This window comes from Papaver somniferum, chromosome 8 (genome assembly GCF_003573695.1).
Source record: "Papaver somniferum cultivar HN1 chromosome 8, ASM357369v1, whole genome shotgun sequence".
Classification (NCBI taxonomy): Eukaryota; Viridiplantae; Streptophyta; class Magnoliopsida; order Ranunculales; family Papaveraceae; genus Papaver; species Papaver somniferum.
The window spans coordinates 165,939,213-166,011,301 of NC_039365.1; the positions used below are offsets into that span (position 1 = coordinate 165,939,213).

The 72,089-nt window shown below is 37.0% G+C and overlaps 2 protein-coding genes and 1 long non-coding RNA gene across 4 annotated transcripts; 2 read left to right on the forward strand and 1 right to left on the reverse strand.

The window, feature by feature from the left end:
• Positions 1-20,529: 20,529 nt before the first annotated feature.
• Positions 20,530-21,275, forward strand: LOC113303856. Its single transcript, XR_003337811.1, has 2 exons — positions 20,530-20,653; positions 20,898-21,275. It is a non-coding gene; the product is annotated as an uncharacterized LOC113303856 (long non-coding RNA).
• Positions 21,276-21,330: 55 nt separating this feature from the next.
• LOC113303855 lies at positions 21,331-25,426 on the reverse strand. Of its 2 annotated transcripts, none has more exons than XM_026552938.1 (7): positions 24,763-25,424; positions 23,964-24,461; positions 23,721-23,873; positions 23,435-23,587; positions 23,137-23,202; positions 22,761-23,059; positions 21,331-22,056 (listed from the first exon to the last, which is right to left on the reverse strand). In XM_026552938.1, exons 1-7 carry the CDS (start codon positions 25,280-25,282, stop codon positions 21,439-21,441), a joined length of 2,307 nt encoding a protein of 768 aa, XP_026408723.1. In that variant the 5' UTR covers positions 25,283-25,424; the 3' UTR covers positions 21,331-21,438. The 2 variants fall into 2 exon arrangements, with proteins under 2 accessions (XP_026408723.1, XP_026408724.1); XM_026552939.1 differs by having other exon boundaries at positions 21,829-22,037; positions 24,763-25,426.
• A 2,914-nt stretch (positions 25,427-28,340) lies between these two features.
• LOC113306386 (rhomboid-like protein 11, chloroplastic) lies at positions 28,341-35,389 on the forward strand. Its single transcript, XM_026555331.1, has 8 exons — positions 28,341-28,551; positions 29,885-29,972; positions 33,670-33,788; positions 33,873-33,958; positions 34,533-34,573; positions 34,684-34,850; positions 34,937-34,999; positions 35,098-35,389. Exons 1-8 carry the CDS (start codon positions 28,423-28,425, stop codon positions 35,314-35,316), a joined length of 912 nt encoding a protein of 303 aa, XP_026411116.1. The 5' UTR covers positions 28,341-28,422; the 3' UTR covers positions 35,317-35,389.
• Positions 35,390-72,089: the final 36,700 nt, after the last annotated feature.

Here is a 72,089-nt window from a genome sequence, read left to right on the forward strand (position 1 = left end):
CAACACTCACCACTGTGTTGCCAGGAATTCTGCCTCAACACATCCTTCCTCTTAGTGTTGAGATGTGTAAATTCCTCAATACTCACTACTATGTTGCTAGGCATGCTTCATCAACACATTATTCCTCTTAGTGTTGAGACGTGTATATTTCTCAACACTCACTAATGTGTTGCTAGGCATGCTGCCTCAGCACACCTTTCCTATTCGTGTTGAGACGTGTAAATTCCTCAACACTCACTACTGTTTTGCCAGGCATGCTGCCTCAACACATCCTTCCTCTTAGTGTTGAGACGTGAAAATTCCTCAACACTCACTACTGTGTAGCCAGGCATGCTACCTCAACACACCCTCCTCTTGTTGTTAAGACGTGCAAACTCCTCAACACCACTATTGTATTGCCAGGCATGCTGCCTCAACACACCCTCCTCTTGGTGTTGAGACGTGCAAATTCCTCAACATCACTATTGTATTTCCAGGCATGCTGCCTCAACACACCCTCCTCTTGGTGTTGAGACGTACAAATTCCTCAACACTCACTACTGTGTTGCCAGGCATGCTGTCTCAACACATCCTTTCTCTTAGTGTTGAGACGTGTAAATTCCTCAACACTCATCACTGTGTTTCCAGGCATGCTACCTCAACACATCCTTCATATTAGTTTTGAGACGTGTAAATTCCTCAACACTCACTACTGTGTTGCTAGGCATGCTTCCTCAACACATTCTTCCTCTTAGTGTTGAGACGTGTAAATTCCTCAACACTCACTACTGCGTTGCTAGGAAGGCTTCCTCAACACATCCTTCCTCTTAGTGTTGAGACGTGTGAATTCCTCAACATTCACTATTGTGTTGCTAGGAATGCTTCCTCAACACATTCTTCCTCTTAGTGTTGAGACGTGTAAATTACTCAACATTCATTATTCTGTTGCCAGGCATGCTGCCTCAACATACCTTTCCTATTTTTGTTGAGATGTGTAAATTCCTCAATAGTCACTACTGTGTTGCAAGGCATACTACCTTAACACATCCATCCTCTTAGTGTTGAGTCGTGTAAAATCCTCAACACTCACCACTCTGTTGTCAGGCATACTGCCTCAACACATCCTCCTTTTAGTGTTGAGACATACAAATTCCCCAACACTCACAACTGTGTTGTCATGCATATTGCCTCAATACATTATAGTACTGACGGCTCCACCACCTCAACACTCATCTTTGTATTCAAGGATCGCTACCAACACTACATGGCATCAACACCCTGTGGCCAATCCAGAAGTATGCCAACACAAGGATCATAGACTACTCATGCCTCCTGCCAAGGTTAGTCGAATTTTCCTGGAAATCTCTTAATATCTTCCCTTTCGATTTTTATCCTCATATGTCACCATCTCATGCTTACCCTGCAACAATGCCATTATTACGTGCTAAGCAGGGGACTTAATGTTGATGATGGTTTTTAGTTCAGGGTTAAAATTGTAAAACTCACATTTAATGTGTCGTCACTCCGCAAAAAAACGGATCCATGTAAAGTGATGAGTGTTCAACCTCTCCACTAGCATATTTATTTAGAAACTCAATATGTTCACATGAAATTTATCCATACTGGTGCATGTAGCAACAATCCCAGTCTAATCAATTGATCCTCCATGGATTAGTAGGTGCAAAGTCCTACCCAAAATCATAAAGCAAAGAATAAAGGATCCGCGGAGTAAGAACAACAATGAGAGGAAGCGTGGACATGCCATAGGCCAGCCGGAACCACTTGGACACTCCCCATGCTACCCAACCGGCCCTTACTCCTTTATCAACCAATCGGGTCGCTTTAAACCTTCCACACTCCCATGAGTTATGGCTGGGTCCATACTTGCCGGCCCTATTCCCCATCGACCAATCAGGTCGCATTAAACCTACCACGTGCACCAGAAGTATGGCAACACTCGTACTTGTCAGGCCCCCTCTTTTTATTGACCAATCAGGTTGCTCTAAACCTGCCATAATATTAAAAGAGATGGAATTGCGTCAAGTGGCCACCATGGCAAATTGACTTTCAAAGATTGTACAAACAATTGGGAACGTTTGGTAAACAGTTTTAGTATGAGATACAATACAAAAGTTTTGTATGGATGTCTAGCATAAAATACTAAAAATTCAAATCAATCGGAGTAACGAGCTAAGAGATACAACATAAAAGGCGAGCTAGGCATGGCTGAAAACTGACAGAATCCCTCCTGAATTCTTCCTGAGTTTTACTGTCGGGATGTTTTCACCTCCTAAACGATCTCAAAACCTAAATATTCCCATGCATGGAGGTAGGAAATTCTTTTCTGATCAGAAAGGAGGGGAGGACCGTCAAAATCCGAGTTCGTACGATTTTAGTGAGGGTCCCACATCTGAATTTTCTGATTACGAAATTTCATGAGTTAACACAAATTTATGTGAATCATCTCAGCCATCCAACTTTTCTAGCCAACTTAAATGGTTTACATTGAATTTGGGACAATCATCTCAGCCATCCACGACCACATACCGCATGTCGCATGCCTTATGCGCTAATTAGGGTTTCGACATGCCAAACCCTAATTTAGGCAAAGTTGTTACGCCAACAATCTTCCACAGAACATTGGTATTAATGTGGCCATTGAAACTGATGTTTCCACACCAAGTTTGAGTCTAATACCAACGTGCCAAAAATTTAGTGGTCATGGCTACGCCAGGCGCCACTTGCACCATCGTGTTGCTAGCTTGCACAAACCATGCCAGCCACCCCACCGTGCCACTGGCATGCACAAACCTTGCCAGCCATGCCGCAATGCCGCTGGCATGCACTAAAGATGCCATTGCGCCATTATTAGGCGCCAACAGAAGGTAGCCATAATCAACGACTACCCTTACTCATGAGATGCAATATCATCCATCCAGGTTTGCAACCGAACTGACAGACTTGTGGCCACTTTTAGGTGACCAGCCATCTAAGTCTAGTGACCACGACTATGCAAGGCATCACTTGCACCACCGTGCCACTGGCGTGCACGAACTATGCCAGCCATGCCGCAATGCCACTGGCATGCGCTAAAAGCGCCACTGTACCATTTTCAGGCGCCAACAGAAGATAGCCATAATCAGCGGCTATCCTTCCTCATGAGATGCAATCTCAGCCATCCAAGTTCGCCACCGACATGGCATGCTTGTGGAAAGTTTTAGGCGACCAGTCGCCTAAATCTAGTGGCCATGGCTACGCCAGGCGCCACTTGCACCACCGTGCCACTAGCATGCACGAGCCATGCCAGCCATGCCGCATTGCCGCTGGCATACACCAAAACGCCATTGTTCCATTATCAGGCGCCAACAGAAGGTAGCCATAATCAACGACTACCCTTCCTCATGAGATGCAATCTTACCCATCCAAGTTCGCCACCGAACTGGCAGGAAACTTTTATGCGACCAGTCAAGACGAACCTAATAGCATCACATGCTATTTTCCTGCGGAAAGTCTCTTGATTTTAACTTGCCACACGTAGCAAAGTGCTACATGTTTTCTACGAAAACACTCGAGACATCAAACATGTCACAAACTGGGAGATACTCATCAGGATATTGGTCTGGCGGTTTACAGCGTGCGGCGTGCAATACGCCCATTACAAGAAAGTGTCATAAAGCGGGGCGGTTAGTAATGGAAAAAAGTAATGGTGTAAATGGATCTACCTCCTTCATTTTGGAAGCATAATTCCCGACGCTACATGTTACTCTTCCACCACTTAATCGTCTCCACTTCTCACGAGACCAGGGTACATTTTGTTACGACTTGTATAAATAGGTTTCACCTATTTACCACCAGACAACAAGTTTGGGTCGGAGAACAACACGGTATCCAGAAATCACCTGGTAGCTTTCCATTATGCTAGCCAGTTCTACTTTCTGATACAAGTCATAAACAACCACACCTTCAGAATCAACGATTCTGGTCTCAACGCTCTCTTCGCTTCCCCCTAAGGCCAACCCTTCTCCTTCACTTTGTGACCGAAGCAAGCCTGGAACAAACATTTCTTGGTTTAGGCCAGGATTGTACAGATTGATCTCTCGAATCAAAAGTACTCCCGCGCAGTGCATTGTTTAGGGTCTAGACTCGTTTCTCATCCACACACATGAAATTTACCAAAATCGGCAGAAACCGTTTTCACCCACGAACAGGAGCAAATTGAGTTTTTGTCAAGTGTATATCTATAATAACACCTACTTGCAGAATGTCCAATTTTTCGACAGATCTGACACTCCATCTGTGACCAGTCAATAGTACCACCACTAGAAACAACAGAATAACCTCTAGAACCATAACTAGAAGAGCCTTTGTGTAGGTATTATTCTTGAAATTAATTAGAAGTATTATTTTTTTGATTCTTGTTGTGATTATATTTCTTACTTCCATTCCCTCCCTCAGAATTTATATTGCGGCCATACATAGCTGTGGCATTTTGATTATCAAATATTCCTTGAACTTCAGCCTCTTGATATTTAAGCCATTGTTGATGATTAATCAAACGTGCTTTAATCTCAGCAAAAGTAAATGGCACTTCTCGTGTTTGAGCAGAAATAACAAGATTATTGTAATCACGACCAAGACCATTCAACACATGCATAATGATATCAGAATTACTTACACGTTCATTAATTGTTGCGAGATTATCAGTGATAGTCTTGATTTCATGAAGATAGTCTTCGACAGATCTGTTACCACCCTTTATAGATTGAAGATGATTCTGTAGCATGGATCTACTCACAACACACTGAGTAGTAAATGTAGTTTTCAGAAATGACCAGATCTCTTGAGCAGTAGCTAAACCAAGAACAACAACGGAGATGGATTGTGTAAATGTAGCTTTAAAACAACTAGAAACAAACCGATCTACTTCCCCCAAATACAACCATTCTGGATCCGTAGATTGAACACCATCAATCATCAAGAAACGAGAAGGTTCTTGGATAATACCATCAACATAATCAAATAAATCGACAAAGATTAACACAGATTCAAATTGATCTTTCCATAGCAAGAAGTTGGTACTATCAAGTTTCAGAGAGATAAAATTCTTAATCTTAGTAAAAGGAAGGCGAAAATTATATCTATCTTGAGTTTATTCATCATTAACAGCGGAAAAGACTGAATTACGAGTAACTGGAGGCATTGTTGAATTAAGAATTGTAAAAAGTGAAATCTTGTGATGAAATAATCTTCAGAAAATGATCAACCAAAGAAGGATTGATCAGCAGGAGATGTAAATCTTGAAAATAAGCTTCAAGAAAACAGATCTGAGTAGATGAAATGGATCGAAAATGCTACACCAGAAACGTAGTTATGAAATTATTCGATCAAAGATCAAATCTGCAATGTGAGATGATGAAAGATTCAAAAGGTTATTAGATTGTTGTTGATGAATAGTTGAAAAATCACAAAATTGGTTAAAAAGACCAAAATCAATAATTCTGGGTGAAAAAGACATCTAGGTTTTGATAATGTTTAAATGGACAAAAATGTTAAAATAGTCAGGATGTAAACACTTTCATCCTACCCATTTTTAAATATTTTTTCTTATTTTTAATTTATATCAGGATGCATCCAGTTTCATCCTCGCTATTTTATAAGTTTAAGCCAGGATGAATCCAGTTTTATCCTTGCTATCTTTTTTTTGTCTATTTCACCCGTAATAATTTTTACTCGTCCATTAGAACCATGTTTTAAAAATATTTGGACAAATGAACCATTTTCCGTCGAAGAATTTGCTGTTTTAGAAAAGATCTAACCTAATCGATACCATGTGAGATAATCCGAGTAAAGGTAATTAAAGGTAATGAATTATTAGAATAGTTTCAGATAGAGGGAGAGTCTTTACGGACAGTACTTATAGTACTAACCAAGGACTATACACGTGTAAGACCAATACAAGAATCTTACATACCACACATTATACAGATACAGACGTAACTACACCCATAAACAGGATAAGGGCAGACACTGTAATGCACTAGAAAGGCAAACAATTTAAATTTCATCTGTGAGTTTAAACGAGATTTAGTAAGAAGAAAGACTATATGATTGGAATGAATACTCTTATTCTTCTTGTTAACTAAAATATGAAATCGATTTTGCTGTCATTCAATCTTTTAGGTAAATTTTGTTAAGATTGGAGGTTAATTTTTTTCTATTAAGAATGAAAACGAACGGAAATTGATCGATTAAGATCGATCTAATGGATAATTTCAAGAACTATAAATAATTTGGTTGTTTGATTTTATTAGATGGAAATCTGTAGTTAATTTTTTCTTATCACGTAAAATTGTATCCTAATTTGATAAGATCGTGAAAATGAAAATTTTGATTTTAAATTCCATGCACAAACTTTATGACGGACATAAGGCTGTTTTTTCATCCTAGATGGCCTCCCTTTGGTCGGCCAATTATCGCCGATCTTAATTTTTGAGGAAGTGGTCATATTTTAAGGCAACCACTCAAGAAGCACCATATACTAATGGTCAAAAGGAAAATAATAGTGTTGTTTGTAACTACATATACCGCAAGTATCTGGTTAGTTAATAGTGTCTGGTTTTTAGAGCATCTCCAACTAGTTGTCTGGTTTATAATCCATCTCCAACCATGAACTAAATATCTAGTTACTTAATTAATAATATTTAGGATGTTTACATCTTTTAGGAAAACCTCTAAAATCAGAGGATGGAGTAGAGGATGCGAGAATAACTACGTAACATATCATCCTTACATTTATCTTTGAAGTTCTCAGTGGAGATGTTTTTTTCTTAAAACACAAAAAATTCCCTATGCGGCCTAAAACATAGGGACTCTCCAACGTCTCGTTGGAGATGCTCTTAGTGACTAGTATGTTTACATCCTCTATAAGAATCTCCAAAACTAGAGGATGATATTAAGGATGTCTGTATAGCTACATTACACATCACTTTTACATTTAATCCTCACATTCTCGTTGGAGAAATTTTGTTAAAAAATAAAAAAATCCTATGTGGCCTAATATTAGAAAATTGAGGATGTTTCATTGGAAATGCTCTTAAAACCATGAAAAACATGTAATCAATCATCAATACTTCTTTATACAAAGGAGAATGATTGTGCCAATGTGGCGTCCTTACATTCATCCTCTTGAATGGTACAAAAATAGAGCGCCACATCAACCACTAAAAATGCCTAGCTGTCATGTCATATCAGTCTTTGACTAAGCGACACGTTTTTTGGTTTTGCTTAAAATTGTTCTTTTGAAAGAGACTGTTATACGAATACCAAAAGATGCATCCGTCGCCAAACCAAAGTGTTGTACCAAAGTGTTATTATGTCCTAAACTGAAACATGCGTCTGTTTCTATTTTTCGCTAACCATTATATATCCAAGGTATCCACACAAAGCGTCTTATTAATACGTCATACAAAAGGATGCGTCCCTTTACTCCAGTATTTATAACGGAAAATGGGTCATTTATCCAAATATTTTTAAAATATGATTCAAATAGACGAGTAAAAATTATTATGAGTGAAATGGACATCAAAAAATAGCAAGGATGAAACTGGATTCATCCTGACTTAAACTTAAAAAATAGCAAGGATGAAACTGGATGCATCCTGATGTAAATTGAAAATAAGAAAAAGTATTTGAAAATGGGTAGGATGAAATTGTTTACATCCTGGCTATTTTTACATTTTTGTCCATTTAAACAGTATCAAAATCTAAATGTCATTTTCACTCAGGAATTGTTGAATTTGGTCTTTTTAACCAATTTTGTGTATTTATAAAAGATACTCCCTCCGTCCCCCTATTAAGTGACTTATTTACTTTTAGATTTTGTCCCATTGTTAAGTGACCTATATCACTAAACAAGGAGATATTTCTTAAATTATCTTTTTAATTGATTATAAGAAATATATGAAATATGCATAATTTGATAGGCATATTTATATTCGTTACGTAGGTGTTTTAAAATGCTTTTCAATGGTATAAAGTTTGTGAACATCAATGGTGTAGTTTGAGAGATAAATCATTTCAAAATTTCACTAATTATTATCTGTAAGGATATAATTGTAAAATATGCTTAAAAATATGCTTTTCCATTGCTTGCCTTATTGTGCAAATTTGAACTATGTCACTTAACAGTGGGACAGAGGGAGTATAAGGCTAGCTCCAACCATATCAATGCCCAGTGATGTTTCTACAAACTACAGACGCCATCTATGTGTTTTTGGAGAAAAAAAAATCCTTGCGAAAGCGCATATCTCAACATCATTTGGTTATACCACACACAAGGATTATCAATAAGGACACCATCTTCCATCGACTAACAAGTATGTGTTTCTGGAGAAAGAAAAGTCTCTATGAAATATCTCAACATCATTTGGTTATACCACACACAAGGATTATCACCGCGGACACCATCTTCCGTTCCTTCATTCGTACGTGGAACTGTTGGAACAATTGCCGATTTCAAACCTGCAAAACAAAAGTTAAACACAAAAACAAGAGAACGACTGAGTCACGACCAGGTCGCTCTCTTTAAGACGTTTCGTGGCTCTGCCTTGAGTTTTGTGCAAGAAGTTCGTTCTTCGTCACAACGCCCCCAGGATAAAACATCCGAGATAAAAACTCTCTTCAATCCCTCACGCACATAATGAGAGATTGATCACTTTCACTCTTTCTTATCTTGCTCAGAAAAAACTAGTCTCTTGATTCTCAAAAAAAAAAAAACAATAGTGGTATTGAAAACTTGTTTTCCTTCTGCTTCCAAAACTGATTTTTATAGCCCAAGCAATGGATACGAATTAATGCAAAATAAATCTAAATTAATTGCAAACATTATAAATTTCGTAACAGTATAAAACAGGAAAATTAATCGTATCATAATTAGCAAAATTATTAACGTAATTAAGGGCAATAAAACTGGGTTGAAAATTCTTTACAAAATCAGCAAAAATAACTTTCCAAATTCAAGAGACCTCCCAAGGCCCCGCTCCCGGAATAATTAAATATATATATTTATATATATATACCCAATCAGTAGGGGGAGGGATTTGATCCTGAGACATCACCCTCAAGGCCCAAAATGCTTAGCCACTGGACCAAGCTCGAATTGTTGATAAAATATACAAAAGAATTTTTTTAAAACATATATCCCAACATGAACTAATCTTCATCCATGGTAATAATTAAGTAGTTGTTCATCTGTTTTTTTTTCTTCTCTTTTGATTGGGTGGTTGATGATCTTAGATAGCACTAGTACAAACCTTCACATAGGCCACGTTTTTTGGTTTACAACCCAGCCACGTTTCGGGTTATTTGTGTGGCTACTTGTCATCAGTATAACTATAGCCACGTTTTGTGTTACCATGTAGCCATAGTTCACCATTTGGTCATGGGTTTAATCCTAAACCCATCAACTGTAGCCATAGGGTATCGTTTGGTCATAGTTTTCAGTCTAATCCCATCACATGTAGCCATAAATGCCTATATGGCCACATTAAATAATTATGTATGTGTCGAAAGTGTAGGATGGAAATATCCACACCTATTAATCCGTGGAGGAAAGAGGATTTATTTAGTCACATTGGTTTGTTTATGTGTCCATAATATATGCTAGAATAGAGTTTGTTTAAGGTTTCAAAGAATATTCTGAAGGAATCTTACATGTAAATGGATCGTTCATACCAAGTTTACGACTTATAGTAGTCCACTCCCGGCTAGGTTTCGATCTCGGAGCCAGTGTATGGATATAATATGCCAGAACAGGGTTTATTTAAGGTTTCGTGGAATATTCCGAAGGAATCTTACCTGTAAATGGATGGATTCATCGTTCTTACGAAGTTTCCGAATTATAATAGTCCACTCACGACCAGGTTTCAGTCTCGGAGCCAGGGTATGCATACAATATGCCAGAATAGGGTTTGTTTAAGGTTTCAGAGAATATTCTGAAGGGATCTTACCTGTAAATGGAGGGATTCATCGTTCTAACCAAGTTTCTGACTTATAGTAGTCCATTCACGACCAGGTTTCGATCTTAGAGCAAGGGTGTGCATATAATATGCCAGAAAAGGGTTAGCTTAAGGTTCCGTAGAATATTTCGATGGAATCTTACATATGAATGGTTGGATTCATCGTTCTTACAAAGTTTCCGACTTAAGCTTGTACGTCATAATACCACATTTGAAGTTCGAATCGACACTAAGCTTCATATTGATCGATTTCGATGATGCATCCTGATAAGTTTGAAGTCATAACCCTCATGGAGCTTCTTGGTTCATAGTTTGTATGTCGTCATACCACATTTGAAGTTTGAATCGACACTGAGCTTCATATTTATCGACTTCGATGATATATCATGCTAAGTTTGAATTCAGAACTCTCCTGGATCTTCTTGTTTCATAGTTTGTATGTCGTCATACAACATTTAAAGTTTGAATCGACATTGAGCTTCATATTTATCGATTTCGATGATGTATCATGCTAAGTTTGAAGTTAGAACCCTCCATAGCTTCTTGGTTCGTAGTTTGCATGGCGTTATACCACATTTGAAATTCGAATCGACACCAAGCTTCATATTGATCGATTTCGATGATGTATCATGCTAAGTTTGAAGTCAGAACCCTCCTGGAGCTTCATGGTTCGTAGTTTGTATGTCTTCATATCACATTTGAAGTTTGAATCGACACTGAACTTCATATTGATAGATTTCGGTGATGTATCCTGCTAACTTTGAAATCAGAACCCACCAAAGCTTTTGGTTCATAGTTTGTGCATTGTTGTACCACATTTGAAGTTCATGACCTGTATGACTAGTCAAAATTGCTTCATGACCTATGTGACTAGTCGAAATTCAAACCGGAAGCATAAAGAGAAAGCACAAAAACACAAAGAGAAAGCACAAAAAAAAACACACTTTCTTATTTTTATGCTTCATTCCCATATATTTTTCGGATTTTTTTTTCATCTCGAAAGTTGGTAATAAGATCAAATACACGAGTTTGAACTAGCACAAAGAAAAATACACGAGCTTCTCAATCCGTATGACAGTCTTAAATCAAATCTTGTCCATCCAAAGAGTTTCACAATCCGCATGACAGTCTTAAATCAACTCTTATCGCCGTTCAAATTCTTTTACATATAACCAAAAAAAAAAATATTCTCCCATTTTCCGTCTCTCACTTTTCCCTCATCTCTTCCGCCTCTCAAACAAAGAAAACCCTAACTCTACCAAAATTTTTTTTCCAGAGAAACAAATCGGCTTCATCTTTATTATTTTATCATCTTACGATTTGAAGAACCCTAATCTCTCTTCTTTTGTTTTTGATGCATAACCCTGAATTTTGTTTGACATAATGGGAGTTCAGATAAATAGGAACATGGGTTTTCCATGACTGAGTTCAGAGAAGCACAATAAGGTGATAGTAATTTGATTTATATTTTCAATCTACGTTGTTTAATTGGATTTAGGGTTTTATTGATTTTTTTATGAAACGATTTTAGGGTTTAAGTGGTGGGATATGATGTTTTCTGTTATTGTTTGTGAAGATATGAAGTCTTCTTCTCATAAGATCAGACAGTTAATTCTTCTTTTTCAACTGGTTTTTCTGCTCCTCCTCTTTATTTCGTTTCGATTACTTTTATCTTTACACCTCATTTTGTTTGTAATGGTTCGATTTTGTTTCAATTTTTTGGGGGTTTTCATCATAATGAATCCCTAGGTTTTATAATTGGGTTTTTCATAATATAGATGTTTGATTTGGTGTTTTGATTTAGTATTTGAACGATAGTGTAACAGGTTTAGTTTTGTTGTTGTGATTCGATTGAACATGGTTGGTTCTTGATTTAACAGGTCAATTATTATTAAGAGATTGGGTTTGTTTGAATTCGTATTACATGAGAAGAATCAAGAGATGGGGTTTGTTTGAATTCTTATTACATGAGATTTTGTGTAAGGGTTTGAATGAATTGAGTCCTTACGTAAGGGTTTGAGATATTGATGCCATGGGTTTGTGGTTGTCGGGTTATGAATCTGAGAAGATGCGATATATGATATACACACAGCTACAAGGAAGAAATGATTGAGTTGAATCCAAGTTGCAGGTGGCTTGAGCAGCTGATGGCCTTGAAAAGTTGGTTTGCAGGTAGGTTCTAGCGGTGCTGAAGAATGAATTTGGCTAAAGCTGATACTGTTGTTTGGTTGCAGTGAAACTGCAGGTGTGTTGCAGTGAGCTTGATGGATATTGCAAGGGGCCAGATGTTTCTACTGAGATCTTGTCATAATTTCAGGCTAGGCTTGTAAGCTAAGCTTGAGCTGGTGATTGCAAAGAAAAGGGTTGCTATATGCATTTTTGATGATGTTGCCGAGCAGTGTCAAGAAGCTGCTCTCAAGTAGCACCATATAATAAGGTTCAATTCTGAATGTTGAGATTTCTTTTTATTCAAATCTATTTAATTTAATTTTGCTGACACGGATATTATGATACTTATCTTCCTATTGGAGGCTTGCAATGATGAGAATCCAGATTTTCGCCAGGTTCATTCTTTACTGAGTCCTGTTGCAGTTTCTATCTCTTATTTATATATGGATCTCATATAATATGAAATACTATCTTCAGGCTGCTGTATATGGAGTTGGTATTTGCATAGAGATTGGTGGAGCAGCGTTCAAACCTCTAGTAGGAGGTAACTTACTTTTACTGCGCATTCTATGAACTATTGGCTGTGGGTTCTTGATATGAACAACAATAATTGTTGGTATAAAGATATATAAAAGCGTACCGACTTGTATTCATAATTTTCATTACAAAGGAACTTTCCAGGATAAATGTTGTGATTAGGCATCCAAATACGCTATCTATGGACAATGTTATGGCGTATGACAATGTTGTTTCAGCTGTTGGGAAAATATGCCGGTACCATCGAGACAGTATTGATTCATCTCAGGTATTAGTTGCACTTGAGGCTCATATTCTTGGTTATTCGCCTTCATAACATGACTTTTCAAGCTCATATTCCTATATGCACTTCTCAGTGAAAAGGAATTTGAGTTCCTTCTTCTAGCATGATGATTCTTAATTAAGATTATGGAAGAGTCTGGTCCTTTTCGTATGATATCATTCTTCTTTGCTATGTCTTTATAATCAATTTTTAGAGTTGTTGATGCCTGATTGTTCTTTTTTTCCAAAAACTTAAATCAGCTATTTTGTTCGACTCATAACTTGAGTTTTATTTACCTAGACCAGTTATCTTTGTTATACAGAATTGGTCAGGAATTCAGAAACATAACATATGCATGTTCTGTTGTTTGGAAGGTTGTCCATGCCTGGCTAAGTTGCTTGCCAATCAAGGGTGATCTCCATCATGGTGTCATACTGTCAGTCACACTAAGATAATATTAAGCTTTGGTTCGAACAAAACTAAGTGTAACTTTATATCTTTATTTATCCTCTTACATGATAATCACCTAACTTAGATTTTACCCTCTTACATGATAATCACCTAACTTAAATTAATTGTGCATATACATGCCAACACAACTTACTCTTTATCTCTCATCGTTAATTTTGAAATAAAAAATTAGAGCGCATATAACTTCATATGATATAATTTTCTTTCAATTTGTTCAGCTAGAAAACAAGTAATTTGAATTCTGCAGGTTTAAAGAAGATCAACAAGGACAAGGATGAATCCCTGGTTCAAGCTGAAACTGTCAATTGTCAGTTGCAGATCACTTGCTTGCTCCTTTGAGTGATCAAGTCTGAAGTGTGCTGTCTATACAAAACATCCGCAAGGTGCAGGTGGAAGGTCAACTACCTGAATGCTTATCTAGGTTATTGACTGGATTTTATTTTTAATTTATCATTGTACAAATCTGGTCTTATTTTGTTACACCCTAATAAAGGAGAAAATTTCAAGAGCTCAAGTGTTGGAATACTGTCACATTTTAATGGTTTACATTTTAATGAATGCTTGTATATTTTAAGATTCGATAACTGTTGAGATCTTAGACTGGTTCAATTCTAATTGTAGTCTTGATTAATTTTTTATGGATGGTTATTTAGGTGAATTTTGCTACAAATGATAAAAGAGGGGGCCAATAGGTCCGTGAAGATAAATTGGGCGATAAAAATTGCAATTTTTTCGAGTGACTAAAAGCTAATATTTGCCACGTTGAATACGTTTTGTGTCATTTATAAAAGTTATCGCCATGGTTTGTGATATCCTATGTGTCCAAAAGGTGAACAATAGCTACATTGAAAACACTTGATGTGTCCAAAAGTTGAACAGTAGCTACATTCAAAACACTTGATGTGTCTTTCGAAAAAATTTAGCCACTGTGCTACAAATTTTTAGTAGCCATAACTTATTAATTGGCCATGTAAAATGTTTATCATGTGTCCAAAAATATGGATGGCCATGGTACCATAGATTAAACGTGACTAAAAATCATGTATTATCCATGTTAAATTATTTTCCGTGTGTCCAAATGATAGATATGGCCATGGTTGAGAAAAATTAGTGTGACTGCAACTCATGAATTGGCCATGATAAAATGAATTGTGCGTGTCCAATTGATGACAAAGGCCACGGCTATAACAAAATTCACGTGACTTTAAGGTAAAATTTAGCCATATATAATTAAATTGTGTGTCTATAAGGATCCTATGGCCATGGTGATAGTGAAAATGCTTAACTACAAAAAAAATATTGAGTACCATATAGACACGGTTTTAGAGTTATGGCCATGGTAAATCATATTTTATAGCCACTCAAAGTTTATGTAGCCATAGGGATACCTTTTTGTCTCGGCACCTGATGCCACATTTTTGGAGTGAAAAAAATCCATGACCAAAAGCCTATGGACACGGTGATTAAGTGTGGCCAATGTGAAGATTTGTACTAGTGTAGCGTTAGCATATATATTGAGATTTAAAACGAAAACAACAACATAACCTGTTTGAAAGAGGGAAAAAAAGGCATTACCGAATGAGCATCACTTATCAAACACCATGCAACAACTCCCTCTTCACGGTGATCAAAGAAATATTGAGGATTTCGTCAAGGAAATTCCAAATTCCAGCACTGCCAAAAAAGGTTAAATCTTTTCCCTTTTTCTTCTTTATCTTTAGTTTTTGAAGATATATAATGCTTGGAACAAGGGGTAAGTAAAAAAGTATTTAGTGTTTAACAAGTTGTTGTTTTTATGAATAGGATGTTTTTGATGATTTGGTTGGAGGTTATAATGATCGATGCTGATGATCGTGTAAAATCTGGTTGGCTTTGGCTTTCACTATTAAACTTCACACGTAGATATCCTAAGTGTAGCTGTTGACATATTCACCTAGTGTACAAACTGTAATTTCCTATTCTTTAGCTTTTAGTTGTATTCTCTCTATTCTTCAGCACAATCTATTTCTTTGTTGCTTCTGTTATGTAAACATATCTTGACCTCCTTGTAATCATATATATATATATATATATATATATATATATACATATCAATGAAGAAAATCTCAATACAGTTGTATGAGATACAAAACCCAAAACCAGATTTCTTCATGGTAATCTAGAGCTAGGTTAATATTTTTTTTCTTCATTTTTCTGCAACTGATCAATCATGGCACTTGATGATGAAACCCAAACCCCTCCTTCTTCAAATACTTCTTCACCCAGGAAGGATTCCAACACATCAAAGAAGGATTCATTTTTATCTCCATCATCTCCCTATTATGTGCATCCGGCTGACAACCCCACAACTGTTATCTTCACACCCCTCCTAACCAGTGAAAACTATTGCATGGAAAGAGGAGTAGCAAAAGCCCTAAGTGCTAAGGCTAAACTCGGCTATATAGATGGCTCAATCACAAAACCAAAAGATCCAACTGACCTCCTCTAATGGACTCGTGCAGACGACCTAGTTGGTAGCTGGGTTGCAAATTCTGTGGACCCGGTAATCCGATCTAGTGTCATGGCTATTCCTTCTGCAAGGGCTCAATGGTTGGAAATCAAACATCGGTTCTCTCATAAGAATGCGCCTAATTTATTTTCCCTGAAACAGTTCATCTCTTCTCTGAAGCAGGAAAACCTAAGTGTAGTCGTCTATTTCACTCACTTGAAAACTCTCTGGGATCAGCTAGATTCCTTCCGACCTTTGGTACCATGCATATGCGGTGCTGGGAAGGACTTTGTTGATCATCACAATCAATATCGGTCTATGTAATTCCTTCAAGGATTGCACGATAGATTTTCATCACTTCGCAGTCAATGTTTGTTGATGGAACTGATGCCGTCTGCTGCTAAGCTCTACAGTCTTGTACACCAGGAGGAAGAGCAACAAGGTAAAAACTCCTCCTCTATTCCTCAGGTTGATTCCGCTACGTTGAATGTTTTTCGCAGCGATTCGTATAGATCTCAGCAGCCTTCTTACCACAACCCTGGCAATGGGAATAACAACAACAAACGCCTCCGTCCCTTCTGTGATCACTGCTCTAAACATGGTCACACTCGTCAGACCTGCTGGAAGTTGAATGGATATCCAAGTAATCCACCAAAGCCGAGAAACCGAGCACACTCTTATGCTGCTGCTGTTGCTCCTGCAATGTACGCTGTTGAACCTATTCCAGCAGCTCCAACAATGTCCCCTGCACAATATGCTCGCCTTATGACATTGCTTGATCCTGACAATGTTGGAGCCAACATAGCGTCATATTCCAACTGCGCAGGTATGATTCTCTCATGTACTTACCTTACTTGGATTATCGACAGTGGTGCTACACACCACATATGTTCTAGTTTGTCCTGTTTTACGTCTTACACATCTGTCATGAACCTTATAATGGTTCAGCTGCCTGATGGCTCTAACATCTCAGTAACATATACTGGGATTGTTAAACTCTCTCAAACTATTACGTTGCTCAATGTATTTTACATTCCAAGTTTCAAATTCAACTTGATTTCAGTCAGTCATCTTACAAGCTCAGCAAACTGTTGTATTACCTTCTCACATGAGTCTTGTGTCTTCCAGGACCTTCACACGAGAATGGAGATTGGATGGAGTAAGCGAATTGCTGGCCTCTACCATTTTACTTTTCAGCCATCTGTTTCTTCTCTAGCTGCAAATAAGCCATTCGAAAAATGGCATTGTCGTCTAGGCCATCCACATGTGGATTGTTTTAATTTTTTAGCTCGCAATTTTGCTTAAATTAGTTCTTCGTTTAAGCACTTGTGTGATGTATGCCCCCGGGCAAAACAATCTCGTCTGAAATTTAATAAAAGCGTTTCTTTATCTAAACATCCATTTCAATTGGTTCATGTCGACATTTGGGGACCCTTTTCTACTACATCTCTAACTAACGCCAAGTATTTTCTTACAATAGTAGATGACTATTCTCGTTGTACTTGGGTTTTTTTGATGCAGGTCAAATCCAAAATTTTAAAGTTTCTCAAATATTTCTTTGCTTTTGTTGTCAAACAATTTGGACGCAAAATCACCAGAATCTCCTCTGGTATCAATACATTACTCATTCCACAACTTCAGACCTTTAGGTCTAACAATGCCTCAGAGTTCAAATCCAATGCTCTTCAATCTTGGTTCCATGAACATGGAATCTTACATCAAACAAGTTGTGTCTATACTCCATAACAGAATGGAATCATTGAAAGAAAGCATCGCCATTTACTCAATGCGGCGCGTGCCTTAAGATTTCAAGCAAATCTACCTATTCAATTATGGGGAGAATGCATACTAGCTGCAACTTACCTCATCAATAAGATGCCTACACCAGTTTTATCCCATAAATCTCCGCATGAAGTTCTTTTTCATGCTCCTACTGATTACTCTTCTCTACGAGTATTCGGTTGTCTCTGTTTCAGTCGAAATCCTCGACCAATTCACAAATTCGATCAACGTGCCAAGCCATGCATTTTTATTGGATATCCTTCCGGCCAAAAAGGATACACAATTTATGATCTCGAATCCAAATCCACATATGTTTCTCGTGATGTGGTATTTCATTATAATTTTTTCCCTTTTAATGACTTATCTACTTCTCTTCTTAAGTCAGTCCCCCTATCAGACAATCAATCTGACTATACCAACTATGATTCAATACTTTATTCTCCACAGTTAAGCTGTGATACTTCTCACCCTGATCCATCTTTTCCTTGTCCAATGCATCATTCTGGACAATCACATCCTGCCAGAACTGTTGATATTTCCGCTGCCCCACTCCCTGAAATTCATAGTGATTCACAGGGTACCTTGTCTCCAAGACAATCACCAAACACTATACTCAATTCTCCATCTCGATCTGTCATACCACGGTCTCCATCATCAGTCCCTCCCCTTGAATATACAAGCCCTGAGATAAACTCAAACTCACAGGGTGTCTTATATCCACCTATTGCTATTGCATCTCCGCAAAAATCTTCAGTTGCTCCACAAAATTCTGCATCTCAATGTGTCATTCGACAGTCTCCTTCTTGCCTGGAATATGCACTCCCTGCTACGACATCTCCTTGCATAGAATCTGCACACCCTGCACGACATTCTCGTCCCATTTGAGATCGTCATCCACCTGCATATTTACAGGATTATCATTGTTCTTCTGTTACTGCAAGTAATCCCACCTCTCATAGCACGCCCGCTTCTCGTTATCCGATGACCAAATATTTGTCTTATGATAATTTCAGTCCATCTCATAGGGCTTTCTTAGCTTCTGTCATCCTCATTGCAGAACCCAAGTCATTTTCTCAGGAAAGTAAATGTCCCAAATGGCGTGCTTCCATGTCCAAAGAAATTATGGATTTGGAAGCCAACGACACTTGGATTCAAGTCGATTTACCGCCTGGAAAAACAGCCATTGGCGGTAAATGGATCTTCAAAATCAAATTCAATGATGATGGCACCATTGAGCGTTATAAATCTCGTCTTGTAGCAAAAGGATATACACAACAAGAAGGTGTTGATTACTACGATACTTTTGCTCCGGTAGCTAAATTGGTTAGTGTTCGTGTTTTACTTTCTATTGCATCTATCAAAGGATGGTCTCTTCATCAATTAGACGTAAACATTGCGTTTCTTCAAGGAGATCTGGATGAAGAGATTTACATGAAGATTCCACTTGGTCTAGCACGCAAAGGTGAGTCTAAGGTTTTTACACTTAAAAAATCTCTCTATGGCCTTAAACAAGCCTCTCGTCAGTGGTTTGTAAATCTTTCTTCAGTTTTACTTTCTGAAGGCTTTAAAAAGTCAATATGTGACAATTCACTTTTCACATATCATAAGGGAACAACATCAGTTTTTGTTCTCGTATATGTTGATGACATCATTATCACTGGTACAAATGATGCTTTCATTAACTCCTTCAAATTACGTCTTGCATATCATTTTTCCATTAAAGACCTTGGTCGCCTAAAATATTTTTTGGGCATTGAAGTTTCTAGATCTTCGAAAGGAATTTTCTTATGTCAATGAAAATATATTCTTGACATTCTACAAGACTCTGGCCTTACAGGGGCTCGTGTTTCCACTTTTCCAATGGATACACACATCAAATTGCTTCCTACTGACGGTGTGAAATTACCTGATCCAAGTCCTTTTCGTCGCCTCATTGGTCGTCTTTTATATATCACTGTCACTCGCCCTGACATCACTTACTCAGTCAATTATTTGAGTCAATTTCTCAACATCCAAGATCAGTTCACATGGATGCTGCTCATCGTATCTTGCGATATCTTAAAGGAACAATTGGACATGAAATTTTTATATCTTCCTCCAGTGTTCCTTCTCTCCATGGTTACACTGATTTTGATTGGGCTGGTTGTCCAATCACGAGACGTTCTACCACTGGATATTTTGTTACATTAGGTAACAGTCTCATTTCATGGAAATCCAAGAAACAGCCCATTGTGGCTCGTTCTTCTGCTGAGGCTGAATATCGGGCCTTGGCCAATCTAACTGCTGAACTTCAATGGTTGGTTTATCTTTTCAAGAACATGCATTTTTCATGTCCTCTCCCTATCACTGTTTCATGTGATAGTCAAGCAGCAATTCACATTGCTCAAAATCCAGTATTTCATGAACGTACTAAACACATAGAAATTGATTGTTATTTTGTTCGTGAGAAGTTACTAAGTGGATTGATTTTGCCAAAACATCTACCATCTTCTGCTCAGTTGGATGATGTTTTCACTAAACCTCTTGGAGCTCCACAATTTGGTCGTCTTGTTAGCAAGTTAGGCGTTCGTTCAGGCTCTACCGCTCCAACTTGAGGGGGTATTAAACTTCACACATACATATCCTAAGTGTAGCTGTTGACATATTCACCTATTGTACAATCTGTAATTTCCTATTCTTTAGCTTTTAGTTGTATTCTCTCTATTCTTCAGCATAACCTATTCCTTTGCTGCTTCTGTTATGTAAACATATCTTGACCTCCTTGTAATCATATATATATACATATCAATGAAGAAAATCTCAATACAGTTGTATGAGATACAAAACCCAAAACCATATTTCTTCATTCATCGTAACAATGCTTTCATGGAGAGTAACTGCGTGATGGTCTCGTGATGATCATCATTGTTGGCAGTAACAAGAGATGGTCTTACTGAAGAGATCGGAGAGGTAAAAAAGAAAGTTAATTAATCTCTCTTTTAGTTTTTTGTTTGAGAGATTGACAAAATAGATCAATCTGTGTAAACTTTTGACTGAATATATATAAGAAGAATTCCTATAAGGTTTGGAGTAAATGTAATTATCCCTCCATAGCTCCACCGCAATATATATGGAAAAATTGAGTGATGATAACACCGTTCGTAGGAAGAAATTAATTGGGTTTCATTTATTTTCATTTTTTGATGCGAAAAAGGGATCGAGATTAGAGACATCCCATCTATGTAGAGATACCATCTTAAGAATACAACTGAGTATCCGAACTCGAAATTTTTTAAGCCAGTTGATGCAGATAACTTCGCAGTTTGGAACAGAATATCAGAATCCAAGTGTAGTTCTTCCAGGTGCGGTTCTAGCCTTATTAGGCCTTCAGGCTGTGACAAATAACTGCTCCGAACTATGAATCCTGCTGATTTCCTCTCAGATATTGCTCGTTAGTATTACAAATCTAATTGTGTGAATCAAATTAACTTGCTGAACTAGCCCGTGCGATTGCTAGAGAGGTCAAGAGAAGGCTATAATTGTGTGAATCAAATTAATAAACTAGCCCGCGCAATTGCGCGTGTTTACTGAACTTGTTCTGAATAATTTGGGAAGATGAATGAAACAATGAGAAACAAGTAATTCTGTGCGTTTCCCATAAGAACATTAAAAATTATACTTGCACATGGAGTGCACACTTTACTATAATATAGTGTCATTGTACAATTCCATATTAAAACATACAGATTGCTTTGTCAATCGAGACGAAATATGCTAGGCCAATATGTAGAATGGACCATTTCAACAAACAATGGAAATTGCAACCGTGCAAACAAGCTCACAGGAACAAACGCACATAAAGCTATAGGGATGGGAACCCATGCGAATCTGGACCCCAGCACTATAAAAAGTGCTGCACCGAAGGCTATCATGGTTGTAGCTATGGAAAAGAAAAGAGTTCCAAGGCCAATGATCAACTTTTTAGGCAATGAAGTCAGGAAATCTTCTTCTGCATATCGTGAAGTTAAAATGGCTAAGAACATAAGAATTGATGTGACAGAGGAAAACAGAGCCAGGGAATCTGTTACAGCAAAAACCATGAATGAACTCTCATATAAGAAAACTGGTGTGCCTGCTTTGTTTTCGGTATTATCATCGTTGCTTAGGTTTCCACCAGGTACAGTAAATGCTGCGGCAAAAACAACGGTTGCAATAAGGGTAGCAATCAACATGCATGAGTGAGACGTATCCTTCATCCACTGCTCACCCTCCTTCCTTAACTCATTATGTTCTTGTGTGAATATAGATTGAGCTGATTTCCCATCTTTGTTCCTGACATGCCTATTTCTTTCATCTACAAGATTTTGCACCCCCTGAGTGAAAGACCATTAGTCAGTATGAACCTAGCTAGTTACACAGTCTTAAGAATGACCCGCTATTTTTTAGCTAGGCAGGCTGGATTTGGGAACTGGCAGATCCACAATAATGTGTCCTAGACCTTAAAACACCAAACTGATCCCGGGTTAGACTCGGGATCTGAAATAATTGGGCAACTCTGGAACAATATTCTAGGAATACTGACAGCCATATTTATATAGGTCTAAACAAGATGTCGATAAAAAGAAATAAAGCTTAGCAAAATTTTATCGATGTATTTTGACCTGATCAGCACTGTTTGAACTAAGTATAAATTTGGTCATTTGTCCAAATATTTTTAAAACATGGTTCAAATGGACGAGTAAAAATTATTATAGGTGAAATGGACACCAAAAAAATAGCAAGAATGAAACTGGATTCATCTTGACTTAAATTCAAAAAATAGTAAGGATGAAACTGGATGCATCCAGACGTAAATTAAAAATAAGAAAAAGTAATTAAAAATAGGTAGGTTGAAACTCTTTACATCCTGGCTATTTTTACGTTTTAGTCCATTTAAACAGTATCAAAATCTAACTGTTCTTTTCACCCAGGAATTATTGATTTTGTTCTTTTTAACCAATTAACTACGACCACAATTTATACAATTAACTACGCAAGATTCAAATTATGAATTTTCTTTCTGACAAAAGTTACATACCTTAAACCACTGCATCTCTCTCTGCATCTGAAGAGCCGCTCCAGATACTGAAGTAAGTTGAGGCGAAGGCGCTAATTTTGCGGCATAATGCAAGATACTGTTACCGCTTAAATCTCTGTTTGAAACAAGTTGGTTCTTATATTCCTTACTAGTCTTACATATGAGCTTTAGAATTTTTTCATTTCGTTCTTCAATCGCAATTTGTATTAATCTTTTGCTGTTCATATTTACCCAAGCTAAGTCAGGGAAGTGTGAAAGGCATTCCTCCACAAGTTCATTTGTCCCAACTGTATAGCCGTCTGCAAGACTTTGGAATTCTTAAAAAAGTCTGATACTTCAGTTTTAGTTTTAGTAATACGAAGGTGACAGATGAGACCTTTAACTAAAGCAGCAGCTTGCTCGTGCATCAGCTTCAGTTTGTATATTCTTTCCATACTAGGAACTGAAAAAATGAATCTTATATATATAAATATTAGAATTAAGTATAAATTTGCAAATCATTTGCTGGTTTCATGTTCGATTATAATGAATGATGCAGGTGTTTGCCAGGAGTAGTAAACCTATACAACTTACTCAGGAATGTGCCTTTTGCAAGAAAAGTGAAGACTTCATGTGTTTATGAATAATACCAAAATAAACTTATAAGAAAGCTAGAGTTAACATTGTTATCATACCGTGAGGAGCTAAGTCTGTGATGAATCTGGAAACAAACTTGGTAATGATTCCTCCATCTCTCGTAGGAACATCCTGCGACTGTACCGATGGATTCTCCACATCTCCCATAGTGTCATGGTAACGACCCAGAGTAGTTGTGTCTATTTGGATCACTGTTATAAACATGCACCGGCTGGTGTTATAGTCGTGTATACATATGCCCATTGCTTATGTTTTGCTACGTCACCTAAACGATTGGCTATTAACAAAGAATTAATGGACTAAAACAGGTGGAGTGAGACTAACATGAGTAGATGCAGTGTTCCCTCAACTTAAGTTTATTCTCATTTCGAAATGCAAACGGCCTTTCAGCAATCACTTCTAATGGCCACATCCTGCTGTTTTTTGTTTTCTGTAGCACCAAATCGGGATACCGTTGGAAGAGGTACGATGCAATATCTACACATATCCACAAAGAATATAGGTCAGAAATAAATCATGTAAACTCCTTGCAAAACGTATAGACGTTGAAGAAAAATCATTACGTACCATAGTAATGAGCATCAAGTATATTGCATATCAGTGAAGCACCATCAGGGCCAGAAAAGGGACTTGGGTCCTTGTTTTCAGTAACGGTGCATAGATACTCAATAGTATCCTTTTGTCCAGGTGAAACAAACAATGCAGCAGTTAGAAGTGGTACTTTTTGGTATTTATCACGTATCTGTGTCACATTACGGTTCTTATCCACTATAGCCTTAGCAACATTCTTGTTTCCTTCTCTTGCTGCAATGTGAAGTACAGTGTTACCATAAACGTTATCCTTTAATTCAAGAGCATCCGGTGGCATAATCTTCAGGATTTCTTCAACAAACGTCCATTGTTTATTTTTTGCAGCTACAAGTAGTGCGGTATCTGACGCAGTTGTTATCACCGATTTTAGTAATTCCGGCTGCTTCGTCAATAACACTTTAGCCTTTTCCCATTTACCTTCCCTGGAGAAGTTATAGAGTGGCAAGCATCCAGGAAGATAGAAATTTCTCTTGGCTACAAAAACAAAAACGACAATATAATATTGTATTGCACATTTTAAAATGAAATGATATATATTTGGACTAATCAATACTGTCAAGAAAATTATCCTATTCCAAGTTTAATGATAATCATTTGCCAATATTTGGCTACTTATAACCACTTTAATGAACTAGAACACATGGTCCAGTCAGCCAGCATATTTGAGATATGAGGTTGGGATTTGGATATCAAAACCTCCATTTAGGAAATTGTTGATATCTTCAAATTTTGAATATTCAAAAAAATAAAAATAAGAATAACATGATCAACTTACTAAAATTAAGCTGAACTGTGGGAGAATCCACCGATGGAATCCCAGTGAAGTCACTAAGGCGCGGTTGTTGTGGTTGAAGTTCAACATTAGACATCGCTGGTTCTAACAGGCAAGGATCCGTTTCCTCTTCAATAGTAATTTCTTCTTCAATTTCCTCAAAAGTACTTTGGTTGTCACCATATATATCTTGATGACCAGGTTCCTGCTCATTTTCCCGAGGTGTACCTATGCAATCTGGCTGTGGCAGTGGTGGTACGGCATCAACTGATTTCTGTGGACTATTAACTTCAACCTTAAGTCGAGTATCATCATTACCATCGTTATCAACAATTCTAGCATTTATTTCAAGTGTTTGTATAAGTTTGGTTATACTAGAAGTTAACTCCCCTATCTGACGTTGATATTGTGCCTGGTACATCTCTAACTGATGCTGAGTTTGCTGTATTTGATATTCCATGAGTCTGCAAAGTCTCGATTCAAACAATTCTTTGTCACCTACAAATTCTTGCTCTTTAGACATGGTTTAGCGCAAACTTCGTACTGATTTGAATATGTTAAAATAAAATTGTATCACAACATGGATATAGTCGAACAGGAACTTCGACTACAATTATTGATAGACTGTGAAAGATGACCAGAGATTGAGAAATTAAGGAGGAAAATAAGTGCAAGGAGAAATGAAAGTGGGGGTGATTGCGACATTTACCTTCTCCTCTTCGTTGTTAATTGTTGTCGTCGTTGAAAGATACAAACCTCAATAAGAAACAAGAATAAACCTACCACAACTTGGCAGATAAACTTTATTACGTAACCACTCTTTGTATATTATGGCAGGTTTGTTTCTAGGAAAATTTCTTGTTTGGTCCTAAGCCCATAAGGTTATTTATAGCAGGGTCCAACTAGATTTTACTCTTATTTTAAGGTCCAAAGTTATTTGAAAACATGGAAATGACTAATATACCCCACTGTTTAAGTACGTGTGAAATAACATACTTCTACCAAATCAGGATTTTATTTATCTGGAGGTCCAAATTTAATTAAAACATATAAATGACCATAGATTTGAGTACATAACTGCTACACTGTTTACAAATTTGAGTACATATTTGCTACACTACTTAGGAATCTGAGTACTCCTCAATTCACTTTACTTTATTGCAGCACCAGCACCTCTGCAGTCAACCATTCACCACTGCCTTCAGCTCCATCTTCTCAGTAATCTTCTATCTTGCTGCATCACAATCTTCTTAGCTTAAACCACAACTGCAACAGCTACATCAACACCATTGTCAGCTGCAACACAGACTTGTTCTTCTTCCCTGTTTAAACAACACTACCATCTTCATAAACCCATTGAGACGAACATCTCATCCACTGATTTTGTTCACAGTAATCACCACCTACAATTCCTCCTCTATCTCATTTGTATCTTCAGTTTACATCAGCAACCAAACCTTCTATGTTCCTCCAAATCCATTTGCAGCACACCTTCTTTCAAACACACATCACAACCAATTTGTAACTTCATCAAGACCACCACCATTTTCACAAGCTTGCAAATCTGAACCAACAACAAATCCTGTTCCTATCATTCAAAATCTGTCATTTCTTGCAATAAGTTCTGAACTACAGCTCCAGATCATCTCCATATCCAATTCCAGTACTGAATCAAACGTAAGAAAGAGCATCTATTTCAGCATTTCATATACGTACTGAATCAAACATAACAAGGAGCACTTCCTATCAGTATGCGATATATGTACTGAAGATTCATGAACTACAAATCAACAGTATGACAACAACATGTGACAAATCTATGAAAAATAAGAGAATCGAAAGAAATATTACAGTATTTCACATAAGTACTTAAGGGTAAGACTAAAAAAGGAGCAAAAACACAGCAAATAGCACTTCCTATCAGTATTATACATACATACTCATGGATCGAACCAAAAAAATTGGAAAAACTTCAAATAAAACAAAATTAGAAGAGTTTTGTATCAGTACGCCATATATGTACTGTCAATTCATACACGGAAAACAACTGTAACAGACCTAAAAACCATAAAAGCGTCAATCAAATCGATTTGATTATCAGAATACAATCAAAAAAACAAATCAAAAGAAGAAAAACCAAACAAAATAATCAAACAAGATGATTAGAAAGCATACCTGGAAACAGAAAACAAATATTCTCCTCGTAAATCATAACGATGCACCATCTTGTTGTTCTTCTTCTTCTTCTTAAAAGTAGACTAGGTTTCTGTCAGTACGGGATATACGTATTGTTGGTTCATACACAACAATCAGCTGCATGTCAAAAATAATTAACGAATCCGTGAAAAAACAGTATTGAAACACTTCTATTTCAATATTCCATATATGTACTTCTGAATCAAATAAAAAAAGGTCTTCAAAACTAGGTTTCTGTCAGTACTGCAGATACGTACTGTTGGTTCATACACAAAAATAAACCGAAACACATCTAAAACCAACAAAATGAAACTGATATGATCAGATCTGGTGAAGAAATTGACAAAATACATGATTATCCATATAGATCTGAACTATTTTTTAATAAAATAAAATAAACAACCAAACAAGGAGATCAAAACATAATCAAACATCCATTAAACTCTGAATATAACCGAATCAAAGAAGATATTTCAGTATTACATATACGTACTCATGGATCGAACCCAAAAATCAATTAAAAAACGTGGTGCAACACAAACACACTCAGAGATCATACCAAATCGACGAAAGTAAACTCTTCCAGTTTACTATCAACATCAGATCTAATACCTAAACATTAGATTTTGCTATAAACATGAAAATTTCTCTAATCCGAGAAGAAAAAAACCTAAACTAAAATAAGCTTTTGAAGAAGAAATGAAAAATGAAAACCTAAACTATACCAACACTAAGGAAGTGAACCTACCGATTAATCTTAGTTTGAGTTCACGAATTGATCAACACCTCAGAAGATCTTCATAGTCGGAGCTCTTCACCGAACCACAGATGAGAAAATGAAGAAGAAGAAGAAGAAGAATAGATCGAGAAAATGAAGAAGAAATGGATTTGGTTACTGCTTTTATATACTTGAGGGTGTTTTCGGTATTTAAAAATACGTCCCCATATGTTCCACATGTGTGCAGGACCAGGACTTAAAAAATTGGGTCCATTTTTCTGTTTTCTTTTTATTATGGACCTCCGATTACTGGGCTTTAGTGGGTGGACTTGCCACTAACTATCATATCATTGCAGGCTGGATTCGGGATACTTAATTTGCCAAAACATAAATTTTAAATGTGGATGTGATTTTTAATGAATTTCTTGGTTAGCAGTCCGGCTCTTCGAAAGAACATATTCCTTTTTTTGCATACGCCAAACTCATTTTTAATATGATTCAAGCAGTGACTTTATGATGGAAACAAAACCTTTGTGTCAATTTATTAAAAATATTTTTTTAAAGAAAGTGATTTTTTTTTTTTGTCTTGGAATAATGTGGATGAAGCTTTTAGATATATGAAACCATACCTATTGACTCTGTTAGTCTCTATGAAACCACTGCAGGTTCATCTGTAAGTATATACCCGTATACTATCTTCATATGCATCCTTCTCTTAATTTGTTTGCTCAAACCACATACCTCATGATATGATGTTTAAGTTGCTGAAATCACATCCGACATGCTTTGGGATTAATCCGAATCATTACGCGATCATCTGTTGTCCATACATAATCGCAATTGATCGAATTGCAAGATCTGTTTCCCATCGATTATATGTAAGTCCCTGAAATATATATACTTTTTCTGTTTTGTTTTCATCTTTGTTTGTTTTTTGATTCCTTTGTTTGGTATTACATTCTTTGAATCAAACTATATAAGTTAGCACTGAGCAGGGCCATAGCAAAGTTTTTAGAGGCCCTAGGCGAACTTACTAAAACGGGGGCCTAAATAAGAAAAGTAAATTTTGTTTTTTGTGATTTGGTATAAAATGTACTACATATTCTCAAAAGAAATGAATTACAAAAAAGTTACAACGCAAAGAAAATATTTTATCTCACGAAAAAAACTAATTATAAGACCGCTCCAATAATAATATCGAAAGGAAACCAAAAAATCTTATTGATTTCTCTTACTGGACCTTTTTTTACCGAAACATCTCTTAAACACTGGTTAATATTGTTGCCGCAATTTTTGGATCATAAATATTCAATGGACCATATTCTTCTGGTTAAACTTCATCTTGCCGATCTCATTTGTAATCGATGATGATAATTTTTTTCCCCTTGGCTCTTTATCTTGCCCAATCTCATTTGTATTTGGTGGTGATACCTCCATCCCTCTTGGTTCTTCATTTTCTCTGATATGTATTCTCATCATTGTCCAACAAATCATAATTTGTTTCCATCTCATTAACCAAATTTTCCCATTCTTTGTCATAGTCATTCGGTGTTTCTTCATGGCCGTCATCCTTTGAAACCAAATATTTCTCCATTGCTCCTCGCATAGAACTCATAACATTTTCGGCTCTTGGTTTCGTCTGTCTTCTAGAAGCACCAGCTGCACCATTCGTGCATTTTATCTAAGACCCATAATTGGAATTGATATTTGATCACTTCAAAAAATTTAAACTATAGAACCTATACACAAATTTGCATCCCAAATTCGTGTGACCATGTCAGTTAACTAAAATTTGGCAATCACCATTTTGGCAAGTAACAACACAACATACACTAACTTGAAAGAGTAAAGACTTAAAAAACTTGAAAGAGTAAAGAATTAAAATTTTTGAAACAGCAAGTGAACTTAAGGCTAAAGGGTTAAACCAAAATAACTAAATAAGAGCAGGAATTGAAAAGAACAAATGTTAAATTAATTGTTGTACTTTGGAAAAAAAAAAAGAACAGTTTGAACTGAATCAGCACCGGACAATACACAAAACAGAAAACAAAATCCTTATTTTTCTCAAAGGGCTCGAAAATATACATAATTTGGGGCCCCAACATCGCCTAGCTGGCCTATAGCCAGCGACGGCCCTGGCACTGAGTACTTTGTTTGGTATTAATTGTTCTCTTTATATGGTACGATAATAATCTTGTTTTTGTCGAACAGAATGACAAGGCATCCAGGTTTCAATTTGAAAACAAAGCTGTTCTAAGTGTCCTACCTTTGTATTTGCTGCTCCAGCTGGTTATCTGTGGTCAACTCTTTTACCTTAACTCTTTTTTTTGTTCACAGAAGGTTAAAATTTCAATCATAGTTTGGGTTTTTTTTTTTTTTTGGCATACTGAGTAAGAAAAAAGTAGGTCATAGCATAGTAATTATGTGTAGCCTTTTATCTTCCCATTTTTCATGATGTCAAAAATGCCCTTATCATTTATATTTTCTACATATTTTTTTTAAATAATTTTTTTTTTCTATTTATAAAACATAAGTTCGGCTAACAAGTTATCAGCCGAACTATGTTTTTTTAAAACATACATAGGTTCGGCCAGTAACTTGTCAGCCGAATTTTGATATTTTTCGTATATGAAAAATACTCAAAGGTTGATCGGCTAATAACTTGTCAGCCGAACTTAGACTTTGTGAAACATATCTAGGTTCAGCTGACAAGTTACCAGCCGAACTTAACATTGTAACCGCCGAACTAAGATTCGAGTTAAAATCAGGAGATCTGAACTTGGTATTGTTCTTCATAAACTGAGGTCGGCTAATATTTTCGTGTTTGATTATTAGCTGAACTGCTCATCAGCACTTTCAAAATGAAGAACAATAAGAAGTTCGGCTAATAATATGTTTCCATTTCCAGCCAAACTTCATTCTGTAATCGACATAAAACCATGATTTTTCGATTTAAACATAATCTATCAATCGGACACAAGAAAATATGACTTGGGTTTATGGGAGATTCTTTGTGTTGTAAATTTTCTTGCAGTGAAAGAAGAAAGAAAGGAAGATTTTAAAAAAAAAAAATTATAGAAAATTATTGTATTTAAAATTTTAATTAGTTAATTAATCAAGGATATCTAAATAAATTAACCACGTATGTAATAGACATCCCTTATCACCCCACACTAATTACGATCATCACTATGTACATGTTTTGGAAGTGTCTCGTGTATATACCGAACTAATCAACCAATAGTCTAAGGAAAGGTGGTGTGTACGTATATGGGTTAAAAAATGGACCAAGAGTTTATACCTCGGCCCTCTAAATCTGCCTTTACCCAACTAACTCCAATCCTTTGATTCCGTCTGACTCTATCTAGCCAGCCGCTAACTTAACTTGAAGTACGATGCTGGCTCACGGTTCTTAAGGTTTATTTTGGTGAGTGAATTTAGAGGCTGGAAACTTGACTTTGGGGACACAAGTTCAACCGAGGGTTAATGTTTCTTGATGCTGGCTCGTGATTCTTGAAGTTTCAACCCAATAAGATATAGCTTTTTGATCGAGATTGAAAGACCAATTTTAATGCGGATTAAGGCTATCGAAAGAACTATGTAGCTTAAACAAAAAACAGATTCCTAATCAGCCTAAAATTATTTTTTTTTTATTTATTTTTCTTTTGAGCCCAGAGCGCCTAAAACTAATTCGAAGACCAATTTAGTACAACCTGGTAGGGGTGAGCATGGGCTGGTTTTCACCTCATCCGCATCCAATCCAATGCACTACGGATTTTAAATTTAGCATCTCCATCCAATCCAACATCCAACGGATGCACATCCAATGGATGCACGGATTGGATACGGATAATCTAATAGATTTGTTTTAGTTAAAATTTATGACAAAGAAATAAACTCAACATAAGTAATAACTTCTTATAAAACCTACATATCCTATATATATATATATATATACAAATATATAAGTGCTACGGACAACATCCCAAATAAACATATTAAAAATCATAATTTATCTATAGTATTTTCTAAAACTATATAAATCCCCTTAATTTAACGGATATGGATGCCCAACGAATTTTTAAGGTTGCATCCGTACTCAATTCGTCATCCGTTGGATTTCTAAAATTCCATCCGCGTCCAACCCATTAACAAACGGTCCGGACATCCATCCGCAAAAATACGGTTGATCCCGGTTAAATCCACGGATTACGGGCCAAATACTCACCCCTACAACCTGGTCATATTACGTTCAAAAAAGTTTCTAAGTTATCCTAATGAGCCTAAAACTGTTTTTTTTTAGCCCAAAGAGCCTAAGACTAATTCGAAGACCAATTTAGAACTCTAACCTGGTCATATTACGTTCAAAAAAGTTTCTAAGTAAAATTATATATACTAGATGTGCGACCGTGCGCTGCACGGGCTCAGATTGGTTGCCTACCATTTTTTTTTAAAATCAATATCACATTGAATTTCATTTTTAATTTTTCTTTTCATCGTAAGAATGTCTAATGTTGTTTTCTCATATCTCAGCAAGAAATTATTCAATGTGATTGTCGTTTTAACAACCTTGTTTCGTGAAGGGGGTTTATTGTAGAAATTTTATATCTTCTTACCCATCTTTATCAGTTCCCATACAATGTTATCAATTATTTCTTTATCAGTTAATAGTTATGTTACTTCATTTTTTCCGGATAATTCAAGATATCTTGACATTCCATTGCGAGAAACCAGCTTTTCGATCAAATTTTACAAGTCTTGATTGCTTATCCAAATTATCTAAATTTGTGTTATCCGTTGATCGAAGTTTACAATGACACAAACTGGAAGATTGAAGGGTGTTTTGAATAATTTAGTATTCTACGATATTTAAAAAAGATAATTATTTGATAATAAATTTATCTATAAGTTAATATGATATTGATTAATATATAAATTAATAATTATTACCAGTTAACTATAACATATCGCTTAGTTAACAAATTTTGATGGTCTCAACATCATTAGTTTATAGAGTTTAACCTGTATTCTTCTATGCAACGGATTGCTTATTGCGTAAATTGCCTTTTATAATAGGTAATTAATAAAAAATTTAAACCAAATTAGATTTTTTCAATGCTACGTACACAACATCGTTTTCTTTTAATCATATTTTCGATTTGGTGTGCAAGGGGCTTCGCCCCGCCCCTTGGCTACATATTTTTGATTTGGTGCAGCGGGAAAAATGCATTAAATTAGTGGAGAAAGGATATGAAATCTATTTTTTTCACAGATGTGAGTTTTTTCCTCTTTATATATTAATAATTTGGAAAAAAGAGTCCAAATATATTAGGTACTCGACTTTTAAATTGAGTTTGGATTTCCATAAAATTCTATATCAACGGCGAGTTAAGTTTTACTTTTCCATTAAATTAAGTTCATATTTTTTAAAATCAAAATTTAGTATGGAAAAAATTTCGTCATAGGTGATTTGACGGAGATATTGTCCACTTTAGACAGTGTTACTAACGTACAATTAAGTATTTGGTTAAATATGGTGTAAGGAAATTAATTAGATTAAACTCTCACAGAAGTGTTGTCTAGCTTACTTTTTATTGACATCGTTACTAACAAACGATTAAATACTTAATGTAAACAAAGTGTAACCCAATTTTTAATATTTCGATCAATAGAGTTATGCCAAGTGTTCTTACTATAGTTTCTACATAAGAAAACGCCTATTTTAACTAATAAAAATTGAGGATTTCATCACCGTTTAATGTGAGAATTTATTTTGCCAAGTCCTTTAAGAAGGAAGACGTCCATCTAAATCTAAATACATAAAAGTGACCGGAAGTAACCACACACAAGAAATTCTTTTTAAAAATTCAACATGTAAAATATGCCATCGTGGCTGAAATTCAGCTTAATTTGCTTTTCCAACAATAAATAAAACTATTAGTTCGTGGTTAATAAATTACAAAAAAAAGTTTAGCCTCTCGTAATTACGATTTCAGAAGTTACATTCCTTGTGGAACTTGGATGGCAAGGCGAGAAAAAAAACCATGGTCTAAATGGGATATACTGGCTTTTACTTCTTAACGTGGGAATATATGCAGTGGATTATGTGTTCGAGGTACGTGCTAAGAGATCCTTCCCTAATTTTTTATCTATTTTTGCCATATCATGGTACGCTCATCTAAGTGTACTCTGTTTACAGCCAACGATGGTCAAAAAACTATATTTGTACCACTATCAGCCTGCTTGCTACCAATTTGTGACTGCGGCAGTTTGTCATGCTAGCTGGTGGGGCTTTCTGAAATTCTGACGAGTTCTTTAACTTTTTGTATCTGTATCTATTAAAAAATAAAAAAAATCTTTTTTGCAAGGCCAAACACTATGGTAGCCATTTTACTTGGCTGTAGCCACGTTACCGCGAAGACCAACTCTTACAGGCCGTCCCGTAGTTATGATGTGGCGAAATCTTTTGTCTCGGCTAAGTGATGTCCGACGGAAGGTCAATTTTTGCAGTATATTGAACTCGGTTTCCATCAATTTTTCCGTATTCCATTTGTAACATATCTGCTAAATTATAGAGATTTTTCCAGTTTATACACTAGAACTGCGAAATATCCGATCTAAAAACAGTTGACAAAAGCTCAGTTTCCGTATTCATAGGCCAATATATGCACCCCTGCCATAGTTGTTGCAATGTTGCTGTCTTTTGAGTTTGCTGTATTGAAATTTGAAACTATAGGCAAGCAAAATGGCCAACCATAGAGCTTAGCCTAATTGGTTTACTTTAGTGGTGGTGGATGTTTTTTTTTTTTTTTTCTCTTCATTTAGACGTCTGTGCTAATATTGGCGATAACTTTAACAGGAAGCATCTCTTTGGCAACCTATTTGACTTGTACTTTTTCGGTAAATTCTTAATCCGCTTTGTTTCTGACGTTTGTTCACAAAATCATGTAAATGTAAACTATTGAGAGGTAAGAATTTATATAATATATCTAATTTCATATCTCTAACAGGAAAGGTTATTCAGGAGGAGTCTGGAGACTTTGCACTGTGGGTTTGGTATATTCTGACAGGGTTTATGGGTAACGTTATGTCATGGTTCATTCTCCCAGAGAACACAATCTCTGTTGGAGCCTCTGGTGCTGTATACGGCCTCTTTGCTATTAGTCTTTTTGTCAAGGTATGTCCTCGATACTTTTGGAATCAGTACAAGATCACTGGAAGATTCAAATTAGATAATTGTCTTAATTAAATGCTTACTTGCAGATGCATTTTGTATGGACGGATATGGTTGTACTGCTCATCCTTGCCTACGACTTTCAGTCAAGGGTAAGCTATATATGTCTCTTTTTACAAATACATAAGATTAATGAGGAATGTCATTTATCGTAGTCGATAGTAATCCAGTAGTGCATTTGGTGGACTAGGTGAGAATTGAACTACAGTATTCAGTGGAATTGTTGGAGATCAATCAACGTTATCGACGGCCTACCGGTCACATTGCTCATGTGTCAGGTGCTGTCACAGGTGTAAGTTTGGGATGCCTCCGTGCCATGGTGCCTATGCTCGTTCTGAACCTTGCGATCAAGGTATATTATATTTCAATCCCCCAATCAAGATTGGCTACAGATGGACACTTAAACTGATGGCAACACAAACTACATGTGTTCTAAAGGATAGGAGATCAAATTCATACTGTTGTTGCTGCTACTTGTACTAGTTATGTGGGAATGTTATTCTTTCTGACTGAACTACTTTTTTAATTGATGTTGCGAATGTGAAATCTTGCTATTTTGAGAACACCGCATTGCGAATACTATCTTATTTAGCAGGACCAATTCTAGTTTGCTTGTCACAGAAACTGGATTTTCCGGTTATATGCTTGGTTTCCCACCTGCTTCTCTCCTTTGAGCAGCGATTTTCTTTCTTGATTGTAGATTATTTTTCTCTTCTCTTTTTGTTGGCTAACAACGAGTACGATTTCATAGCTATATCCGGGATCCGAACTAGAACAGCTAACCTGATTCCTTTTGCACATCAAGAATTAGAATTCCCGTATGCTGGTAAGTTATTCTAGAATGGCTACATATTGGAACAGCTAGATTAAAGAGAAAAAACGTGGAGAAATTGGGGGATACTTTTCATTGCAGTCGGCATTGTTTTTCAATATCAACTACAACAATCGGCCGACTACAACAAAAAAGTATTCCCCAATTTATGAGGGTATTCACAAATATGGGTTCCAAAAAAAAATAATGTAATAACTATTTAACCAAGGTTCGACAATTGAAGTTACAAATGCTAAAAGTTCCAGGGTCAGTATTCTTCTTTTCTCTGATTTCCTTTTTCTCGAATCTAGTAACGAGCTGTGTGGTGTCAATGGGCGGAGCAACGAGGTACTGCTTGTGAGTGGGGGGCTTATATTTCAACATCTCAACAATATGCTTCATGCCACATTAGTGAATAAGATAGAAGACCAACTGGATATCGCTAATTTTCCAATACCTGATTCTCATACGCTTGATCTCTTACTTGTAGCTGTACGTGCACAGTCAATGCTATATAGAAATAGAACCCATAAATCTTTGCATATGACTGCAAATCTAGTACTCCCATATGAATTAGCATGAACCTCGTCGTTGACATTATATTGCTAACTGTTCAAGTTAGTGATGGAGGAACCTTATGTGGGAGAGTAGAGTATACCTCAGAAGAAACTTGGAACGCAGATACGATGTTGAATTGTCACTATTTATCTTGATGATTATGAATTACATATTTACATGTAAGACAATGGGACAATGAGGCATAGTTTATTGCAAAAGCCCAACAACAACTGAGTTTGGTGGAGACGAGTTGTCAAGCCATGCGAAGGAACCAAAATAAAACAAAACTTGTGACACTCATTCCTCTATGAGCCAATTAGGTGCAATCCTAAAACATAACTTCAAGGGTTTCGTGACGAACTAAGTCTAGTTCACGAGATGTAAAAGCATATACTAATCCGTTTCTTCCTGAATCACACCGAATAAGTTGGAGCTAACCAAAGTTGATACATGTAAATGTTACAAAACATTAAGCAAGACACCTCTATGCGTGTGGCGATGCACTAGGAGAATGCGTGTGGCGATGCAAAGATGCAAGCTTTGGATGATATCGGTGATGATAGCATTCTAATCGTGGAGGAAGAGGTGTTGATGGGTAGAAAGTGAGAAAGAGGAACTAGCCCTAATCACAGAAAGTACTCCTAAGGAGCTTATGGGTGGTAATGGTGGGATTATCATATCTCAATAAGTGTGTCCTCTTTCCCTTTTATAATGACTGTCTTATGAATAAGTGCTCATAAGATTAGCATATTACTAAACTACCATTTTTCTTTCCTAAGAGGTTTTTTTCTTGGGTTAAAGCCCATCCAATTTGACACGGCCTTGGATAGACTAGAACTATCCAATTCCTATGGGTTAGGCCTACTCCCCAAGTTCCTTCTTCTTAAGAGGAACCCTTAGTAGGCTAAGGGGACACTTTTTTTAGGATTAGTTATTTTCATGTATTAACATTAGTCATCTGACTGTTTGACTGGTCAAAGACCATGTCAACAGTCACACGTTCGACCTATGTAGTTTCAGTAAGTGCGTAGGGACGGTTTCATCTCCACGACCCTTGAGATACAGCAGTTACTGATTGATTCAATAACCGCCCTTCCTTTCAACACTATAAATAAAGCAGACCTCGCCTCCTTTTTTCTCAACTGTCCTTGTCGAATTTTCTCACTCTTCTTCCTTCATGGATGATCATCCGCCTCCACGGTTCTATTCACTAGAGGAGATAAGGACTAATCCTGAACTTAAAGATCGTCTTCGTCCTCCAGCCACAGCTGATGATACTATACTCTTTCCCGCTGATGATGTTTGGGTATCTCGTATGTTTAACCCTGACACTCTTCCTCTGGCGTCATCCGAGAACTGGCTTATTTGTCCTTAAGCGAAATATCCTCATTTGTCCTCTTCGGAAGACATGCCATGCCTGGATATTCATAGAGGAGATTATACTTTTCCTTCTGTCCAACTTCGTTCGTCCGCCGAATCTCATCCTGCCTGGGATCCATGGATAACTTACATCCTCTCTAGTCCGGATCACAGGGATACAATCCAAGCTTTGGGCATACAAACGGCTCTTCAGGCGTCGAGGTTTAGGCATGTCTGTAGGGACCATATGAGCCTTCTCCGTCTGTGCACGCGTTGGGGAATTGATCCTCATACTTTCTTATTCTCTTAGGGCGAAGCGACTCCTGTCCTTGAAGATGTAGTCGCCCTCACTGATCTACCCGTTCACGGTGAGGTAAGTTTTGATGATTGATGTACTTTTTCTGTATTAAAAAAGAAAGATAAGGAGCTTCGCGACCACCTGATTGTTGCCAAGACCAGTTCCAAGTCTTTCAAGATGCCTGGAGAAGTTAAAACTGAGGCTTCGGATGATGAGTCAAAGGGTAAGAGAAAAGGTAAAGAGGTTGCGATTGAGAAATCCAAACCCCTAGTCAATCCTTCGCCTTCTTCTAAAACTCATGTCTTCGGCCATCAAGGCTCATCCCCGCACACCCCTTGTCGAGGAGTCTGACGATGTGGAAGTGACAAAGACTAATCAAAAATCAAAATCCAATCAACGTCGCGCTCCTTATTCCTATTGGGTTAAGTATTGGGCCCCTTTGCTTACAGGCGACCGAGCTGGTGCCCTCCTCGTGAAGGAGAGTCTGATCACGTGGAGTTGGAAGCTTTTTTACTTTTATAGTTATGTCATGATGAATTTGAACAAAGTCCCCGAAATACCATCAAGAACGAGCTAATCCCTATGGTTGTGTTGATGTCTCGCGGCGTGCCGTTTCCCCTTGCTCCAATGTTTCTAGGCGGATTATATCATCATCTCGACTTATTTGCGCAAGACATTCGCCGGGTGGACGGGGCTCATGAAGTAGAGACTTTTCTTCCTGCTAACTTTCTCCATGTGTGGACATGGGAGCGCTTTTCTTTGTATAGGCCCCCGTTATTGCGCTTTCTCATCAAGAGTAGGTCACCAAGAAAGATGGATCTAGGGTGTTAGTGACGAAGTCCGAGTCTCATCCCCGGATGACTTTGTACCACAAGAGGGGTTTTCCTGTGAAGAATCCACTCAAGGATGTCATGGACAAGTGTCTCGAGTTCTCCCCTGTTTCTTATCAGGATGCTCGCACCGGTTCGCTTCATTACAGTTTCTCCATCAAATCCCAACGGAGGTTGAGATCTGAAGACACCCCTTAATCTGAAGAATTTGATATTATCGTTTCTGCTCTTCCCGATCGTCTTCCAGGGTTTCATGGTGGAAAGTTTTACTGTGAAACGTATAACTCCGTTCGCGTGGCTCGTCAACTTGATTTTGATCAAGGAGTGCCTTATAATCCTCCTCTTCCTTCCTTCTCCGATGATGAGCGTGATATCCGGAAAAGCTTCAACCATTTTGTCTTCAAGGCCGGCCATAAGATGAGTGATAGGCAATATCATTTTGATTTCTTCCAATCTTTGTTGCAGCGACTACTTGGAGTCACTAACGAGTGGCGTGTGTATCGTGATGGTATAAATCGAAATGTTCTAAACCTTCTACTCGAGGATGGAATTGCCCCGGTGGCACTTTCCAGGGATGATCTTAGAGAATTACATGCCTCTGGCAGGGTGAAGTTAAATGATGAGGTTGATAAGAAGTATAAGCTTACTTCCACCAACAAGGGGCGTCCCCTTCAACCGCTTGTTACTAGCTGAGATCCGCCTTCGGATGATGAATATCCTAAAAGGGTGGCGGATAAGAAGGATGATCCACTTCCTCCCTTGTCCAGCCCTAAGAAGAGGAGACATCCATCCGTGACGAAGTCATAAGAGATTCCTCCTTTCACTTCTCCTCCCTCCAAGATATTTTCTCCTTGTATTACCCTTTTGATGTTTCACATTTTCTTTTCTTTAATTTATTTCATTTTGGTTCATGCTTTGTTCTTCTAGAGCTTCCTCCCTATTGGCTGCAAACCTATGGGTCATTTTATCGAAGAATACATCAATCTGCCTTACCACGAATAGAGGGCGGACCGGTTGGCCAAAAAGATAAAGCGAAATGCCGGCGTACCATTCATTATGCGACTTCCGTCTACTCGATCCACGAACATTTCCTCTATATTTTCTCTGCAGGCTCCAAAGAAGGGGTCCCCGTCTTCTATGTCTTTTATTGAACGTGTCGAGCGCCAAATAGGCCGATCGGTGAGCAGGAGCGGTCCTGAAGTGATCTCTCATAGTATGACTTTATGCCCTACTTGTCATTTAATTGTGAAGACTGTTCCTGATCCTAATCATCCTCTACGCACTCCCTCTGATATGCTTGATGCATCGAGTCCGGGTCAGATCGTTCTGTTCATGACTATATGCTGGATGATGATGCGGCTAGGGGTGATGTTGGAGATGATGTCGGAGATGGCGCTGAGGGTTCCAGTTCTTCTTCTTCTAAGTCTCGTAAATCTCTTATGCCATTATGTTTTAAGCTTGATACTGGCATGTGTCAGTCAAAACATTTTGTTGTGATTTATTTAATGCCTTTTGAGCTATATATACACCTCCATTTCTCATGTTTAATAGGCACATATCTTTCATTTCTTCCTTTTCTCCTTTTGTTATAATTAGGTCATCCGGAGCCTAGCGTTACGAGCTCTTCTTCTTCCTCGCGTCAATCAATCCATTCTCCTGCTAATCTTCCTTCCCCTTCGGTATATGCCCGTTTACCATTTATTTTATTCTCCGTCTATAGGATATCTATTAATTGTTATGTATTTTTTCTTTCCAGGTCATGGCAAAATGTGATAAAGCAGATGATTCAAATATCCCTGCTAAGGGTAGTGAGTCTGGTAGCGCTAGCGGGAGGCAGTCAAAATCCTCCAAGAAAGTCCCCAAGGTTTCGCGTAGCATTGATGCCGACGCAGAGCTTATGGATGCTCCGGAGAACCCTAAGTTTCAGTATCCCCGAGCTTTCTCAGTCAAAGACGCTGGTGCCGGTAGCCGCTTTGTGCTAGTGCATGGTTTCTGGGTTTCTTCCACCAAGACTGCTAACTATCGGCGCATAGTGGAGAAATTTGGCCATATATATGTTCATGAAGGAATGCATCCTGGCGTTTTAGATGTGACTAACGAAGACTTGCTTGACATAGCGGACAGTCTTTCTCATGCGGAGGATTCTCCTATTGATCCGGAGTCGCTGAAAAAGTGGGATAGTCTCATCCAGACTTATCTTATGTTACAATTTCCTATCCAGTGGTCAAAGGATTTGCTAGATGGTGTCAAGGCAAACCACACCGCTCGCCATGTGCTTCCACAGGAGATTGATGAGCTGGATCGAGAATACAGGCGTCTGCTCAATGTTGTTAATGTGAAGAAGGAAGTGTATGATAAGCTGATAGCGGATATTGCTCAAGCCAGTCAGGACTTGATGGTCGCCCGGACTGCTGCTGAGGAAGTGAACTCGGGTCTTGTCCAGAAGAGGGTGGAGCTGGCTATTTTGGAAGTTTGATTTTCTGTTTTATGAGTGAATTTTTGAACAATGACTTCTTTCCTGTTGCTCTTGATTTGGTTTGGACACGTGTTTTGACAGTTGGTTTTATTTATTACTGTGATGGGATGGTAATTAATATTGTGTTTCATTATGTTTATAATAAGGGTCTGGATGTGTTTACTGCAGGTCGTTGCTCATTACGGATGGCTCGCCAACTACATGGTTATGTTCTGTCACTGGCTCCAGTATCATCGTTAGTTATTCACTATGAAAAGGAATTTGAGATGGCTCGCTTGTTACTGGTAAAATCCGAAGTGGAGATGCTTCGAGAGATCAGGACGAGAAATAGGGCAACTACCCGCGCGCAGTTTGATGAACAATTCGAGAAATATTCACTCACTCGTAAAATACAAGCATCTGATCGGATAACTTCATAAGTGCAAAGCGTGTTGGATGATACAATTCTTGCTCGGAACAAGGCCGAGCGACTATTTCAAGAATCAATTCTTATGATGACTGATATCGATCGTGTTAAAGCTTGTGAGGATCATGAGGAGATACTTAATACGGCGCTAAAGACTCGTGTTTCTGATGATGTTATGGCTCAATTTTATCAAGTGCGTAGAGAGGTGCAAGAGGCTTATGCTACTTCTACTACTCAATATAGTGAAGCGCTTTTAATGATGAGGGATCTAGATCACGATATCACATATTGTCGTTCTCTCATAACCAGTCGTTCTTAGTTTTTTTTTTTTTTTTTTTTGAATTCTTAGTTTTTTTTTTTTTTTTTTTTTTTGAAATCCGTGGAACATTACTGTGTTAGGTAATCCTTCTCTATAAATTTTATCATTCTACTGGTTTTGTTCATTTATACTTTTGTCTCGAGGCTAATCGTGTTAAGCTAGTATTAGAAATAAAGTATCTTAATCGTCTCTTAGACGTGATATGTATTTCGCGGGATAGGTTGAGCATTGAGAACTCTTGTTGGCATGAGCGAGTAATTATTGCTGATAATCATGTAATGAGTATCCGGAGTGCAGGTGGTCTTCCTCCTGAATCGATGCTTGAACTTCGTGGTTTTTGTCGTGAGCAGCGTTTGACTGCTCATTTTCAATTTGATGAGGCGGATCAATCTGTAAGAGCCGTGGAGGCAGCGCTTTCTGAAGTCCATGAATTGCTTCGTGCATTGCCTTAATATTTTTTTTTTTTTTTTTTTTTTTCTGGCTATATATTCGACTCATAAGCACTAGTTAGTTCATGGGAATGATGGGTTCGATTAGTGGACTAGCTTCGTTTCTGAAGAAGCAAAGGTTGGAGATGCTTGAAGCCATTGTAAGCGGGTACATTCGTCATGAGGAAACTTTTGCCTTAAGTTAGATTCAGTATTTTCATTTAATGGATCTACACATAGACCAGTTGAGTGCTTATCGGATTGATCCTTCAGTAGATAAGGCTGAGGCTTCTTATGCAGCGGCTAGAGCGTTCTCCGTCGCTTGTTATCAGATGGAATGTGATGAGGATAGGCTAGCTATTGTTCGTAGTCGATTGAAGCGTGCTCGTTTGGCATTAGATTTCTGTATATCTAGGTATCATTGAAATGCTTTTACCTTTGTATGTAAATATTATGACTTGGTAAACTTTTCCGGATATTATTGTTATTTTGTGTTAACTTGAAATTAACCGTATAGAGTTGTATGTCGTTTGAAAGATTCACCGGGATATTTTTTTTTTTTAATTATTTTTGCATATGCATGTTAATCGAGCCATGCTCCTGGCCTTACCTAGTGTATTTCGTTAAGTTTAAGTGAAGAGTTTATCTGATTTCACAACTATTGGTGCACTTTATCTGTGGTCATGGACCCAGCTATGCTCTTGGCTTATTTGTTGTATTTCGTTAAGTCATACACGCAACCTAACCGACTTTGCGGCTATTGGTGCACTTAATCTATGGCCATGCACGGAACCCAGCCATGCTCTTGGCTTATCTGGCACTACAAGAAGATCTAGCTATTGTTATACCATATATTGCCACACCTTCAATATAGGTGTTGTAAAAGCAAATTTCTAGTCACAATACTTTTCAGCTGCAGCTAAAAGCAATAATTTCCTGCTGCAAAATGAAACTTTTGACACACAACTGTAGCAACAATATGAAAAGCATATGGCAAAAAAATATAATTTCTCGCTGCAGCAATAAAGATTGGATGCTGCAATAGATTTCTTGCTACATAGGTTATCGCGACACTAGTAGGGGTTTACGCCATAACCATTGGGTGCTGCAATATATTAAGTTCCTTGTAGTGTGGTGTATTTCGTTAAGTCATACACGGAACCTAGCTGACTTTGTGGCTATTGGTGCACTTCATCTATGGCCATGCACGGAACCCAGCCATGCTTCTGGCTTATCTTGGTGTGTTTCGTTAAGTCATACACAAAACCTAGACGACTTTGCGGCTATTGGTGCACTTCATCTATGGACATGCACGGAACCCAGACATGCTCCTGGATTATCTGGTGTATTTCATTAAGTCATACATGGAACCTAGCCGACTTCGCGGTTATTGGTGCACTTCATTTATGGCCATGCACAGAACCCGGCCATGTTCCTGGATTATCTGGTATATTTCGTTAAGTCATACACGGAACCTAGCCGACATCGCGGTTATTGGTGCACTTCATTTATGGTCATGCACGGTTACCAGCCATTCTCATGGATTATTTAGTATATTTTAACCGATCTCGTCTTAGTGTATCGTTTAGTCATGGGAAATCAATTTAATATATAAGGAAATCATTTATTATTCAAGCCATCCGGCGTACATTTGAGGTATTATGCATAATAAGTTTTCAACCATTTATCATTAATAGGAGTGTTGATTCGTTATCCATTCATCCGCTTGAGGTAGTAATATCCGCTCTCTACAGCTTTGTCGATCATGTAAGGTCCTTGCCAGTTAGCGGTGAACTTTCCAGCCTTTGCATTCCGCTGGACGTGTGAGGCGATTTATAGAACTACATCATTTTCTGAGAAGGTCCGTTCTCTTAACTTTTGGTTATAATACCTCGATGTCCGTTGTCTATACTTGTCCGCGAATCGTTCATCCTTTTCCCTTCGTTCTTCGAGAGTATCAAGGTGAGCAAATCGGCTAACTTCGTCTGGGATGGTTAGGCTAGCCATTGCTACTCGCGCTGATGGGATTGAAATTTTCGACTATAAATTAGCGTCCTCAGCATACATTAGGGAATATGGTTATGCTCATGTTGAACTCCTCTTGGAAATGCGATAATCCCAGAGTGTAAGTGATAACTGCTCGTGCCAACTCCGATAATGATCATATACTAATCGAATTAATATCCTCAGCAGTGTCTTGTTAGTCGTTTCTGTCTGTCCATTCCCTTGCGGGTAATAGACAGTCGAAGTGTGGAATTTAATTCCATATTTATCCAACAACTCTTTGACGTCTTTATTGACAAAGGAAGTCGCATTGTCCGATCGGATGATCATTGGCGCGCCGAATCCGCATATGATGTGTTCTTTAATAAATGCTGCGATGGTGGCTCCAGAGTTGTTAGAGCATTGGTCGGTAGAACCCACCAAGCGTTGGTATGTCAAGTTTGGTTGTCATATTTTAATGAATCAAAACTCATGTTAAGATTCGCCTGATTATGTATTAGAGACAACTTCGTATAGGTTAGCTTGAAAGTATTAGGATATCAGACATTACAAGTATTGCGAAGTCTTGAAGATGTGAAGAAGCAAGGAGTTACAACGACAACAATCATCCTTCCGCTTTAGGTTAGTGATATTTGACTTGAACTGTTTCATTCCCTAACGTATCTTTCAAGTCGTGCATATTGAAAACAAAACTGTGAAGCATATTTACTCTAGATAGACATAGTATTAAGGAATACAATACGAGGTTTATTGCTTAAACATTAAACTTTGTGATAAGACATCGCCATAATCATTTGAATGCTATTGTGATTATGTATTGGTATGAGGTGAGGATTTCATCCTAGGGAACAATGTTTTACATGTGTTCTAAGGAAGTAAGTTCATAAACTTGTTTGTGAACCAAAAAGTAAATTGCCAGGCGTTATTGGTTTTGTTATTCATTACATATCTTATGAACAACCAATATGTGTGATTGAGTATAACCGTTCACGACTTGTTTGCGTTCTTGGTAGAACTATTCACAAAGGCCCGACTTATGTATTGGTATGACTTTTATTAGTGAAACCGATCTTAAGTAATCACCTGAGATGGTATGATCGGGTTTTTGTTTTGTCTGACCAAATTTGGGAAAGTGGAACCGATCCTAGAAAAAGGTGCAGTACATCACAAAGGGGAAAAGATCCTTGTATGAGGTGCAGCAAGGTTTATAGCAGAAAGGGGAATCGATCCTATGAACATGTGCAACACGTTTTTAGGCAAAGGGGAACCGATCCTATGGACATGTGCAACACATATAAGTTAGATACCATATATATGTGGGGACCGATCCTAGTACCTAGTCAACCGAATTTTGGAAAGCTAGTATGACTATGCACAGTACTCACGTGGAGGTAGCACCAAAACTTGTTTTGGTAAAACCGTTAAACCCATTATTGTGATTGAATGGTATTTGATCAATCGCATAGTTCTTGAAAGTCAGATGAACCAATTCTAAACTTGTTTGGAAGTGTGGCAAATCGTTTTCAATGTTGTAAGTGTGAAAGAAAACTTACAAAATAAGGATGTCGACATACTTTGAACACGTGTTGTGAATGTTTATTTCTTTAATTGTTCAAAGTTATTCCTTAATAGCTAAGGGAAGAGAATCCCAGGATCGAAACATAAATAAGTTAAGAATCTTTTAATTATGGTATTTAACTTTATTTTTGGAAAATAAGAATTAGTAATGTGCATTTACTTTAGAGATTTTCTGAGAGATTTCGATCATTATTTTTGGACAGAACAATTCCAGGAATTATGGAAACCGAATTTGTACTTTAATGAATATCTTGAGAATATTTTAGGTTTTGGAAATTTCTTGGTGTCCAAACTTCCTTGACTATAAATACTTGAAATTTTCATTTCTAGCAAACTAATCCTTCGTAACAACAAGTGTAGATGGTGGATTTTCAACAAAGGTCAAAATCGTAAAATCATGATACTACATGTTTCTGACACGGCTTTCAGGCATGTGACGATTCATATTTTATGAGCCATGATGAATATGTTTCTCGAAAAGCCTCCATTAGCTGAGCGTTCGATGCCTCGCATTTCATCATGCCCTCTATGTAGAATAACATAATTGGGCGGTTCTCCGTATGACTGAGAATTCAACGCCTTCAGGACGTTGGTGACACTGATTGTTCCCTGACTATGTAGAGAGACCATCTATAGACTCAGGTGGTTCTCCGTAAGATTGAGAGCATTAACGCCTTTAGGTTGCCGGCAACACACTACTCTCTGAATATGCACCTTTCAAAATGTGCATGACAATTTAACTGGCTAATACCCTTTCTGCAATATATTAATTCTACCATGACATTCGTCAATGAATTCCTAGAAGATAATTTATTTTATCTCATTGCTCCGATTTCATGATCGAATCCACGGCTTCATCTCATGAAATGGCATTAAACAACTATCTTATCTCATTACTCCGATTTCATGATCAAACCCACGGCTGATCTCATGGAATGGTAATATATAATCTTACTACTATGATTCCATGGTCACATCCATGATCCCATGGAATGGTAATGCTTATTTTATTATTCCGAATTCATGGTCGAATCCACGGCTGATCCTATGAATTGATAATAAATAAATACTAACCTTTATTACTCGGTTTCATGAATTACTCTCCACTAAATTTCATAAATTAGTAATAAATACTCAACAACTGGACATCTGGACCATCACTGAGTCAGCCCCATAAAATGGTGCAAGTGTACTCGACAATAATGCACGACCAGGCACCTGAATGCACAAACGAGCATTCCAAAATATGGATAAATGAGGAATCCTACACAAAATAGAAGAAAACAATAATAATAATAAATAATAAGAGGCGCCCATGGGCCGGGCCCACCGGCTGGCCGACCGTGCTCTAGTTGTGGCCGGTCCAATGCCTCTGCCATTATATTTCCTTATTTTGTTATTTTCATGAACTCATGAAAACTCCTCCATTCCAGCAACTTTCCTTGTTTGAGCAAAACTCACGGTTTCTCCATATTTTCATGGTTTCATGAGAAATAATAATATAAAATAGGGAAAGGTGTTGCGGGACCGGGAAACTTAGTCGGTCGGCCATGCCCTAGCCGTGGCCGGTCCCACACCTTGCAATCCCTAGTCTTTCATAATTATCATTTCCCTAATCTCATGAAACTCCTCCATTTCAACAAAATTCATGGTTTCTCCATAGTTTCACGGTTTCATGAAAAAATAATAATATAAAATAGGGAAAGGTGTTGCGGGACTGGGCAACCTAACCGGCCGGACATGTCCTAAACGTGGCTGGTCCCACACATTACAATCCCTAGTCTTTTATAATTATTATTTTCCTCATCTCATGAAACTCCTCAATTTGAGCAAAATCATGATTTCTTCATATTTTCTCAAATATTGCTCAAATCATGAAAAAGCCAAAAACCAACATGGTCACACGACCGGCTAGCCTCTCAAGACAAAAACCAACTAAGGACCCTGGTGCATGCTCACTCGAGCACTTTCTCAGTTTGTCGAATTGAGCAATACTTGCTCAGTCCATCAATATTCAGTAATTTTTAAAATGAGCAATACTTGCTCAGTTTCTCAAATATTGATCCAACTATAAATGTTTAGTAATTCATCATCGAATTTACAATTTTTGTCCCAATGTCAACATCATTCAAAGAACTACGCATGTTCAATCCATGAATCATTAAGCATTCATCACTCATGCTCAATTCAACAAAATCTAGACTCACTGTCTAATCAGTCAACAACTGACTAATTAATACACGTCTTTCATGCATACTCCACGATTTGTGAGACATCAATCACGTCACATTGGGGGATATCAATTAGGGTTTTGGTCTGGAAGCCAACAGCACGTGGATTCATCCACAATGAGATATGTGAGTAAGTCGTGCAAATGGTTAAAGGAGTTAGAAAAGTAGTGGGTGGATGGTTAACCGAGTCTCCACACGACCTGGAATTGATTTCACCACGATCTCCTACTTCCCCACTCTTTCACTCAAGAAACCGTCACACTTACAGGTATCAAGGTCTTTACGCAATATAAATAAGTTTCTGAATCCATGATTGAAGGACATGATCACCATCAATCAGTAATTTTCTACACGGAATTTCTCGAGTAACTACTCTCAAGAATTCATCAATCTATCAGAACTTATTCGAACTCATCAGTTCATCAAAATTTGCAGAAACCTTCAACACATCCACAATCCTTGATCATCATTGATCCCACACAATTCTCAGCTTCCCTCCTACAGATAAACCCATCTCCTTCTTTGCGACCTAATAAGGCAAGGGTACCCAAATATACCTCAAGATAAAACTTTTCCTACCTATAAGTCCTTTCTCCGAAAGTGATTGTCTATGGACTGAGTCGAGACAATACAAATAATCGGTTCACACTTCGTGTGATCGTCTATGGATACGAGATCGAGACAATACAACAACGAAGTATGTTTACTTGATATAAAGGTTCGGACTTAAACAAACACAATAGGATTGCTTATCAAGTAAATAGAAATTAACGTTTTTGTAATTTCTATTTACGAGGAAACCGCAAATGCAGAAAAACCCCGGGACCTGGTCCAGAATTGAATACTCTCAGGATTAAGCCGCTACACAAAATTACACCTAACTTCATATAGTTGAGACCAAGTACCTAACTTTATAGCATACCTAGTTCCGTCGGTATTCCAACGCCTCCGACTTGTGAATAAGTCACGTACTTGGGACAATCCCTTTGGTTCGTATTCCAAACAGTAAAGGAACAAGAAATCTGTTTGGTACAACTCTATTCAACCAAGTGATATGAGTCAGACAAAGTCTCTTCCGTTTATCTCAACATAAACTTCTCCGTCGGGTCTAGATCTATCTTATGTTCAATCACCTAAAGGTAATCGGTTAAGATTAAGCCAACAACACCCTTAATCTGAAGAATCGAGTTGATGCCGATCTACTCAATTAATCAATCCAATCTACCACAAGGATAAACCGATTATTAATTGGATCCTCTTTTCCCAAACAAGTATTGTGCACACCAAAAATTATAAAACCCAACTCAGATCTTCAGTATCTTCTTTGTCTTCAAATCTTCTTAAATCTTCAATAAACACCTGCATACAATCACTTGAGTCTCTTGTGATGAATCCTGCACAGAACAGAGTCTGTTAAAAATGGATTATCACAAGATCGTCTTTAGAACTAACAACAGTCTAAAGATCCATGTCGAAACTCTGAACTAGTTTGAGTGAATCTTATATAAGAAGAGAAGATTCTCAAGAATAAACAAACTAGGTGCAATCATATTTCAACCACCGTTAGTCAACCAAATCAATCGAAAACAAAGATAAACCGCAATTATCTAGTTTCCCACCAGCGGGTCGCGCTAGAGCTTCTCAATCCCAAAGAATACTTTAAAACGAGCGGGCGTAAGATATTTCACCTAATTATATTACTCTTCTATCTGATAGGCGGATACACCAGTAACAAATACAAAAGAGGAAGTTTGTTGTTACGAAAGATTAGTTTTCCATAAAGACAAAGTTCGTATATTTATAGACAAGGAGATATTCATAAATGCACATATTCGGTTTTCATAATTCCTGGAAATGCTCTGTCCAAAAATACAATCGAAATCTCTCGGAAAATCTAATTAGTAAATGCACATTACTAATTCCATAATTTCCCTACAAAGTTAAATTAATAACCTTAATTAAAAGATTCTTAACTTACTTATGTTTCGATCCTGAGATTCCCTTGCATTATTCTTTAAGGAATATCTTTGAACAATTATAGAAATAAACATTCACAGCACGTGTTCAAAGTTTTTCGACATCTTTACTTTGTAAGTTCTCTTTCACACTTACGACCTTGAAATCGATTTTTCACACTTCCAAACAAGTTTAGAATTGGTTCATCTGACTTTCAAGAACTATGTGATTGATCAAACCAACATTCAATCACAATCATGGGTTTACTGTTCTATCAAAACAAGTTTCAGTTCTACCTCCATGTGAGTACTACGCATAGTCACACTAGCTTCCAAAAGATTTGGTTGACTAGGTACTAGGATTGGTTCCCCACATATATATGGTATTAAACTCATATGTGTTGCACATGTCCATAGGACCGGTTCCCCTTTCTGCTATGAACCTTGTTTCACCCCATAAAAGGATCGGTTCCCTATTGCACTGCACCCCTTAGGTTCGGTTCCCTTTCCCTCACTAGGATCGGTTACCTACCCCCAACAAGGATCGGTTACCTTTCCCCGAGGAATATACAATCCGATCATACCTGGTGATTACTTAATATTGTTTTACTAATAAAAGTTATACCAATACAAAAGTCAGGACTTTGTGAATAGTTCTACCAAGAACACAACAAGTTGTGAGCGGTTATACTCTATCACACATATTGGTTGTTCATAAGATATGCAATGAATAACAAAACCAATAAATCCCGGCAATTTTCTTTTCGGTCCACAAACAAGTTTATGAACTTACTTCCTTAGAACACATATAAAAATTGTTCCCTAGGATGAAATCCTCACCTTATACCCATACATAATCACAATAATATTCAAAAGATTATGGCGATGTCTTATCTACAAAGTTTAATGGTTAAGCAATAAACCTCGTATTGTATTCCTTAATACTATGTCTATTTAGAGTTCAAATATGCTTCGCAGTTATGTTTTCAATATGCACGACTTGAAAGATACATTAGGTAATGAAACGGTTCAAGTCAAATATCACTAACCTCAAGTGGAAGGATGATTGTTGTCGTTGTCGATCCTTGCTTCTTCACATCTTCAAGACTTCTCAATACTTGTAATGTCTCATATCCTAATACTTTCAAGCTAACCTATACGAAGTTTAACTCTAGTACATAATCAAGTGACTCTTATCATGAGTTTTGATTCACTAAAATATAACAACCAAACTTGACATACCAACGCTTGGTGGGTTCAACCGAGCAATGCTCTAACAATCTCCCCCTTTATCAATTTTAGTGACAAAACTCTTACATCATATGGATAAACAAATTACAAGAATTCATTACACTCTGCTTGATTCCCGATTCAACAGCACAGTAAAACTGCTTACATTCAATCCTTGAAAATGTTGTTGTTGACATTATAATAACAAAGATATTACTCCCCCTAAGGAAGATAGGTAGATATTCAATCCACACGTCTTTGTTATACCAATCAATATGACATGTTACTCCACCTTAGTTTGTGCTTTCACTCTTTCGTTAGATATAACATTCAAGCACCAATGTTCTTTTCCTTAGCGATACCAATTAATATAAAATCAATGCCAGTATCACTTGTTTACTCCATATATTTCTCCCCTTTTTTGTCACAAAAATGATAAAGAAACGAAAAAATAAAGGACAACACGAAAAGAATCTTACAAATCTCATAATAGACTTGCAAACATGTAGAGTTAGGCACGAGGGTTCCACACATCACGTTCTGATAACCAATATCAAAATCGAAACTACAAGTAGTCTTATTTTGATATATTACCAAGGAAATAATTGCCCGAAACAGTTTTTCCATTTAGTTTAGCAAACCAAAAACAACTAATCACATTAATCCCTTTGCTAAACCGATTGTTCAAGTACAACCGCTTAATTCGATAAGACCAAAATAAAGATAAACTCCATTATTCTCATTAGGTTCTAATTATCCATAAACTTAGACCTTTCAATTTCAAACAAACCAAATACTAGGTTAGTTAACTAGCATTTATTTGTTTAGGCATTCGATTAGACTTGAATAACCGAAACCTCACTTTGATAGACAAACTAAGATCAGAATTAACTTAATTTCTTATCCGAAATCGAATTAAACTAAACAACTCATCCCGTACATATATTATTTCGTTAAGCCATAAATAATTCATACAAACCAATATAAACCAACTTGCAAAATTATTCACCTCAACCGGAAGCAATTGAATCAACATAGACATTAAAAGCACCGCAATTGCAATGTAATTTTGTAAGCCTAAACCATTGATACTATACCAAAGCAAAATACCAAAGGTTTTTCTTAACCAGAACCAATTGAATCACACACATCAATTGTACCGAAATTTTGTAAGCCTAAACCATTGAAACTATACAAAAGCAAGCTAACAATTGTTTTTCTTAACCGGAACCATTTGAATCACACACACACATCAATTGTACCGAAGTTTTGTAAGCCTAAACGATTGATACCACACAATAAAGAAAGATAACAATAGTTTTTCTTAACAGGAACCAATTGAAACACACATCCACACACACACATGGAATAAATATCAATTGAACCTAAATTTCGTTAAGCAAAAGCAAAATATATATATAATATAAACTCAGGCTTTTCTTAAACAGGAAAACAATTAACTAACAAGATTGTTACGTCAAATTTCGCATCCACTTCTCCAATATGATAGCATCTTCGTCCAGGAAGAATTGATATCGAAATATCTCCATGTTATCATCCTTATGCGTAAATAAAAGAATAACAACATACCTCAACCTTTACCAGAGAAAGGTTGAAAACCAGTTTTAACTATTGCAAGCAAAAGTTGAAAACCGTTGAAACATATACGCTTTTATGCTAAACCAAAACCGATTCAACATATTGTGACTTTTTCACATACTGTTTCCATTAGAACCCCTCATAATCCTTTGATAAAGCCTACCTACTAGTTCTAGAACTTAATCCCACTAAATCAAAAGGTCACCCAAACCATGAGGGTTCACAATATATGAGATCGAACATTAAGTTAATAAAACCGAAAACATACATCTCATAATCATACACATCAATAATATAAAAGCAATTAAGCACAGGCTATGTAAACCGAAAACTATCACAAGAAAAATTACTCAAATCAAATAATTTTATTCATAATAGTTTTATTCATAATAGACCAATTCAATCAATGAAATAAATCAAAAATTGATGTCTATTATACTAGATTAAGTATTACAACAAACAACTTAATCTTTAGTGGTGCTCTTGTTGTTCACCGAGGTCTCTTCAATATTCAAACTCTTAAAGCATGTCTCGAGAGACTTGTCCGCAACCACTTCTTGTTTTTCAAGATCTTCCATTAGAGCATTGAGCTCAGCGAGAAGGCCTCTTATACATTCGTACCTCTCTTTAACCCAATATTGATGTCGAATAGTCATAGCAAGATTGGTTTCCAGTTCGTCAAAACCTTGAATATATTGAGACATATTATCAGAACGCATCCACTTGGTATTGGCTGGATCTTGAAGGTTGTAAGCCAACAGACATGACTCGTCTTGTGATCCAACTGATCTATCAGAGTCATAATCAGACATAATTCCTTTCTTCTTTCTCTCTGTATTGATTCCTTGACAATCCTTAACCTTTTGAGCTTCATCCTTATTAGTCTTTGAGACACTACGAGTCACTGGAGGCATGATTGGTCATGATAGAACATAAAGGATTCCTCGGGGTTTCAAATACGGACAAGAAAAAGTTTCTCCTTTTAAAAGATACAACTTTCGGACCAAAAGACCTCTGGAAAATCCGAAAAATATAATACAATATCTTACGTTTCCTTAGTCCGTGAATACTAAGATGGAAGGTTTATTAAACACATCCGAAAATTCCAAAAATTCACCTATTTTCGAAAATCATGTTAAACATGAAAATTTTTTGACTTCCATGGATTCTCAGCAACCCATATACTTTCACAGAAAATTTTTTGATAATCAACTACACAACCAATTTTGCTGATGTTTTATTGTGCTTTTCTCATCAAAAACTATGAGCACGAACAGATGAGAAAGCACAATATTTGATACAACTAAGTTCTATCGGAGTAAGCTTACTCCAGCTTACAGTGAATATCAGAAACATAGTTCCTGTTTCTTTTAGGGAATTTCTGCCCAAAATATTTTCTCCCAAAACGATGATCTTTTCTAACTCTAGAGATATGATCATGTGGATAAAAAATACTAATGTGAGAATTCTCGGAGATAGATAAATCTCTCTTAATTCTTTCAATGAGATTTTCATAAGATTTTCTCATTCTAAGGACTTTCTTATTATTCACATTAGTGTGATCATCTGAAACAACTATCGGAAATTCCTGATTGCTTCTTTTGGCAGAGATTCGCTCTTTCCCTTCCTTCTGAACTCGTTCCTCATCAAAACCACAAATGTTTCGATATGGGTGTGGAGGAACCTTTTTCCAGAAGCAATTATCAACTCTTTCCTCTGACTCCTTTGAGTTGATTTTATTGGGATGTAGTATAATCTGTCTTTCTACTGAGGAATAATCTTTCAGTTTTTTAAGACAAGAAACTTCTTTCAAAAATTTTACCACCGTATATTGAAGAAGTATAATTTTACTGTCAAGTGACTGAAATTTGTATTCCTTAGAGTCAACACGGAATCGGTTCAAATTTTCCTCTTGACAAGATTTCGTTTGATCATCAGTATATCTAGAAGCTGGTTTCTCATCCTCTTCTGACTTGATGTAGTTTGGCAAACTAGCATCATCTTGATCTGTTTCAGATGTGATTAACCCGGTTTTATCACAAACTGGAAAATTTGAGCAAGGACTTTTAGTTTCCTCATCAGAATAAATCACAACAGAATCATTAGTCAGAATCATAGGACGTGTCTCTTTATCTGTAAGAGATTTACCAAGAGCTTCTAGTTTGACAGCGAGATCCATTTTATCTTTGGCTAGACAGTTCAGTTGAATGTCTTTTTTTTTGATCTCCTGCTTAAGAAGATTTGACTATGTCTTTAAAATAAACACATTAGAAGACATATATTGTATTGTCTTTAGGAGTTTTACCAACTCTTTATCAGCATCTTCTTTTTCTTTAGAAAAAGACATAGATGTTTTCGTTACTCCTGGATCATGATTCAATGAAGTATTAACATCTTCAACATTTGAGCATTCAAAGTCTTGCATAACGTTAACTGAATCAGACATAGATTCAATTCTTATAGGTTGGATCGCACCAAACACAGATTGTTAGATCCTTTCGTGTTTGCCTGCTCTGATACCAATTGAAAAGGCGAGGGTACCCAAATATACCTCAAGCTAAAAAATTTCCTACCTATAAGTCCTTTCTCCGAAAGTGATTGTCTATGGACCGAGTCGAGACAATACAACTAATCGGTTCACACTTCGTGTGATCGTCTATGGATACGAGATCGAGGCAATACAACAACAAAGTATGTTTACTTGATATAAAGGTTCTGACTTAACCAAACACAATAGGATTGCGTATCAAGTAAATAGAAATTAACGTTTGTGTAGTTTACTTTAATTATAGTAAAACAATTATAGTGCGTAAATTAAAAGTAAATGACACGGCAAGATTTTGTTAACGAGGAAACCGCAAATGCGGAAAAACCCAGGGACCTAGTCCAGAATTGAATACTCTCAGGATTAAGCCTCTAAACAAAATTACACCTAACTTCGTATAGTTGAGACCAAGTACCTAAATATATAGTATACCTAGTTCTGTCTGTATTCCCACGCCTCTGACTTGTGAATAAGTCACGTACTTGGATCAATCCCTTTGGTTCGTATTCCAAACAGTAAAGGAACAAGAAATATGTTTGGTATCAACTCTATCCAACCAAGTGATATGAGTCAGACAAAGGCTCTTCCATTTATCTCAACATAAACTCCTTCGTCGGGTCTAGATATATCTTATGTTCAATCACCCAAAGGTAATCGGTTAAGATTAAGCCAACAACACCTTTAATCCGAAGAATCGTGTTGATTTCGATCTACTCAATTAATCAATCCAATCTACCACAAGGATAAACCGATTATTAATCGGATCCTCTTTTCCCAAACAAGTATCGTGCACACCAAAGATTATAAAACCCAAGTCAGATCTTCAATATCTTTTTTGTCTTCAAATATTCTTAAATCTTCAATAAACACCTGCACAGAATCACTTGAATCTCTTGTGATCAATCACGCACAGAACGGAGTCTGTTAACAATAGATTATCACAAGATCGTCTTTAGAACTAACAACAGTCTAAACATCCCTGTCGAAACTCTGAACTAATTTTAGTGAATCTTATATCAGAAGAGAAGATTCTCAAGAATAAACAAACCAGGTGCAATCAGATTTCAACCACCGTTAGTCAATCAAATCAATTAAAAACAAAGATAAACCACAAATATCTAGTTTCCCGCCAACGGGTCGCGCTAGAGCTTCTCAATCCCAAAGAATACTTTAAAACTAGCGACCGTAAGAGATTTCACCTAATTAGATTACTCTCCTATCTGATAGGCGGCTACACCAGTAACAAAAACAAAAGAGGAAGTCTGTTGTTACGAAGGATTAGTTTGCTACAAAGGAAAACTTCGTGTATTTATAGACAAGGAAGTTTAGACGCCAAGGAATTTCCAAAACCGAAAATATTCTCAAGTTATTCATAAATGCACAGATTCGGTTTTCATAATTCCTAGAAATGCTCTGTCTAAAAATAGAATCGAAATTTCTCGGAAAATCTAATTAGTAAATTCACATTACTAATTCCATAATTTCCCTACAAAGTTAAATTAATAACCTTAATTAAATAATTCTTAACTTACTTATGTTTCGATCATGGGATTCTCTTCCATTAGTATTTAAGGAATATCTTTGAACAATTATATAAATAAACATTCACAGCACGTGTTCAAAGTTTGTCGACATGTTTACTTTGTAAGTTCTCTTTCACACTTATAACCTTGAAACCGATTTGCCACACTTCCAAAAAAGTTTAGAATTAATTCATCTGACTTTCAAGAACTATGTGATTGATCAAACTAATATTCAATCACAATCATGGGTTTACGGTTCTACCAAAACAAGTTTCGGTTCTACCTCCATATGAGTACTACGCATAGTCATACTAGCTTCCCAAAGATCCGGTTGACTAGGTACTAGGGTCAGTTCCCCACATATATATGGTATTAAACTCATATGTGTTGCACATGTCCATAGGATCGGTTCCCCGTTCTGTTATAAACCTTGTTGCACCCCATACAAGGATCGGTACCCTATTGCACTGCACCCCTTAGGTTCGGTTCCCTTTCCCTCACTAGGACCGGTTCCCTACCCCCAATAAGGATCGGTTCCCTTTCCCCAAGGCACATACAATTCGATCATACCAGGTGATTACTTAAGACGGGTTTTACTAATAAAAGTTATACCAAACAAAATTCAGGACTTTTTGAATAGTTCTACCAAGAACACAACAAGTTGTAAGCGGTTATACTATATCACACATATTGGTTGTTCATAAGATATGCAATGAATAAAAAACCCAATAACTCCCGGCAATTTCCTTTTCGGTCCACAAACAAGTTTATGACCTTACTTCCTTAGAACACATGTAAAAATTGTTCCCTAGGATAAAATCGTCACCTTATACCCATACATAATCACAATAGCATTCAAAAGATTATGGCGATGTTTTATCTACAAAGTTTAATGGTTAAGCAATAAACCTCGTATTGTATCCCTTAATACTATGTATATCTATAGTTCAAATATGCTTCGCAGTTATGTTTTCAATATGCACGACTTGAAAGATACGTTAGGGAATGAAACAGTTCAAGTAAAATATCACTAATCTCAAGTGGAAGGATGATTGTTGCCGTTGTAGCTCCTTGCTTCTTCACATCTTCAAGACTTCGCAATACTTGTAATGTCTCATATTCTAATACTTTCAAGCTAACCTATATGAATTTTAACTCTAGTACATAATCAAGCGACTCTTATCATGAGTTTTGATTCATTAAAATATGACAACCAAACTTGACATACCAACGCTTGGTGGGTTCAACCGAGCAATGCTCTAACACGACCGAATTGACCCTGGAACGTCCATTGACTTGTTTTAAGCCGGAGTCCTATAGATTGATCTCTCGAATCTAAGCACTCCCTTTACAGTGCATCTGTGTGAGGTTGAACAGTTTGCTCGGTTCAGGAGTCTCGACAACACGCTCGTCTCTTCACTTCCTTAAAAAACCAGCGAATCGTTTTTCCCCATCTATAACAAGCTTCTTCTTTGTTGTTTTGTTACTGGTGTAGCCTCCTATTCGGAGAGGAGAGTAACCTAATTAGGTGAAATCTCTTACGGACGCTCAGTATAAAGTCTTATTTTGGATTGAGAAGCTCTAGCGTGTACCGTTGGTGGGAAACTAGATAATTGCGGTTTATCTTTTGCTTTCATTGATTTGATTGACTAAGGGTGGTTGAACTTTAATTGCACCTGGTTTGTTTATGCTTGAGAATCTTCTCTTCTGATATAAGATTCACTCAAACTAGTTCAGGGATCTTTAGACTGTTGTTAGTTCTAAAGACGATCTTGTGATAATCCATTGTTAACAGACTTCGTTATGTCCGTGACTGATCACAAGATATTCAAGTGATTGTGTGCAGGTTATTATTAAGATCTAAGAAGATTTGAATACGAAGAAGATATTGAATATTTAGGATTCGTGGGTTCATAATCTTTGGTGTGCACAATACTTGTTTCGGTAAAAGAGGATCCAATTAATAATCGGTTTATCCTTGTGATAGATTGGATTGATTAATTGAGTAGATCCGCATCAATACAATTCTTTGGATTAATAGAGTTGTTAGCTTAATTTTAAACGATTATTTCGCTAATTGAACACAAGACAGATCTAAGGACCTGACGAAGGAGTTTATGTTAAGATAAACAAAAGATCCTTTGTCTGACTCGTATCACTTGGTTGAAGAGAGTTCATACCAAACAGATTTGTTGTTCCTTTATTGTTTGGAATACGAACCAAAGGAATTGTTCCAAGTATGTGACTTATTTATAAGTTGGAGGCGTGGGAATACAGACGGAACTAGGTGAACTATAGGTTTAGTTGCTTGGTCTCAACTATACGAAGTTAGGCGTAATTTTGTGTAGCTTCATAATCCTGAGAGTATTCAATTCTAGACAAGGTCCCGGGGTTTTTCTGCATTTTCGCTTTCCTCGTTAACAAATTATTTCTGTGTCATTTACTTTATATTTCCGCATAATAATTGTGTTATTATAATTAAAGTAAACTACACAAACGTTAATTCCTATTTACTTGATAAGTGAATTCTATTGTGTTTGGTTAAGTCTGAACCTTTTTATCAAGTAACATACTTCGTTGTTGTATTGTCTCGATCTCGTATCCATAGAAGATCACACGAAGTGTGAACCCATCAGTTGTATTCTCTCGACTCAGTTCATAGACAGTCACTTTCGTAGAAAGGACTTATAGGTAGGAAAAGTTTTAGATTGAGGTATATTTGGGTACCCTCGCCTTTTCAATTGGTATCAGAGAAGGAAAACACGAAAAGATCTAACAATTTGTGTTTGGTGCGATCCAACCTATAAGAAAATGAATCCAAAGGGTGGTTCAGTTAACGTATGCCAAGATAATGAGAATAATATCTCAAGGAAACCAATGGAAATTGGTCTCAAAAGTTTTTCGTAAATTAAAGAAAAAATGTTTGACTATTGACTTGGTTGGGAGTCAGGTTCATGATCAGAAAAGAATGAGTTCCAAACTGAAGAAAAATATTTTGGATTATACTCCAATTCCTAGTGAAAAATCTTCTGAAAAGAGACTCGATTCACTAGTCTGCCCAAGTTCTGATTTCGAAAGATGTTGGAAAGATTTTTCAAACATGTTGAAAAATATTCAGAAAAGGGAAAGATCATTGACAATCTATATGATGTCACAGAACTTATTGTTCAACTAAATGTAAGAATATGTGAAGGAAAGCGAGAAACACTCGGTCTTCAAAATAATCTGGCAGATTATATGGAACAAAAACTGGCCTTGTGCAAGGAAGTTCATCATCAGACTACAAAGTGTGAAATTCTTACTCATTCCCTGGAGCATTCAAAGATATGGAATAAGGTCCTTATTGAGAAACTTCTTACTGTTACATGTCAAGAGGTATATCTAAACAAATGATTAAAAAAGGACTTCCAACAAGGAATGAATACCTTAAGAGGACATATAGAATGTTTTGAACAGGAGACATTAGCATACAGCGATATATGTCTTACTTTTAAAAAAAAATTGAATATGATTATTTCGCTGATGATGATTCCATTGGATTGAGCTAATGATTTCATTGGATTGAAGCGACGACTTTAGACACAAAACATCTATAAAACCAAAAGAAATCATTTAAAATATCAAATGACTTTTGAAACAAACAAAATTATACATTTTGAAATGTAAGATGAAAGATGAAATTTCATTGGACATCGAACATCAATGACTTTTAAAAACAATACAAGCTTCTAAATTGATGAAAGAAGATACCTACGGCCATACACACTTTCGTATGAGGGAGAAGACTTAGGCAATGGGCTAGTTAGTGCACCCACACGTTTCACACACGCGCGGTGCTTCGCACCGAAGCACGCACGCCGCCGTCCTTCCGGTCGGGCTGGCCGGGCTCGGGTGCGGGTGCGGGTCAACCAAGACTTATTTTTTGGAAAAATTTCTTTTGATTTATTTCCTAAATATTTTTGAAAATCAAATTAAATTATTTCTTAAATGTGGGGGGCGTGTGACCCGGGAGAATTTATTCTCTTAATGAAAAAAAAATTCTAACGGATTTATTTGCATGGATGTCGACATTTCTTACCGTTTTTTTGACTGTTTGATGACAGAATTATGTCGACATCTTGATAATATTACTTCGCATGCAGAATTATTTCGCACATCAATGTGCATTGATTCCACCTCCTTTGTTCTCCTATAAAAAAAAACTCTTCCTCTTCATTTCTTTTCGTGTCCAGAAGAGCTACTATCCTCTTCTTTTCGTCTCTCTCCCTCTGTGTGGTCTTTTATTTCATTCTGTGCAATTGTTTTTGGTTTCGTAAGAGTTGGAAAGTATTGTAGTGCTAACAGTACTTACAACAGGCAGTTTTATCCTGGATACAACTTGACCACAGGGTATAGGCATCACTCATTCTTGAGGCATACCGATCAACTATTTTGTTAAGAACAGCGTGTTGAACACGTGACTCTGTCTTCAATTTTCGTTCATTTGAGTGTTTCTTTTAGCTTTCCGGAAATTTATGTTATAACATTTTTCTTTGAGTTTTATTGTTACAGCTGAAATAATCTTAACACAATGATTGTTTTTCCTCTGTCTGTAACAATGGGTAATAACGATGTTGAGAGGACTGCAAAATTTTCTGGGAAAGAATTTAAGAGGTGGCAGTCAAAAATGTTATTTTTCCTGAGTTATCATGAACCGGATTCTTATGTTCTGAAACCTTTTGATGAATCACTGAATGATTCTGGTCGTGAGTCTGTTTTAAATGAATGGAAGAGGGAAAACTACATAGATAAAAATCATATTCTGAATTGTTTAGAGGATGATTTGTATGACTTTTACAATGCAAGATAACTTTCTGCTTTTGATTTATGGGCTGCGTTGGAGGAAAAATACCAAGCTGAAATTGCCGGAAGTAAGAAATTCTTGGTAGCCAGGCTTTATGGGCATAAAATGGTGAATGACAAATCTGTGGTTGATCAATTCCTTGAACTCCAGCAAATTATGAATGAAATTCTTGCGGAAGGCATGGTGATTGATGAAACTTTTCAAGTGTCTACTGTTATCAAGAAATTGCGTACTTCTTGGTCCGACTACAAGAAGAAACTGAGACATAAAACTGCTGAATTTACTATGGTTTATTTGGGTAAGAAGATTCAAGTTGAAGAATTGTTGTGCTCCAAGGACAAAAATGTATCTTCTGCAAGGGACATGTCTAACAAAGTTCATTTGACTGAACACAAAGGTTCCAATGCTGAAAAGAACCGAAACAACTCCAAGAAACCTCCAGGCAAGAAAGGTATGTTTCAGAAACCTAAATCTAACATTAATGAAATTAAGGGTGATTGCTATGCTTGCGGAAATCCTGGCCATATGGCAGTTCACTGTAGAAACTGTAAGGACCTTAAAAAGAAAAATAATGCTAATTTGGTTGAAAACAACAAAGATGAATTTTCTGGCACGGTGTCTGAAGTAAATTTGGTAACAAATGTGAGAGACTGGTGGATATATTCTGGGGCTACCAAACATGTCTGTGGGAACAAAGATATGTTCACCTCCTACAATAAGGTAGGTAAAGGAGAGAAACTCTATATGGGTAACTCATCTGTAGCTGCGGTTGTAGAAAAAGGCAAAGTTGAGCTCAAGCTCACTTCTGGCAAGACTCTCACTTTGAATGAAGTTCTTCATGTTCCGGATATCTGCAAAAATCTTGTTTCTTGTGCTGTTTTAGATGATAAGGGTTTTAAAATTGTAATAGAATCTGGGAAGCGTGTTGTAACTAAGGGTAAGGATTATGTGGGCAGGTTATAAGACTGAGGGTCTGTATAAGCTTAATGTAAACTATGCTGTAATGAATAATAATGATTCTTCCTCTTATGTTTTTGAGTCTTTGAATGTTTGGCATGGTAGACTTGGACATGTAAATTATAAGTCAATGCTTAAACTAGCTAATGTAGGCTGCATACCCAAATCTAGTTTGGAAAAGGAACACAAATGTGAAATATGCGTAGAATCAATGTATGCTAGAAAACCTTTTAGAAAAAATGTTCATAGAAATTCTAAACCCTTAGAGTTAATTCACTCAGACCTAGTTGACATGAAATCAGTTCAAACTAGAGGTGGTAAGAAAAAGTTTATTACTTTTATAGACGACTGTACTAGGTATTGTCATATATATTTGCTTAGAGGTAAGGATGATGTGTTAGAATCCTTTAAGAGGTATAAACTAGAAGTTGAAAACCAATTAAATACTACCATTAAAACCATTAGGTATGACCGTGGTGGTGAGTACATAACTCCTATAGGAGATTTCTGTGTAGAACATGGCATAATACACGAGATTACCCCTCCTTATTCACCTCAGTCGAATGGTGTAGCTGAACGTAAGAACCGTACCCTTAAGGAGATGATGAATGCCATGTTAATTAGTTCAGGATTACCTTCGAAATTGTGGGGGGGAGCTGTCCTCTGAGCCTGTTATATCCTGAACAGAGTACCTTTTAAAGGATCAGATAAAACTCCATATGAATTGTGGAAAGGTAGATAACCTTATTTAGCATACTTCAAAGTGTGGGGGTATTTGTCTAAGGTTCATATCCCTAAACCCAAGATAGGACCCAAACTGTTGACTGTGTCTTCATAGGGTATCATGAGCATACACTTGCATATAGATTTATGGTTGTGAGTTCTAATATTTCTGAAATTGGTGTGAATACTATTATGGAGTCTAGGGATGTCATGTTTTTTGAAAATGTTTTTCCATTAAAATATGACTGTCGTAAGAGAGGTGTTGATCCCCTAGATGTCCCTTCAACCAGTCAAACTTTACCTTTAGAGGAAGATGAAGTAGAAATTGATCCTAGGAGAAGTAAAAGGGCTAGAACCAAAACTTCCTTTGGACCTGACTTCGTAACACTAGCAGAGTCTGATCCTCAGAATTATAGAGAAGTCATGACTTCTTCTGAAGTTCCGTGGTGGAAAGAGTCTTCTATTAGTAAAATGGAATCCATCAAAGAAAATGATACATGGGAGATAGTAGATTTACCTCCAGGGTGTAAGGCCATATGATGTAAATGGATCTTCAGGAGGAAACGTAACATAGATGGAACTATTCAAAAATACAAGGCTAGGTTAGTAGTCAAAGGCTACAAACAAAAGGAAGGTGTAGATTTCTTTGATACTTACTCACCCGTTACGAGAATTACTTCCATTAGGATGTTAATTGCTATAGCTGCGGTTCATAACCTAGAGATACATCAAATGGATGTAAAAACATCTTTTCTACATGGTGAATTAGATTAAGAAATTTACATGGAACAACCTGAGGGCTTTGTGGTGAAAGGTTGTGAAAACAAAGTTTGTGAACTGAAAAAATATTTGTATGGATTGAAACAAGCACCTAAACAATGGCATGAAAAATTTGATCATGTAATGTTTTCTAGTGGTTTTAAAATCAATGAATCAGACAAGTGTGTCTATACTAAACTTGTGAATGATACCTGTGTGATTGTATGCTTGTATGTTGATGATATGCTTATACTTGGTACAAACATGGATGTAATTAATTCCACTAAGAGCATGTTGAATGAGAACTTTGACATGAAAGACTTAGGCCCCGTAGATGTAATCTTAGGGATGAAAATTAGAAGAAATTCTAACGGTTATAGTCTTAGTCAATCTCATTATGTTGAATCTGTGCTTAGAAAATTCAATCATTTTGATTGTAAACCTGCTTATACTCCGTATGATCCTTGTTGTAAACTCAAAAAGAATAGGGGTAATGGAGTATCACAACTTGAATACTCACGAGTTATAGGAAGTCTGATGTATTTGATGAACTGTACTAGGCCATACATTGCTTATGATGTGAGTAGATTAAGTAGGTATACTTGTAATCCAGGGAAGGAACATTGGGATGCACTTTTTACAGTGTTGAGGTATTTGAAATACACTTTTACCTTTTCTTTGAATTATGAAAGGTATCCTGCCGTCCTTGAGGGATTTTTTGATGCAAACTGGATATCAGACTTATAGGAGTCCAAGTCTATGAGTGGATATGTCTTCACTCTAGCAGGTGGGGTTGTTTCTTGGAAGAGTTCCAAACAGACCTGCATAGCTCGATCCACTATGGAATCTGAGTTTATTGCATTAGATAAAGCAGGAGAGGAAGCCGCTTGGCTAAGATGCTTTTTAGAAGACATTCCTCTCTGGCATAGGCTTGTGCCAGCTATATCTATACATTGTGATAATCAAGCTTCCATAGCTAAAGCTAAAAACAACTACTATAATGGGAAGTCTATACATATAAAGAGAATACACGATACCCTAAAAAAACTAATCTCAAAAGGCGTTATTTACATTGATTGGGTTAAGTCCAATGAGAATATCGTGGACTCTTTGACGAAAGGATTTTCCAAGGAGATAGTTAGTGATGCATCTAAGGGGATGGGGATTAGGCTCATTAAATAAACTTTCCATGAAGGATACTCAACCTTGTTGACTGGAGATCCCAAGATCAAGGTTTTGAATGAGACAACTAATTTGTGGCGGGTTAAGGTAAACACTATCAGAGAATTTCATTCTCTGCCCTTTCCATATGGTGTAGACGTGATAGTGTGACTGCATGTGAGGATGACTTTCTATTAAGTCTTAATGAGTTCTATAGTTTCAATTTAAGATTGAAGTGGGGTGTAGAAGTAAACACTATTGATGGAACTCACCTATCTGAATGTGGAAGTGGGTCGCTTCCTATGAGAATATAGCTGATTCTCTAGAGCATTCTGAGAAACGGGATTTGTCCAGGGCCAAAAAGGACACAACGGCACGAACTCGACAACACCTAGAGAGATATCACGAGTGGTTATTATCGCGGATTACACCAAACGATGGCAGTTCAAGACATCGCGTTCACTGTCCATCAAGTAGTTCCGGCAATTTCTCACTAAGAAAAGGTTCAAGACCTCATGGACACCTCTTGCCTAAGTGATATTTCTCGCTTTCCGTTTTCTGATTTTTGTATCAGTATTTCATTCATGTGGTGGATTGTTGGAGAAAATGAGATTATGTATATTTGGTTTTTTGGTCTTGGTGGGATTGAAACTTAGGACCTATTGGTCACTAAGGACACTAGCTCATTTTCACTATTAGTGAATGAACCTTTAGTCCCACATAGGAGAAACTAAAGATGATACCTCTCCATAAGTATTGAATTTTTTGATCTTAGAGTGGCCCTTGGGTCATACACACTTTTGTGTGAGGGAGAGGACTTAGGAAATCGTCTAGCTGGTGCAACCACACGTTTCACAAACGCGCGGTGCTTCGCACCGAAGCACGCACGCCGCCGTCCTTCCGGCCGGGCTCGGGATCTGGCTCCAGTCCGGGTCCACCAAGACTTATTTTTTGGAAAAAATTCTTTTGATTTATTTCCTAAACATTTTTGAAAATCAAATTAAATTCTTTCTTAAGTGTGTGTGTGTGTGTGTGTGTGTGGGGGGGGGGGGGGGGGTGTGACCCGGGCGAATTTATTCTCTTAATGGAAATTTTTTTCTAACGGATTTATTTGCATGGATGTCGACATTTCTTACCGTTTTTTTGACTGTTTGATGACAGAATTATGTCGACATCTTGATAACATTACTTCGCATGCATAATTATTTAGCACATTAATGTGCATTGATTTCACCTCCTCTATTCGCCTATAAAAAGAACTCCTCTTTTTCATTTCTTTTCGTGTCCAGAAGAGCTACTATCCTCTTCTTTTCGTCTCTCTCCCTCTGTGTGGTCCTTTATTTCATTTTATGCAATTGATGTTGGGTTCGTAAGAGTGGGCAAGTACTGTAGTGCTAACAGTACTTGCAACAGACAGTTTTATCCTGGATACAACTTGACCATAGGGTGTAGGCATCATTCATTCTTGAGGCGTACCGGTCAACTATTGTATTAAGGACGGCGTGTTGAACATATGACTCTGTCTTCAATTTGCGTTCATTTGAGTGTTTGTTTTATGTTTCCAGAAATTTATGTTATAACATTTTTCTTTGAGTTTTGTTGTTACAGCTGCAACAGTTATCTGTTCTGGGTTAAAGCAATATTAATTTCTGCCAACCTACTGCTATTGGCATTATCTTGTGCTTTTTCTTAGCAACTTGGCCTTATTTGAATGGATGAATGTTACAGCAAAGTTCTTAGATATATGGATTAACGTTTCTGTTCAGTTACCAACTATAAATGATATAGACAAACGTTTATCATCAAAATCATCCCTAAACCTAGCTTCAATCTAAACCCTTTACCTGAGAATGGTGAAACTCAAAAATGTTCTCGGAAGAGAACAACCATCAACCAGCACGTTCACCACACGTCATGGGGAACAAATTTGGGAGTATTGGAGTATTCTAGCTACGCTGCAGCATAGTTGGGAGTATTGGAGTATTCCAGCTAGGCTGCAGTGCCGCACTGCATAACGTAACCACGAGAGCTTCATCTCAGAAGATAACAACGAAAAAAGAAGTAACCTATTACAAGGGGCGGCATGGTTTATTAGAGGGGCGGCAGTGTGATAGTAATGTCCTTCTAGTTGGTTAGGGGATGTCCTATAAAGGGTGTAAATTAACTAGATTACCCTCCCCATTTTTTAACCTAAATCAAAGCTAAATTGAAAATGTGTTTTCTTTCTTCTTCTCTTCTCCTCCTCCCATCAATCGTAACCTTCATTAAAACTCAAAATTTCATCATCTTCGATTAATCGACGATTCGAAAATTAATCAAGTGTAGTGTAATGACTTATATGAGGTATGTTTTGAAAACCCAGTTACAATTTGGTTTATTTTGTTCGATTTAATTTTAATTTCTATCAAAAATTAGGGTTTTAGATGAAAATTGAAATTGAAATTTCTGGGTTTATGTGAGTTACGGTTGATTTTAACTCAATTACGAACCGTAACTGGATATTTTGATGTTGTTACGGTTGGTAATAGTTCAATTACCAACCGTATGTTCTTATATCTGAGAATTTTCTTCAGTTACGGTTGGTAACCATTTTAGTTTACGAACCGTAACTCAGTTATGGTTGGTATCGAGCATTTAGTTACCAACCGTAACTCAGTTACGGTTGGTATCGAGCATTTAGTTACCAACCGTAACTGATTTTACGATTGAGTTTTCTTCAAATTAACCAGTTACGGTTGGTAGTTTATCTTTTACGAACCGTAACTTCGATTTACGGTTGGTTATGAGCAAAATTCCAACCGTAATTAGCTCTGAAAATGTAAAAAAAAAATGAATTTTTTACGTATTTTAGATAACTTTGAGCAACAAAAAGCTAGTTGGGACTAATTTAGAAGTATACCCGATCATTTTCAGGTCCTGGTTCTTCATTTTGTTGGTTAATTTCTTCGATTGATTGAGATTGACCTTCTCCTCTAAACTTTTTTTTTAACTCTAAAAATCATATTTTGGTTTTGATTTTGAGTTAATATAAGTGAAATTAATCATTAACACTAAACTTGATTATCATCATTAAACTAGTTTATCAATTGTGAGGATTAATTTATCATTTCCAGTATTTTTTTATAAGGTACGCTTTCAATGATCATGTAATGTCCCATTTTGTCCTATTAAAATGTCGCCCCTCTAATAAACCATGCCGCCCCTATAACAGGTTACAAAAAGAAAACATTCGTAAGTGGTTTTTATTTGAGATTAGTGAAGGGATGATAATTATTAGGCAAGAGAAAAATTAATTTGTAAACTCACAGGCCTTTGACTACGGATGTGCCTGGCAGTTCACAAACTCGCGTTTCATCTAAGAAACACAACGTGCAACGTGTAACGTTCATGATGATACATTAATGGTCTTATGACTACGGATTTCATCAAGGAGATACAACGTGCAACGTGACTGATGATAGCAAATCATTTTTCAAAAGCCAGAACCCCCATTTTCCCTGGTTTCCATCACTATTTCTCAAACTCTGAAGAATTGTTGTTTCTGTCTTTTAAGATTGAATGAGTTTCATGGATTATTTCTAGATTCTCCCTCCCGAGATCATGTTAGAAATTTTAACTCGAGTACCAACTGGATCGGTTCTTGATTGCAAATCAGTATGCAAAACTTAAACCATCTTGTTTTTTATCATCCATCATTCTCTAAAATGCAGTTACATCGTCTGAATAATCATTCCACAACTGATTCTGGTAAGTTGGGTTTTCTTGCTTTTTCTGCTGAATGGAACTCTGGTGCTTTATCTAAGTGGTATAATGACAACATTTACTATGAATATAATGAAAATCATGAATCAACATCACCAATCAAGGGGATTAGAAGCATTAATTTCACCTTCCCGTTTAAGGATGGTAGCATTCTTCGTTCGTATAATGGTTTGATCTGTTTTTCTTGAGGCCCAGCAACAACTTATATTTGAACCCTATCACAAAAGAATATGTTATGCTTCCCCAAATCAAGACAGATTGTGATTCATATCATGACTGGACGAGTGGATGAGCACAAAATTGTAGGAATATTTGTGCATTTTTTTGCCGTATGTGGAAACCCACGTATACACTCTAGGCAGCGGAGGATGGAGCAACCTTGGAAAGTTGAATCATGAATTCAACATAAGTCCTAGTCAAATTGGCATCTTTGTTAATGGATCTCTGTATTGGATGGACAATGATACTGTTAACGTCTGCGGGTATCCAACTCAAAATCAATTGGCAATGAGTGGAACGGTCCTCCCATATTATATTTTAAGTTTAATTATACGGATTCTAACGATGTATGATTATTGTCCTTTCACACGTCCCCTCACGTGTAAGGCCAGTCACTGGGCCTCACACGTGGACCTACGTACGAGTTACCAGTCAATCGGTAACAAGTGTAAATATGTGAGTGACTAAATCGGGGGTTACACCTCGGCCAGTAAGGCCTACACCCCGGGTGTACAAGTGACAAAGTAGGTTAAACAATTCGGTCAGTAACTCGTCCTACGTCCGGGGTACGCAGGTCTGGGTCTGGGGCTTAGCTCTGATACCATGTTAAAGTCTGCGGGCATCTCATTCAAAACTAATTGCAAATGAGTGGAGCGGCCTTTCCATATTATATTTTAAGTTTAATTAAACGGATTCTAGCGATGTGGGACTATTGTCCTTTCACATATATATATACAAATATGATTGTGAGCTTCGACTTGGAAAAGTTAATGTGAAAATCTTTCACCCCGGCCACTCGATAATAATTCTTGGCTTAATAGAATAGGGGTATTGGATGGGTTTTTATTTTTTGGTGTTTGTGTAATTATGGAAGAAGCCATATATTATGACATATGGGTATTATCAAAGAAGAGTTATAATCATTGCATGAAAGAACGACAAGAACATCCATCATTTGCTTGGACTAAAAAGTTTATGTTGGCGGAGGCGAATTGATATCCCTTATAAAGAATGGCGGTATTTTTAACTCGTAGTGGTTATTATCTCGACGTTTACGACCCAAAAGCTTCAACCTGGAAAGCGTGTGTGGAATTTAAGGAAAATATTGGTTGAATATTCCCCCACAAGAACAACTTAGTGTCGTTTTAAGAATTGGGAGAAAATAATACGAAGGTAATGGAGTCGATTGAAATTGAGAAAACAGAAAGCTTTGCCATTATCCTTTGAAGCAGTTGTATATAGGAGGATCAGAACCTTGGTACATGCTTAGAAACTGGCATTCTTCATACTCCTATTGGCGAGTTAATATGGATTGCTTAGAAACTGGCATTCTTTCATGCTCAGAAGCAGTTGTATATAGGAGTATCATTCTTTATATTATTAATATGAGTTCTATTTTGAAATTGGATTTCGAACCTTTCTGCGAGGACTCCTATTGGCGAGTTATTGTAAATTATTGTTGGTCTGTCTTCATATCATCGATCCAACTTTATAGGAGTAACTGATTATAATATATCTATATGGATTGCTATGTTAATTGTTTGTAATTTTAGTTGCTTGTCATCACAATGTGCTTCTTTTCCTTCTCCTTGAGGGAACAGTGTTGTCAGCGAGGATTTGACATCTTCATCCAATTGGATGAGTTTGTACATAAATTATGAATAATTTTTCAGGGTTAGACCAAACAACCCTTGCAAAGCACACCCACGCCACAAAATTCATTATACCACCACGGGCAACAACCCTAAACGAAAACAAAAATAGATAAACAAGTTTTTGTTATTAATTAGGAATAAGAAGGATATGTTTATCAGTGTATCACCACCACCATGAATAGGTTTATGAAGGTTTCATTGATTATATGTCCCCGAGAGGACTGCGAGTGTGTTTGTTTTCTCCTGACTCACCTGACTCGTCTGAATCTGACTTATCTGGACCTGACTTAATATGTTTATTTTTTGAGTCAGATCTGACTCATCTAACTCAAAAATATGAGTTAGTGGTTTGTTCCCATAAGTCAGGGGTATTTTATTATCTTACTCAAACGGGTCCGAGTCAGGGATTATGTATGACTCAGATCGCGAGTCAGATCTGATTCAAAATAAAAAACAAACGGTCTGACATCTGACTCGGGTCGAGTCAGGGGGCGAATCAGATCCAGATCCCGAATTAGCAAAAAACAAAAACACTTTACAGCAGATGTTTCATTTCCCTATCTTATGAAATTTCTCCTCTTCCAAAAATGTTGTTCACGGCCTTCGATCTAGATGATTTGAATCTTCCCGATATGTTGTTCATGATAAGAAACACCGTTTGATGTTATGGTTTGCATGATCTTTTGATAACAAACACCGTTTGATGTTGTACAATTGAAGTCTTTCTACTTCTCGTTTGTTGTTTTTTATGAGGTTGGGATACAAATCTATTTTATGGGTTTGTTGGTTAATTTACTTAATTAATTTGCTTGATTTCTCAAAAATCTGTTTTGCTCACAGAACTAAACAGTTATGGTATCATCATTCAAGAACAGGAAGGTCGTTACATGAGTTGTTGTTTTTGATGGAGGATTGCATGGTGGAGTCTTAAACATGGGTGTGAATTTTGCATG

Coding starts and splice junctions, on each gene's coding strand:
- LOC113303855 (XM_026552938.1), bottom strand. CDS start 25,282: ATGTCTAAAGAGCAAGAATTTGTAGGTGACAAAGAATTGTTTGAATCG. Junction 23,203..23,434: donor CACAGACTTAGCTCCTCACG/GTATGATAACAA, acceptor TCATTTTTTCAG/TTCCTAGTATGGAAAGAATA. Junction 22,057..22,760: donor GAGAGATGCAGTGGTTTAAG/GTATGTAACTTT, acceptor TCTTTCACTCAG/GGGGTGCAAAATCTTGTAGA.
- LOC113306386 (XM_026555331.1), top strand. CDS start 28,423: ATGATGTTTAAGTTGCTGAAATCACATCCGACATGCTTTGGGATTAAT. Junction 28,552..29,884: donor CTGTTTCCCATCGATTATAT/GTAAGTCCCTGA, acceptor TTTGTCGAACAG/AATGACAAGGCATCCAGGTT. Junction 35,000..35,097: donor CCTACGACTTTCAGTCAAGG/GTAAGCTATATA, acceptor TTGGTGGACTAG/GTGAGAATTGAACTACAGTA.